At 39.5% G+C, this 72,089-nt stretch overlaps 1 protein-coding gene and 1 long non-coding RNA gene across 2 annotated transcripts; one reads left to right on the top strand and one right to left on the bottom strand.

Moving 5' to 3' along the window:
* Nucleotides 1-18,254: 18,254 nt before the first annotated feature.
* DHX15 (DEAH-box helicase 15) lies at nucleotides 18,255-64,051 on the bottom strand. The gene is made up of 14 exons (XM_053939963.1): nucleotides 63,894-64,051; nucleotides 57,907-58,255; nucleotides 53,003-53,196; nucleotides 51,727-51,886; nucleotides 51,131-51,349; nucleotides 40,511-40,678; nucleotides 36,617-36,703; nucleotides 34,531-34,680; nucleotides 34,262-34,370; nucleotides 32,967-33,158; nucleotides 29,751-29,873; nucleotides 27,426-27,616; nucleotides 19,913-20,082; nucleotides 18,255-18,819 (listed from the first exon to the last, which is right to left on the bottom strand). Exons 1-14 carry the CDS (start codon nucleotides 63,959-63,961, stop codon nucleotides 18,702-18,704), a joined length of 2,298 nt encoding a protein of 765 aa, XP_053795938.1. The 5' UTR covers nucleotides 63,962-64,051; the 3' UTR covers nucleotides 18,255-18,701.
* An 89-nt stretch (nucleotides 64,052-64,140) lies between these two features.
* On the top strand, nucleotides 64,141-65,136 carry LOC128786620 (uncharacterized). The gene is made up of 2 exons (XR_008430372.1): nucleotides 64,141-64,368; nucleotides 64,473-65,136. It is a non-coding gene; the product is annotated as an uncharacterized LOC128786620 (long non-coding RNA).
* Nucleotides 65,137-72,089: the final 6,953 nt, after the last annotated feature.

Below are 72,089 nucleotides of genomic sequence, written 5' to 3'. Positions count from 1 at the left end.
TGGCATCTCTCATTCACAGACATACTCAGTATATGCTATATAAGTGCAGGGCATTAACACACATTAATCTAGCATGTTTCCAAACCTGCGTAGATTTCGTATTCTACTACTCAAATAACATTAAAGAAAAAAAAAAAAAAAACAAAAAAAAACCAGAAAACATGGAAACAAAAGTAAGTCAAGAAGTCTATTTTGGTTGATTGCCCCTGAGAAGTGGCCAGTGGTCATACTCTAAGTAAAAGAATAAAAATGTATAAAAGCAATATACTACACTCAGTTCAGCTCCCCAAAAATACTGGCAGAAAGCTACGCTAGGGCACTTCTGCCTCTGCTCATGTAAAGACAAAGAGGCAACCCACAAGGCTGGCTCTTAGCTCCATCTCTCACTGACTTACTAATACCCACAGAATATATTTTGCCCAGCTATGTTGTATAATGTACTGCTATGTTTGAAAACACAGGACAAAGAATGGTGCCAGTTACAAAGTCCACAGCTGAGAGTTATAGGGAAAAATCTCTGAAATAATGGCATCAATCAGGCAGCATACTCCTCATTTTACTTGTATACTGCATGGATTTTGACATCAAATTAAAATAAGTATCCAGGTTTATGTGTTAGTCATAGAATTTCATTCACAAACTACGTTTCGAATTATTTTCAAGCACTTCCCCACCACATAGATTAGTAACACAACAACGTATTCAATTCTTAACTGGAGAATGAAAAATAATTAATACAAATAATGCTGCCAGTTCAGCATATACAGGTTATGCTGAGAAGTATTATTGCTATTGCAAGGCTGAATACTGCTTGCAGCACTTAGAAATAGCTGTTATTTACTCATGACTACTAAATAAGAAACAGATGTAAAGAGAATTTCCAGAAGACACACTCAGGAAGGTTCTGGCAAAAATAAAGAACCAGAAGTAGAGTGACAGCTTAAAAATGAAGAATACAGAATAAGTCAACAGGAAATCTGATGGATATTCCTTCATCTCAGTTTTATACTCACTGGCAAGACAACACAGGTAAATTTATGCAACCATAGTTCAAAGTTTTTAGGATGTAAGTCTACAAGTTTGACTGAAATTTAGCATAATGGTTAAGTCCCTGTACCACAATAACAAAAAAAAAAAAAAAAAAGACAGCAAGCTTCAGGAGAACACTCAATCTTTTTGAAGTTATCCTTAATAATGTGAAGTCTTATTTGTAGCTAATATGAAGCCTTATATTCTGGAAGAGCATCTAAGAAATTGATTCAAAACAGACTTCATAAAGTTTCTAGACATGATTTCTCCATTACAAGCATTTTTGTGATGCACTTTGAAATTTAATATGCAATCGAAAAGCTCCTTCCAAGAATATTACCAACAAACCACGAATATAAGCTTGTGCTTAAAAACGAACTGCAATAATGCACCAAAAATATAAAGGTTGAAACACATCTCTCAAACTCTCTGAATTATAAAGCAAACATCATATCTGTCTTTTCACAGCTGCCAGACAGTATATTATGCTTCTAGAAGTCACTGTTCTCTTTAACCTGACTGGTTCCATTGTTGAGTCGTATTTTGATTACTTATAGTCTCATTAAAGCCTTGAGATGCCAGGAAAAGATTCTTTTAGTAAGCTATGGCTGAGCCGCTATTGATATTATACAAGGGATCCTTTTACCTCATCTAAGATGTTGAGAGTGCATCATATTGATTTGGAATAAAAAACTATTTTTCCAGTAGTCAACCCATCTTCTCATCTCAGCAGTTTATTTTAAAGTTTTTCTGTTTGCTGTTTTGTTTTAAACAAAACAAATTCTATTTCGGCTATGTTGCTAAATTTAGCAAGAGGGTTTGAAAGCTTTTTTTATTTTTTTTAACTCAATTCAGGTAAAAACAAACAAACACAAATATGGCTGACAGTCAAGTCTGAGCCAAGTCTGCCTTTTTAAGTGCTAAAACTTGTAAGAAAAATGTATTTGCAACAAAATCCCATATTCATTTTGATTTCATATTCAGACTAACATCTACCGCTAATCCTCAGCTGATGAATTTGACTGATATAAATGGTAACGTAATACGCAAAAGATGAAAATAGAAAGGAGCCTTGAGCACCAGAAAGAATATGTGTCTTAAAAATTCTTCTCATCTTCACCCTGGAAGCTCTTGCAAGCTCATCTGTTCGTCCGTTGTAATGCTATGTAATGACTGCACCTTCTCCTTCGAAACACCTTTCCTAATCATGCATATTTAATTCAACTTTGTGTATATATCCTACAGTTGATATAGTCCTGCTATAAATAGACCTTTTGCATTCTGAATTATCTCCCGCGTTTTCCCTTAGATACAGTTCAACACTGGTATTTAGAACAGATCAACTCTGGATTTGCCAGCAATTCTTCCTGCTTCCATTGTGATAAGGCTTGCTCTCCTGAAAGGGGATGTAAGGGAACCTATCATTTCACAATGACATTCTTTCACCGAACTGTTTCGCTACAGAATGAAACTAACTTTAGATAAAGGAGCTGGTTTAAACCTGATTTTATTGTCTGCGTTCCTAAGCATTTTCCCCCTCTGATGGTTTCAAAGGAGTCTTCCCTGTAACTGCCTGCCTTTTATACCAGGCATGAGCCCTTCTTAAATCCCAGTGACTTGCACGGGCTCGCATTTAACAGGACGATAATGCACGTTCTGTGTTCATATAAGCACACTGGCCCCGGTGTGTGCCCTCGGTACGTGCAGAGGAACACACGCCCGAGCGGGCTCGGGAGCACCGGCCACCACGAGCCACTGCGAGCGGCGAGCTCGGCGCGAACTCCCGCCGAGGCGGCCCCGGCCACGCCGAGTGCCGGGGCCCGGAGTCCGGGCAGCCCCGCCGCGCTTCCGAGCGGCGGCTCCGGCCGCGCCCTGCCGGCCCCGTCACGGACCGGCCAAGCGCCGCTGTCCCCGCGCACCCGCCGGCCGCGGGGCTACCAGAGGGGCTCCGGATGGCTTCGCCGAGCCAGAGGGGTTTCGGCGCGCCGGGAGACGGCGTTTCAGCGCTGGCTCTACGCTTGATGCGTGTCTGGTCCCCACACGAGCCCCCCCCTCTCCTCGGCGCTCGCCAGCCTGACTTGTTCCCCGCCGGGAAGGCTCTCCGGGCCGGGGCGGCACACCCGGCAGGCACGGAGCGGGCGCCTGCCGCGATGGGCCCGGCGGGGGTCCGCTCGCACCCGGGACACATACACGTCTTTATTTATTCGGCTGCCTTGGACGAGCAGGCTGTCAGGGCTTCGGAGCCCCACCGGCCCGGGCTCACCGGCCGGCCGCTGCCGAAGGGCGGCCCCGGTCCTCGCCGCTCGGCGTTTGCAACTCTTGGAGCAGGGAAGTGCGCGCGGCTTCTCCCTGCCTCGCCGCGAGGTGTAACCTCAGACTGTTAACTGCTAGTTTGGGGGTTTCAGTCTCCTGGAAATCGGGGTCGTAAGGCTGCACGTTTTTCCCTGAGCTCAGCGGGCTCTGTCCCCCGCAGGGAGGAAGAGGAGAGGTGACCCCCCTGGCCCCCCCGGCTCTCCCGCCCCCCCGCGGACATCACCGCCCGCACAGCCCGGGGCGCCTCTCGTCCGCTCCGCGGCCCGCTTTCATCCGCTGCCCAACTTTTCCTGTCACGCCAGCGCCAGAAAACCCCTTCCCCACGCACGCACGCACACACACACCGGTGTAGTTTATAAATGACAGTTGCCTGTAGACTTTCACCAGACAAGCAGCGGGGGCAGCAGACTACAACAGTTATTTAATTAAAGGCGCTTCGGAGGCTCCCAGAATAGCTCTCTACCTCTGAGGCGCGATTTCTGGTTTCCCCCCGCTCTCCCCCACCGCCTCGCCAGCCGGCCCCCGCTGCCCGAGCCCGGGCGCGGGTGGGAAGGACGGACCCGGCCGGCGTTACCCGGCTGCGCGCTCCGCATTGCACAGTCATCAAAGTTAAGTGCGTGGAGGGGGGATCGGGGGTGAATTGCAGAGAGAGATGGGTGAGCCTAACTATTTCCACCTAGGCAGGATCCGAAATTACGGATCTGGATGCGTATGCAGCCATTTCTGAGGGAAGAGGAAGCGGGTGCGGGGGGGGTCCCTCTCGCAGCCTGTCACTCGCACCCCGCTCCCCCCGCCCGGCAAACTCGCCCAGTTGCCTCAGCGCGGTCCCTCAGTGCAGCCGAGGGCAGACTCGGGGCACTCCGACCGAGTTGCCCGGCTAAGCCCCGAGTTGCTCCCGGGCAACACACAGCCCTCCGCGGGCTATGGCTCTCGTTCCTTAATCCTCCTCGCTCTCCTCTTCCTCACAGGAAGGGAAGGGGCAGAGGGAAGGGGGCTGAAAGGCACATGGGAAGAAGCTCTTTTCTCTCATTTCTTTCTTCGGCTGATTTAACCCCCTCACCCGCAACACAGACACATGCTGAACAGAAACACTTCCAGACCCTTCCTGCACACACTGGCACCACCTTCGTTTTCCCCCGAGGAGCCGGCTGGGCGCAGCGGCGGCGAGCGCGCAGTACCGGCCACCTCTTACCTGGTTGTAGGAGGTCTCCCAGGAGGAGGTGTAGTTGTAAAAGAAGGAGGAGAAGCAAGCGTCTTCCGACAGCCCGCAGCCAGCCATCCTCTGGGCGCAAAACCTCTTCGGGAAGGCACGAGCAGCCCTCGCAAACTCTTGCCTCTTGCGCGGTCGCTGCCGCCGCCGGCGCTGCCCCCGCGGAGTGGTGCCGACAGCTTCGCGCTGGCGGCGGCCGGCGCGGTGCGTGCGGGAGAGCGGGGCTGGCCGGCCGGCCGGCTGGATAGATGGATGGTGGGTGGAGGGATGGAGGCGCGGGTACCGCGTGTGTCTGAGTGTGTGAGCGCGGCCGTTCGCGGCGGCACCGAGGGGCCGGGGCCGGTCACGTGCGCGCGCTCACTCCGCCGCCGCCGCCGCCGCCGGGGACGGGCCGCGCTACAGACCCCGGCACTGGATCACCAGCGCCGGGCGCCCTCGCCATCCCCACCCGCCCGCCCGGCCCCGCTCGGCAGCGCAGCCCCTGCGCACGGGAACGAGGGGGCGCCTGCGGAACCTGCGGCCGCACCGCGGCGGGGAAGAAGCGAGCAAGTGGCGACGCGCGTCCTCCCCCGCCGCGCCGGGGCAGCGCCGCCGCGGGCGGGCCCGCCCTCCCGGCCGCGGCCCGGCCTCCCCGCCCCGCCCCGCGCCCAGCCCCGCCGTGCCGCGCCGTGCCGCGCCGTGCCGCGCCGCCAAAGTTGTCGCTCGGTTCGCAGCCGTGTGGGCACGGGCTCGACACCGGCGCCGCAGCCCGGCCGCTGGCGCCCGAGAAGAACGGAGCGGGAAAACCGACGGGAAACTTCTCAAGAGCCGTCCTGACAGGTGCGATTTCCTCCGATTCCTCCTTTTGGGGGGTGTTTGCCTCAGCAGCCGCCGCAGCCCCGCACAGGCGACTCGGGGCACAGGGGACCCTCCCGCCCAGAGGAGGGGTAACACTGACGGCCGGTAAGCCGTCGCTAAATTGCCCATCGGACACGGCGAGGTCATGCAAAATATCATGATCTTAAAGTGTTTTCCAGGAAAATAGTGGAAATCGATTGGATTACGTTGACTCCGCTCCTTGAGTATGCCTTATCCTGCTTGCAGACCCAGTACTTCGAGCAAGTACCTCTGACAAGGGGAACATTGTCCTCATCAGCTAACACTTATATCACAAAACTCAGCTAATTGTGAATGTAAAGCAAATAATGTAGATGGTATTTTTTTTCAGAATAGCTGTTTTGTTTCATATAAAAATACATGGTTTTAACTTCTAAAAAATACTGTGTTTGCTTCCAAAGCTTAGCTGGGAGGAAGGGTAGTTTGTTGAGCACCACCCAATATTCGTAACAGCCCACAGCCATCAGTAGAAAAGACTAGACACATTTTTCTGGCACAACTGATCAAAAGTCCACTGAAAGTCCCCTCACCTGACACTCAAAGGAAGAAAATACCATTTAGTAACACCCATGGAATCTTCTGGTCATTCCATTTGTTGAGAAAACAACTGTGGCGTGAGTATGGAAAGTATGGAATCCTGTGAAACATACTTGAGCAGAGTAGAAACTCACCTTTTTGACATGAATTGACTGTCCAAAAGGCGGCTAGCTAAGAATTCATAATCCAGAGGAACATTTGTGAAATAGAGCTCTGTCTCCAATGAGGTCAAAGAGCCTTTCATCCTGCCCTAAACCAGTTAAAAATACAGCATGAAGACTCCCAGTAAGAAAATGTGGAAAGCAGATCAGAAACAAGGTGTTCACTATGTTCACAATGATATGTTTTTCAGATTGCTCCAGTATTTGCTTTGAGCGACTTCATCCTGTTTAGGCTGCACATCAGTCACCCACAAAACTCACGTGGCTTAAGAATTTATTTCAGCTTTCCAGACAGCAACAATAAAGGCATAAAATTCCTTGTCATTTCACCATCGTTCTTGAATTTCCCTTTGTCTGAGGGGTCGGTGTTCAAAGCATCTCACTTCTAAAATTTTAAGCAATTTCACTTTGCATGTTTCATCTTCATATTAAGTCTTAGTGCATTCTATTCCGACTCTATACTCCAGCATAGCCTGACCTCTGAGCTATTTATTCTATCCAGGCAAATTTTGCACTCCCCCCCCTGCTTCCCCCCCAATATCTGATGTATTTATACACTTCAGTAGGTAGCATTTACCCTACTTCCTCTCCACTAGTGACAGATATACTTCCTCTCTCATGCCAAGTTCTTTAAAACTCTTAAAACAGATTATAGGTTGTTAACAGTTTGGGATTTTTTCTTATCTTTTTCCTTCAAACATTGTTCCTCACCCTGCTGTTAACCATTTGGTCTAGCTCAAAATCTCTTCATTTGAATTTCAGAGAGTTCCTCTGGGGGACCATCACTGGTAGGAGGTTAAGCTTAATTGCACAGTGATCAGTTACCAGTGGAGATCCGGTTCTAGTCTTTGCTGGTAGCTGTGAACTACTCTGAGCCTTTTCAAGGCCTCCGCAGAGTGCACTTCTGCTGTCTGCAAAACAAGACCTGAAAACTGACAGCCTTATGCGTTGCTCCTCCAGACCGTTTGCAGTGTTTTCAGTCAACCAGCCATTACTGAAATGGCCAGTAATCTCTTTGTTTATTGTGTGAGGTAGCTCACTAACATCATTGTCACCGTGATGGTGGTGGTGAAGTAAAAAAACCAGTATGCTACTTGTATTACTAGAAGTGTGTAACCAAACATAATAAAATCCACAAATAGCTCTTGTCTATTATCCCATCCCAGTACACTAACAGCTCCATAGAAAAGATGCTAAAAGTGTATTCAGTTCTGTAGAAAGGAAGAAGTAAAGTGGAGATAAATAAACTCCTGTAAAGAATTTGGGAAAATGGATTGGTGAGGGGTGGAGGCAACAGCAAAAGCCATTAAATGTTTGAATAACAAAAGTAATCTCAGGATAACCATTAATACTCCGTTGGTGCTGAGGAAAAAAAAAGAAGGCCTGGTGCAGATGGAACAGAGAAAAATCACTCAAATATCTTCAGAGATGCATAATACAGTGCAGTTACAATATACCAGGATACTAGATAAAGACTGTCAAAGCACTAGAAAAGCATATTATTAAATACAATCTAGAATTTCATTTGCTTTGCTCTTTGCTTCCATGTTTTCACCTTAAAGATTTTCAAAGTCTAATTAGATAGAAACTTTTCTTGGAGGAGTAGGAGAGGGGTGGAATTTTTTCCCAAAATGGATTTTTCAGGTAAAAAAAGAGAATCAGGATGAAACTTTTACATTAGACTGGTCTTGCCTTCTCACAGATAGCAAGAGAGTGATGGGTTTGGCTGCGATACAGTTAATTTTCTTTGCAGTAGCTGGTATGGGGCTGTATTTTGCATTTGTGCTGAAAACTGTTGATAACACAGGGATGTTTTTGTTATTGCTGAGCAGGGCTGACATGGCATCAAGGTTTCTCTTCTGCTCCTCATCCACCCTACCAGTGAGAAAACTGGGAGTGCACAGTGTGCTGGGAGGGGACACAGCCAGCACAGCTGACCCCAATTGACCCAAGGGATATTCCATACTCTGCGGCATCATGCTCAGCATATACAGCTGGGGGAAGAAAAAAGAGGAGACGTTTTGAGTGATGGTGTTTGTCTTCCCAAGTCACCCTTCCATGTGATGGAGCCCTGCTCTCCTTGGGATGGCTGGACACCTGCCTGCCCATGGGAAGGGGTGAATTAATTCCTTGTTTTTGTTTTGCTTTGTACACATGGCTTTTGCTTTATTTGTTAAACTGTCTTTATTTTAGCACATGAGTTTTCTCACTTTTATGATTCTCTCCCCCATCCCACTGGAGGTGGGGAAGGAGCAAGTGGTTGTGTGGGCCTTTGTTGCTGGCTGGGGTTAGACCATGAAATGCAGCAAGACGAGACTGGGCCAAGGACTGTTGTTTGAGACAATAAATAGATCTTATCTTGGTATCACCAAGTGCCAGGTATTGTCAGAGACCTCTCAAAGAGGAAACTAGTATATCCTTACAGGCAAAAGCCAGAGCATCTTCCTTTTCTTTATGCAGAGTGATCTCTTTAGAAATTTCTTGAAGAGCAAGGAAGGCTTCTAGAGGTCTTCTAGAGGTTTGAAAAGCATATGGAGAATTTGAGATAGAAAAGCTATTCCTGTGCAATTTACACGTTCCATGTAAGAAGACAGATTATCAAAAAAATCAGAGTTCAACTCAGCTGTAGCCACTAAATTAAGATTCTGTAACAGGTGATACTCCATAGCTGTACATTTTGTTTAGGTAGCTTAGAATCCCCCCAGTAGTCAGTGTAGCATCTAAGCTGAGTGCTGTGTTCCCCATATTTTTAAAGCTTGTGATAATAAACACCTCAAAATATTTTTGAGTACTATTCTTTTATTCACTGTTGTCACTTGTGTTAACAGATGTGTAACTTTATCTGACTTCATTAGTTGAAAATCTCTTCTCAGAGGGGAAGTCTGTAATATCAGATATTCTAAAATAAAGTTAGAAGCTGTATAAAATAGCATCTATATTATTTGCAGGTAAAAGAAAAAGGGAAAAAAGAAACTACTTTCTTCATAGCCTATTCACAAGCGCATAAAAAGTCAATTAAGACAGTCCATAAAAATTGAAGAGGAAAGGCTTTAGAAGTCCACTGATAGGTTTTCTATTAGGCTAATACCTTAAAGCTTCCTTGGCACTTTCCAACAAATCATTTTATTTGGCTTTATGAACACCTCTGGAGCTAGGTATTAGATCTTTTTAATATTTGAGGAGATCAACAGTGTAAGTACCAGACCCTTGGAAAAGTCAAGCAATATTGTTAGACAATGTTTATAAAAGCAATTAGCCCCAGAGGAGTAAAAGCCTTCTTAAAGCAGAAATAAGTAGAGATTTCAGAGTGTTTAGGGGTCTATTTATTTTTAAAGATAACTTGTGTCTGTAATACAAAAATGTAAGATTAGACATCATTGAGAATCAAACTGCAAGTGGATGAGAACACAGCAACCGTGGTCACGTCTAAAACATCTTTTCAGTGTTCTTTTTTTCCACTGGCTTTTTACTGTATTCTAGGTAAAATCCAAATAGATTTTTTTCACCTTAACATGCCTACACAGCCCAGTTCCAAGCTACCTGAGAGGCCTGGAGTTCCCAGAACAGCTTCTGCACATTGGATTCAGCAGCCTCAGCCACAAGAGCTATAGGTGCAGAGTTTCCATTATTAGGATAACAGTTCAAGATTATTCAAAATACAGCTTTTCTAAAGTATCCTAGGACACCACTCCCAAACACAATACCATTAAAAAAATACTTGTGGTTGCTGTACAAACAGTTGATACCCTTATTTCAGAAAGTTCACTTACACCAAGGAAGTAACTGGCACTGGCTTTGGTTCTCCCGGTCTCCAATCCCAGAGCTGAGTTCAGGGCTTAACTATTGAAGAAAATCAAGGCCTGGAATGCAACTCATTTTTCTAAGCTTGCTAGATGGTGAAGATTGCATAAGTTATTGTGCTTCATCCAGAAGCTAAAAAAATAATTGAAGCTAGATGACTGCTAAGATAGGATAGCAGCTCCAAGGAAAAAAAAGGACAGTAAAAAACTACTCTTTTATTAGTGCTGCTACAGAAGACCATCAGAAATGAGTAACAAGATTCTCTAAAGCCATCTAAATGCAAAGACCAATTGAAAATACTCAACTGCCAAGAAAATGGTACATTTCTCAAAATGTTTTGATCTCACCATCACTCTATTATTTGCTTTGCCTGAGTTCAGATTCAGTTGCTTGCTCTTCATCCATGAGCTAATTCCATCTAAGCATTGGGTCATCGTGATAATTGAAGTTACATGAAAAAGGCAACTGAATGAAGTAAAGCTGATTATTCAAAAAGAAAGAAAGAAAAAAGTGATAGGAGTTTTAAAGCTAGATTACATGAATTTTGCTCATCTCAAAAATGCAGGAAATTATTTTCCCTGAATTTTGCAAGATCAAGTGTGCCACTGATTAAAACTTTGTCTACTGAAGTGGAAGAGCAGAACACTGATGAGTGTGATTGTCCTGCAAGCAAGATATTTTCAATGAGACTGTTAACAAAATGAAGCCACTATGATAATTTAATTCCTAGTTCAGGCCTTCCAGCATCTTTTCAACATGAGTAATCTCCATCAGTTCAATACCCCCAAAATTATAAATAACAACCAGTGAATACATGCCATTCAAATGTCAGCAGGCATGAACTTATGAGGTAGTTCATAACTTTTATAGCCTCATCACCAATTAACAATGTAAATAAATTGCTAAAGCCCTATCAGATTATAATTTCCCCAAAATAACATTCCTGTGATTAGGTTTGCATGATTATAGTTATGAAGTAACTAATCAGAGCTGGGGGGAGAACCCTAGAATAACTCAAATTAGCAGGAATCAAGATGGTTAGCTTGTCATGAGTCCTGCCTCTAGTGTAAGTATCTTTACATCTGAGAAACACCCCCCAGCTATTCTGCCAGCTTCTGGGTACATTTGGCTCATTAGCAAAGTACTGAGTGATGAAAAAGGAGTGGACTCAGCATTATTTTATTGGTCACGGTGTTGTCTAAGGATGGATGTACTGAAAGGTGTGAGGAGATCTCCTCAATGCTCAGATAATGAAAAAGGCAGGAGGCTACACCTAATGCAGCACATTATTCAAAGTTCATTGATACAGAGTAGCACCTTCCCATCACAAACTGTATTATAGATTCAAACATTACTTAGCTACTTCTTTGGCACTACATGCTGTATCACGTGGGAAGGAACGTGGAGGAGGGAGGAAGACAGACTCCCATTCACACGTGGTAGAACTTGGAGAAATTGCACTTAACTGTCTTTTGCACAAACCCAAGAAAAGCTTTGATCAATACAGAATTCCATTTTTACACAAGAAATACCACAAAGAGGCAGCAAAGCCTCAGAAATAATTGATAGATGTTTCAAAGGGTTTTGACAGAACACTACGTTTGGATTTCTTTAGTGACATCATATTCAAGCCCATGAAGAAAAACAAACCTTGTTAGGAGAAAACCTAGGCACACATTTGTACCAGAAATGGTTTTGGAGCTTGTAAGCCCATGTCCTTTTCTTTACATATTGGCCAAAATCAAGGGAAAGAATAGACTGTTTTTTTTAAAGCAGGTTTTTTAATGTTGAAGTTTTTCAAGTAGTAAGAACAAAGATTTGCTGTTGACTTTGTTCCTCATTTAGGAAGTTCTACTCTGAGTCTAGAAAACCCAGCATTTTTAGAGTTGTTTTTATGATCAAATTAGTTTGCTAAAAATAAAAGCAAATTAATTTCTGAGACCTCACTGTACCTAATGAGAGATCTAAACTTTAGACTCATATCAAGCCATTAGACTACAAATATTTGAATGCTTAAACTTTACTTGCAAAAGTAATATCCATTAAAGACAATTATTTTGTGAAGAAAAAATGTAATTATGAATGAGATCTCGAAGTGAGATTTTCCTATTCACTTTTCCTTCCATAATTCTCCTCCAGAAACAAGCAGGATTTCTGTAGGCTGCAGAAGAGTCAGAACTACCACATTACATTTCAACCTTGTATTTGACAATGCTTGAGAATGTAGAGAACAGACATTTGAATAGTGTTTGCATTTACATAGCAGCAAGTCCAGCAAGGAGCTTGAGAGCAAAAACACTTTTAACACTGGCTTGCTTACAAGGAGGAACTGTTCACTGTCCATAAATTTACAGAATATTAAATGCCAGTTTTCAACAAACAGGGTACATATTGTGAACATCAAGACTGGAATTTTAAATTCTTGCCAATACTTGTATTTGATTTCTGCTCTTAATCAAAGTATTTGTTTAAAGTATGTGTAAGTAGCAGTAATTTGAGTTTACTTCCATTATATTGTATACTTCCATTATATTGTATAACCAGTAACACATTGGAACAAAGCTGTCAATGCCCTCTTGGACAGCTGCTTAGAGAAACATGTCGTGACTCACACTGCTTCAAACCTGCTGCTGCTGCTGTACAAATTGTAAGCCTTTCTGTACAAATGGTAAGCCTTTCAGGAAGGGTTCAAAGGGCGTTTATTTCTTTAAAAGAACGATACTATCCCTGTCACAGTAAAGGCTTATCAGTTACTTGTTATTCAACATGCAAAATGAAATAACCTCAAAGATACCATCCTAAGGTTTGAAAGGTCAAATTAAGTCTGTTAGTCTTTAAAGCAGTACAGGAATTTTGATAGCAAACACTAGCATCTTCATAAAGCTGAAAAGGTTGACATTTTTGAGGTGAAAACTGGTTACTAATATAAGAAGTGGTTTGACTACACAACGGAATATTTAAATAGACAAAGCATTCAGGAAATACATCCACCAGTACCCTCCACTCAATGGAGCCCGGTAAGAGCTGATGCTCTAAGTGTTTATGCTGCTGGAAGCAATGAGGCTGGGAACATTAATGAAATAGGCTCACAAAATAAACACTGAATTCAAATGGAAGGCAAGAAGCCTACTTTAGCTAAAGGAATAAGACCAACCCAAAATAACACATGTTTAAAGCCACAAGAAATATTTATTATCAGCATTAATTTGTGCTATGTTTTATTTTTCTATACAACAAAACTACTGCATAGCTTTCACAGCTGGAAGAACCACTCAGAGCTGAGATGTACACAAATGAAAATTATTTTATCATCTGTCCAACATACATTCAGTGTTCCTGAGAAACCACTATATTCGAGTTGAAACTGCAAGATCAAACACCTACAATCAGCAGAACTAGTCTTGTTATCTACAGGAATGTTATTTCACTGCTGTTACCATATTTAGTTTAATCCCTTGATAGTGGAAGCTTGGATCTCCTTGACGCCAACCACTTATCTCAAATACATCAGTGCCAATTAAGAGGCAGCCCAAGCTTGTCATTTGTGAAAGGAAAAGAGAAGAGAGGGGCAAATGCTCTCATAATGGTTTCATTCTGGTTTTAAAGCTGCCTGTTTGAAGCTTAAAAATATAAGACATTCGTATTACTGGGAACCAATGCCCAATTCTAGGAACAGTTCCAGGAAGCATACATACCCCAAAACAAAGCTACCAGTGTCAGAGATACTAGTAGAAAAATGAACTAGGCTGACCAAGTAGATAGTTTTCCCTCTGCTTCCCATAAATCTAATGTCACATACATAGTCATAAGGTTAAATAAATTTAGGTCAATAAACTACCAGAGTAAGTTAAATAATTTTGAAAGGTCAACAAACTACCAGAGTAATATTATACTTCTAATAGTAAAATATGTTTATTATTAAAACCCTCAGCTGTTCTAAAACCAAGATAAATGTCTTATCTTCACGAACTACAGTAAGTGAATAAATTTGTGTACTTTACAGTATAACTCTGCTTTCTTCTGTCACGGTGTGCTATGGCTTTTTATTGCTATACATTATCAGCAATGAACTAGAGCAATCTAATTACAAATTAATAATTGTAGCTGGACTGGATGGTAGGAAAACTCTTTGCCTTTTGACTTCTACGGTATCTTTTCAAATGATAAACTACAACAATAGTGAAAACTAATGTCAGCATTTTTGCTTTAAACTGTATTTCTTATGGTAAATAATGAGTAGTTTTCCGTATGCACCGTGTAGCGGTGCAGACTGCAAGTTACATGTCACAAAACAATGCTGTGTCCCAAGCCCTGATCCAAAAAGGGAGGTGGTGATCAGACAAAACTGACCAAAGTGATACAGAACATACCAACCCAGGCTGGCCTACGCCAGCTGCTCTCTACCTTCCATGAATGGGCAGAGGTACAAAGAATGAAGACATTCCCATAAACCCCAAAGGAACGTCAGCATCTGTCTTTAGCACTGCAGTACCTACAGATCTCCCAAAAGCAAGAGTTCAGGGGTTTTTATGACATCAGAAGACGACAAAGCATGGAGTCATCATTTATTCTATTCCCTGACAAAAATACTAAATCCTAATCTAAACACAGTATTAACTGATCACTTCTTTGTATCTCCATAATGAAGATATGTACCTAACCACATGTACTTAGCCATTAGTAACTACCTCTGTGTCTAACAAACCTAAATACAGTTACTACCCCACACTGATACTAGCCCTTTACTGCTGTGAGGTACTACACAGCAGCACAGTTAAGACTGAAGACTTCCTCTTTTCAAAAAATATACTCCTTTCACTTAGTACTGTTTTCCTGTCATCTAATCCATATTCTGTATTTCCAAAAGCCCCACACTATAAACAGTTTATTATATACAAACCAAATATTTTCAAAAACCATCAGAATGTCTCTGATAAAAAGATCACTCTAAGTAAAAAACACATCACTTTTTCTTTTAGATTGTTCCAAAGCAGATAACCAGTTAAACCTAAGGAGCAGTTCATGTCTACTCCAAAACACATGTACACCCTTGACTAGCAGTCTGAGCACTCTAAAGTGGTGTCAGTAAGGCAGGGAACCCGGCAGAACAGCAAATGTTGCAGCTGCTGGGGGCAGCTCTGTAGTTTATTTGGGAACCCGTGCTCCACAGACCAGCAGAAAGAGTCCCAGTGTCGTGTAGTCAGTTATGGCTTTTCACGGAACAAAACAGAAGCTGAATTTCTATCTGACACTAGCAAACTCTTGATTTCCAACTTTTCCCCTTATTTACTGACTGCATTCTGTGTAAGTATGTAAGGATAAGCAGCCAGAGCTCTGACAATGGGCAGAGTTCTGAGTATTTTTAACATGTTTAAGAGGGAGGCAGTAGTTACCCTATGCTCATAGATAAAGCAGTCTTATTTCTATGCTTCTTTCTTGGTCTCCTTTTGTTTCTCTGGGCAACCTTTTTTGACATCTTCCCCATCAGAAAAAAAGGGAACAAGGCTTTATCTTTAAACACCGAAAAAAAAAAAAACCCACTACTACTCTCAAACCTAAGTTCCTCTGCATGCATCTGCTATACCCCTCAGACAGCAGTAGCTAAAAGGAGGTGGCTCCTGATAGTTTCCCTGTAGGAGCCAGGAAACATCTTACTTCAAGAAGCCCTGCTGTCCCTGTCATTACTCCTTCAGAGACAGATAGTGACTCCTTAGACACCTGGCTCCTCTCCCACCGCTATATGGCTCTAAAATTACATCAAAAGCGAGATTTGCAGTAACTCTAAGGTATCCACAGTGATTTACATGACTCTGTGTTTCTGCCCTGAACCCCTGAATGGCCTCAAGTAGAGATCAGTACTGGGCAGAGAACAGACTGCACAAAGCCACTCCAACCCCAGGGCCATACTCCACTACTCAGTTCTTAGCAAAAGACTCCATACACAGCACACACAGTCCCCTGTAAGAAAATGCTTTAGTCCTAAACTCAAGTATTGCAAGTGCTTTGTTAGCTCTTCAATAAAGGGGCGGGTTTTTCAGGAATACACAAGTGTCATGCAACTATCAAATGCAATAGGTTCCCCAGGTGTCAAGGCTTCCATGTCTTCTTGAAGCACTATTCCCCAGATTCCATCAGCATCCCAGCAGGAAAGCTGTTTCCCGTTGCTTGCAGGAGGGGTGGGGGCACCCGGCCTGCTCCGTCCCCAGTGACAGCTGGGACACCACCAACCTTCCAATTAAGCCCAGGTGTCACCAGCTTAATTGGAAGGTGGCAGGGTTGCACAGCTGTCAGAGGACGTGAGTTTGGCCAGTAGTATTTGCATTCCTAGTAGCAAAGGCACAGTGAAAGAGCCCAGGTCAGCTGTCACAGCCCAAGCTGAGCTTGTGGGTACGACAATTCAAGGAAAAAGAAAACCACCAAAAACAAGCCAAACTGTTTCCTGTGTCAGGTTCCACTCACAGCCATAGCCATCTGCTCCCCCATCCCCAAGGACCTAAGCTACAGCAGCTGATGCCAGCTGGTTCTGGGGTCCCTGAGGTGTTTCAAGCAGAGAACTGCCTGTGGCCCTTGCCAGACCTAGGCAAAGTCATGCAGAAGGTGGTTCTACACCATTCAGCTGAAGGCTGCACACAAATACTAGAGCAATTCTTACCTGGGGAGCAGCCAGTTTTCAGCATTGCACAAAGCAGCCCCCTTTGCTCACCACATAGAGGATAAGCAAGCCATCAGGAAACCCCACATATCCAGCCCAAGTCATCCTAGAGCAGCAATTTGCAAAACCAAGATTTGCATGTTCAGGAATACTAGTTTGAAATCCAGCTGCTTAAGAAGTTCAGAATCCCTGTTTTAAATAAAACCTCTTCTAACTGCAGTCAGAAAACACAATCTAGTTTGACATTTTATGCAGAGTGAAGCTCTTTCCTTCCTACTGAAAATGGCTTGGTAGGGTAACAAAGTCCAGACTCATCTAACATTCCCTCTCACTTAGCAAACCCAAGGCAGACTCCCAAGTCCCACTGCGTATTATAAATCCACTCAAATTTTAATCTTCTGACATTTTATCTTCACTGCTACTATTTTAGGTCCTAATGAAGTTTTCAAAGCTTCTCTACTCCCCATCATATAAATGGCAATTAAAAAAAAAAAGTTGGAATTGAAAGAAAATCCTCCAAGTATTCCAAGTAATTTTATAGCCCACTCCTGATAACCCAAACATCAGTGCTTAAAATTAGTCTGAGGTTAGTTATCTGCTCTGCAAACGTAACCTAGTTTTGCTTGAGCCTTACAGCAGCATAGCTCTCTTCCTAAGGGAACCAGTTTCAGCAAGAGCTGATCCAGCTGCTCTTTGCCAGAAGGACCAAAGCTCAGTGTATTCCAGGGAGAGGGAAAACCAGAAATCTGATCAAATACATTGAACCACAGAATGGCTTGGGTTAAACCAGACTTTAAAGATCATCTAGTTCCAACCCTCCTGCCATGGGCACGGACACCTTCCACTAGACCAGGCTGCTCAAAGCCCCATCCCACTTGACCTGGAACACTCTGGGGATTGGGCACCCACAACTTCCCTGGACAATCTGTTGCAGTGCCTCACCACTTCACAGTGACAAATTCCTTCCTTATGTCCGATCTCAATCCACCCTCTACCAGAGTTAAAACCTTGCCCTTGTCCTGTCACTGGTAAAAGTTTTTACCACAGACCCTAGTAAAAATCCTCATTCTTCTAAAACCTCTGGAGGTATTTTAAGGCTACAATAAGGTCCCCTCCTTCTTTTCTCCAGGCTGAACAATACCAACTTTCTCAGCCTCCTAAGAGAGGTGCTGCAGCCCTGTGATCAAATTTTATTATAAATTCCTCATGGAATTATGCTGCCAAATCATATTTCATGAAAATTCACTACAAAATTACAACAGTGCAGTGTGAGTTGATCTACAGTGTCACTTATGCTATTGTTTGTGTTGATCCGAAACAGTACCTGAACACTGCCCAGCAGAGCAATTTCTACCTGGCCACACACACTTCACTTTATAAGACACGCTACTACAGTTCTGTCTGAGAAATATTTAGGGTTATGTTGGAAGAAAGCATTCTCCTAACACATCTGCATGCATTTTGAGTTTTCCTAAATAATTTAAACAAGTTTGCAAGGGATCAACATTGTATGCATCATATTATATCATCACTGTGCTGCTTAAACATCTGTACTTTTAGTATTAAAATATTAAACTACTGCCATGTCAATCAAACAGCAGTTTAATGGGAGGCTAAATGGGATTCTCCTATTACAATCAAAACAATAGAAATACTGACATACTGTGGCACAAAATTAGTATAAATAGACTTTATTGAAGTCAGTACCCTTGTACTGAAGCCGAGATTGTGTCTACAGAAGCACAAGTTGTAACATTTCACAACTTCTAAAAGGAATGTCAACAATTACAACGATCATGCATACCATGGTCGATAATCACATTTTTAGAAGCATTTTCAACCATTTCTAAAGAAATGCTTATAACATTGTTATATATAGAACTACTTTCAATAAACTGCAAAACATTGATTAGCTTTTCCAGTATGAGCTACAGTGTCAACACAAAAGGGAGGCATAAATGTTTAATTTATGAAATCAGAATGGAATATTTACTGTAAAGAAAAATTAAAAAGCTTTCAAATAAAGGCCATTATTGAACCAAAGTGAAGAGCACAACTTGAACTTTGAATCCTTTCATCTCTTAAAGCTGTCCTCTGAATAACTTCAGTTCAAAGCATAAATTCAGTACTGTGAGTATTCCTTGGACTGAAGTTTGGCAATGATGCGATCCAACTGTCTCTTTGCTTCGCACTGTGGAAAATTGCTCATGTCATAATATTGAGGGGCAATTTTCACCAGCCTGTCAAAAAACGAAAAGCTTGTTACTGATGCTCAAACTTTAAGATGCATTTTACAGAAATTCTACAACTGAAGGAAACAGAAGTTGTCCATTATTTTCAGCTCATTCTGGAATTCTAAGACTAACTAAAATTTACACACATGCACGCACATTTAAAATGGCAGCACCATCCTGACCAAGTGTCCAAGATCAAAGCAAAAAGCACACACATGAGTCTCATGAGATGCTCCTGTCTGCCCACATGCCCCTTACAGACTCTTGGTGCTGCTTCAGTACCTGCCATGGCAACCCACACAGCCAGAGCCCCTGCTTAATGTCAGAGTCCATCAGCCACATAAGTCTACACAAACAACGACTTGTGTCAGAGTATAGCTCAGCCTTAGCTGTTTTAAACTTAAAAATACAACCAAGGCCACAGGATCCTGCTTTAGGTTAGACAGTGTTTGTTGAACCAAGATTTCTAAGCAGGTATTCAAACACATTTTCCATTAAGATACTACAGACAATATAAATATATATGTTGTGTTTTCCCGTTTATGAATCTTTAAACTTTTCCTACGTAACAGTAAAATTACAGCAACTGAAGAGCTTCCTATGTCCCCAAAGCTTACTATAACCTGGTAATTAAAGTACAACCTTAAAAGATAGGCAAGATGCTTCAGATCTCTGCTTGTCTGCAGAGATTCAGGGTTCTGATTTCCTTAATATATTTAGCTGATGAATAAGTATCATAACATGGGAAGCTGTACCACTATTATCGTCTCTTTCCTTAGAATTTTAAGAAAGCATGAAATGCTGTTCAGAGCCTTCTGAAAATAAATCAGACAGAAGAAGTCCTAGATCTTGAGAACAGAAGCGCTGATACTGAGGTACTGGTATCTCCAAACTCATACCTAACTTAGGTATGCAAGTGGGTGCTAGGACATACCCCCAAACCTCACAACTCTAAGCAGCTCCAGGCTTACTGAAGTAACTAGTTCTAAGTCAAGCTGTGCACTGTACACAGAGTCCAGGCATCAGAGGTCTAAACACAAGGTACCCACAAAGAAAACCTTTGGTCATCTCCACTGACTGTTGCAATACTCTGGCTTACCATTCTGGCTTGATGTCTGTACATGTCCGGATGTAATTCTTCGTTGTAAGGACAAACTCATTATACAGCACCCATTCTGGTTTGTGATCAAGAACAGTGGAGGGATGCAACTGCACCACCTGGTTATCTTTCACTGTTAAGTAATGTCCTGTTCGCTCCAAATGTGCCACCTAAATAAAAAGACATTTTTCCATTAACACAGGCAAATTTTAAATGAAGCAATTTCAAGCTGATTGTTAAGTGTTCTATACAAAACAAACTAACCCAACTTTCAAACCTCATCTAAATTTGGCACGTTACTTGACCACTTCAAGTATTCATGGTTTTTTATAGACACAATCAAGATGCCAGATGTTTTTGCTAACTACCATGGTATGTGTATATGCTAATACACAATTCAGTTAACGTACAAAAATAATTATCATCCAAAGAGAATAATCATTATAGGAACAGCAGCAATGCAAACACAAAGGAAGGGAATATATACTGGACAGGTTTGAAACATCGCACAAAGTCAACTGTGGTCTACTACAGATATCTGCTTCAAGCATTTCATTTGCAGTAGCCACTGTGGGGGCAGTAAGCCACAATGTTTATGTTCCAGCCTGAGCTTCAGAGCTGGAAAATGTAGGTTCAGCGACACACTTGTGCTGTGACCTTGGTGAAAATCAATTAACCTCCCTCTGACTAAGCTTCTTGCTCTATGAAAGGGAATAATGCCTGCCTTGCCAAGATGCGCCGATACCAAGCTCATTAAGATTTGGTAAAGCAGACAGTTATCCTTCCAATGATATCCTCTGTACGAACAGCTAATCTAACAGAACAAGTAACTAAAATAAACCCTTTGATACCAGTAGCTGAAAAGAACCTCCTCTCATTTTATATATATATATATATATATATATATATATACACACAGAGTAAAAAGATTAAATAGGTTGGGCAACGGCTGAAAGACATCAAAAAGACATTTTTAATAAGATCATTAGCTGTTTTCCTTTAATGCAGACTGTATACTTCCTTGTTTTCTTGAATTCCCAGGTATATTTCACCTTTTTTTTTTTTGCCTAGTCAAGAGCAAATTCCACCTATTAGATTAAAACCCCAGGCCTTCTAAAGCAATAGCTACCTGAAGTTTTAAGCCAGAATATCTCTTTACTAGGAAATTGCTTACTTTGAGTGCACTTCTCTTTAAAACTTTATGACTAATATCCAGAACGTGTTTTAGGAGTAGAACAAAGTATTTCAATAGTTTGCAAATTTTGTCACACAAGATTTGAGAGGTAACAGTTTATTTCAAGTCTAGGAAACCAGAAGATGTTCCTTTAAATGGAGATTAACAGCACACTGTCTGTAATGATTTAGGCCTAATTTTATTCAACTCAATATAACATCTGTAACATTAAATAGCAGTACAGGTGCAAACCAGACTAGACTAGACACTCATGTGTCACAGGCCTAGCACAAACAGCACACCTTGTGGTGGGAATACGATTTTTTTCAAAATAAGTTTTGTTTAAAGATCAATTTCAATTTTCAGATCTAAAGTACACATGCATACAAAAGTGTCTATTTTACCTGTTCTATTTCTTCCAAGAAAAAGACAGAACAATGCATTATTTAGGTTTCATTCTAGAAAAGTGTGCCATTAAATTCAATACAGTTTACCGTTAGCATCTCAGTCTCACTCATATGTATTAAAACAGTAAAGTCTTATACCCTACCTTTCCCAAATATAATTTTCTTCTGCATGTAATTTGTAATGGTAGAGTTATGTTTTTTATTGACTTTGCATAATTCTGAAGCATACTCAAAGAAAAATAAATGCTACAGAAATGTGTCTCTTAATTAGCTCTTAATTTCCAGGGAAGGACAGGAATTAAAATAACCCCAATTACAAAGAAAATGTTTCCTTAGACCACTGATATCAGGGACAAGCCACCTTTAGGTGGTTACATACTATTGTGACTGGCTTCGATCCTGAAGTAACAGTGAGCTGTAGTATTTGTCCTCTTTAGATGTTTCTACAGAGTGTGCTTGCTGGCACACATCTTGGTAAAGAATTTCAGGGTCAGTGATGGCAGCTCTGTGGGGAAATACACAGTGAAGCTATGGCTCCACAGCAAGCCACAGTGATCTGCCAGCTGCTGCATTTTCCTGCTCCTTCCTGGTCTGCACTATTCCAGCACAGCTGACTGAGCCCATTCTTGCTTCCATTTTCTAAGTGGCCTGCCAGGTCACTGAGCTGAAAGAATTTAGAATAGGCTTAGGAAGGCACCAAGGTTGACATAAGGGAGCAAACAAGGAAAAATGGGAGGCAGCTTATATTGCTCCTCTGAAACCCTGGCTTGCAAGCAATACCAGTGCCTGTAAATACAAGAGTGGTTGAACCAGGTGTCCTCCAGAGGGCCCTTTCACCTCAGCCATTCTGTGGTGTTTTTCAGAGTATAAAGCGCACGAGCTTCCACAGAAACTACAGGATCATACAGAGTATGTCTAGGAAATTGGTTCATTTTTTTGATGAGTAGTGGTAACAAGCAAGATACTACAGAACATACCTGAATCCTGAGATCACCAAAGAATTAAGCTATCTGAACATGTCTCTAAAAGATTGGGCAAGTGTCAAGCCAGCCCATGTATCTCTGCAACAGATTACTCTGAAGTCCCAAAAAGCCCACATGGTTGATGATTTAGAGACAATTATAGTATTTCTATGAACATGACAGACTCAAATGGAAACAGTGGCATATACCACAAGAGGAAAATGTTTCACTTCAAGTTCTCACCACAATTTTATTAAGAATTACACACCCTCCTCTGAAATTTTAAGTATGTTTGTGCTTATTTATTAGCTATCATGTCACTGAACCTAGAGGGCAAAGTCAGGGGTCTTCAATCAAACATTAAGACTAAATCCAAATGCACTGGACAGGTCAAAAGCAGGAACAGCATCACAAGATGCAGCCCTTTTAGATTTAAGGCTATACTTGACAGACAGTTTAGAGAAATGATTGGTCTTTGCTTTTTCTGACAAACCACAGCTAGCATGCACCAAAGGAACCTTGGCAGTTGCCTAGTTTTCCAAAATTTCTGCTTGGAGCACATGCAAAGGTGCTTCTGAATCTATTAAAAAGTTTTACACCACTCTTCTGCATTCCTAAAGAGCAAAATGAATACTATTTAATGCACCACTGACCACCTTTGTGTCGTAAGTTTATTTTATTACCATTCTATTATTGTAGGAGCCTGATTATGTAAAGACTTCCAAACATACATAATTCCATACAAGAAATAAGCGCCAAAGACTGAATAGCATCAGGAATGAGATTTTAATTAGAAGGCAAATCATCTGACATCTAACTTCCTGTACAGTATTGGTCATTTAAGTTTATCCTCTGTAGTGACTATGATATATATAGCCTGTGTTTGACTAAGTCACATCTCCCAAGAAAGATTCCAAGCTTGATCTGTATACCCTTCTAGCCAAGAGAGCCAATGGTATCGTGGGGTGCATTAGGAAGAGCACTGCCTGCAGGGTGAGGGAGGTGATCCTGACCCTCTACTCAGCCCTAGTGAGGTCCATCTGGAGTCTTCAGACCTGGGCTCCTCAGTACGAGGGAGACAAGGAGCTCCTGGTGCAGGTCCACAGAAGGGCTATAAAGATGATGAAAGGACTGGAGCATCTCTGTTACAAGGAAAGGCTGAGGAAGTTGGGCCTGTTCAGCCTCAAGAAGAGGGACCCCATCAGTGCCTAATCAGTACCTGAAGAGAGGGTGCCAGGAGGAAGGAGCCAGGGTCTCTTCTGTGGTGCCAAGCAACAGGACAAGAAGCAACAGACAGAAAAAGATTGAAGTTCCATTTGAACATGAGGAAGAACATTTTTACTGTGCAGTGACAGAGCACTGAAGAGACTGCCCAGAGAGTTTGTGGTTTCCCTCACAGGAGATATTCCAGAACTGTGTGAACACAATCCTATGCCATGTTCTCTAGGATGACTCTGTTTGAGCAGGGAGGCTGGACCAGATAATCCAACTGTAGTCCCTTCCAACCTGACCCATTCTTTGATTTGAGAACAGAGGACTTGCTTCCACCTTTAAATTCTGATTTAAATTTACAACTGTCAGTTCTTGTTCTGTCTTCAATACTGGATTGAAAATACAATGACAAGAACCTAGGTTGCTTTTGACAACTGATAAAAACCAAAATCAACTGATAAAAACCAAAAAATAAGAGAAAGATGATCCATCCTTAAGTCATTTGCTTGCCTTTTCCAATTCGTTTTCTTAGCTTACCTTCTGTAATGTAACTATTTTTTTGCTTAGTCTTAACCACAGTTACTTCAGCTACTCTTAACACTTTAAAGATTCTAAGCTTAATTTTGAATGGGTATCAGGGATAAGCCTCCATTAAGGGGTTACCTATTCTTGTGACTTACTTTGATCCCCACCTAATACTAAGCTACAGTATTTATCCTATTTAGATTCTCCTATAAAGTATGCTTAGTTACTTAACAGAAGTAGAAGAAATATCCTATACCTAGTTCTGGAAATTCATTACCAAATTACAAATATATTACAGTTGTACAATATGCCAATCCCTCTCCCTTTCTAGGACAGGCTATGTTCGGAACAAAGTCATTGAGAAACCAGTACTTCTCTTTGCACAAAGACCACCTTGCTGTATTTTACATGTCCTTTGCATATTCTGATGTGTGATACAGAAAGTTATTTTTAAAAGTTTTGCATTATAAGAATTAAAAGAAATCTGAGACACAGCAGAAAAAATTTAAACTACCTTGAACTTGTCAATATCTATCTTTCCAGAAGTTTTACTATACACAGAACTGTTGACAGTTTTAAATTATTTTACTATTCACTTTGCTTGTCTATAGCAGATTTACTGGAATTCAAATTTGCATTTAAATATGATGGGTAAAGAGATGATTCATCACCAGCAGAAATTCCACATTTATCTGTCTCTGACCCACAACTGAAGGCAGGTATACAGTACTTAGTACTGATTACATAACTAGTACTATTACAATAGTCACTATAAGCCTATACTGTCTGACCTAAACCACAGATCTTGATAAGTACAGAAAATTCTACAGTGAATTTTTATGACTGGTGTTAGAACAGTAGGCAATTACCAAAGTTTAAACAATGCAGCAAATGAGAAGTATTTCAAGACAATGGCTACTACTGCTTTTCCCACTTCACACTGCCTTTTTAAATTTAGAAAGTTTGAAGAATCAACTTCTGCCATGTGTTGTCCCCACACATCAGTACTTTACATGCAGAAGCTATCCAGAGTACATGCACACATTTCGCAAGTGTTGGAATTCCACACATGTTCTGTACTAAGAGGACAAAGGATGATATATGCATTTCATTACTAAAGCTTTCTGAACAAGAGCCCCCAAATGCTACAGCCTGACTATTAGCTTAGAGAGGGTGTAATGTGTATACAGACTACAACTGTAAGTACTTCAGTTGCTGGTAAATAACATCTGAGTATTTAAAACTTAAAGCAACATGAAATTCATCATAAAAGGTTCAGAGTCAAGGTCAAATAGGTACCACACTATCATGGATGTTTAAAGAGTTGAAGAAACTCAAACTAAAATAGACTGAAACACTTTGAAGCAGAAGAGTAAGGCTGAAATGGCTTCCACTCCAAATAGTTTCAACAGGTCTGCTATAGCTGTATCTTGATACACTCCAAAAATTCTATTAGGCATTTTGAGTGAGGGAGGCAATAAACAACCTACTGACCATGGAAGCCCAAGGAGACTTCCGGACAGGCTTTAATTTTCAGCTGCATGAGTCTATTTACTACTGTATTCACAGCAAAAATACAAAGTCAGATCTTTAACTCTGTGACACAGAGATCAAAAATCCACTCGCACCAACACTGGTGCAGCTCCCCGTGCACAGGAATAGGTGTTTTCTAATAGGAAAACACCAATTAGAGGAAGAGTTTCTCTCCCAGTAACATAAAACAGAGAGCACACCATCTTCCAAGTACATGGCCTCCCCAAAGGTCCAATTAAATGAAAGAAGGCATGGGGTATAGTGCCAAACAAAAGTGCAGCTGTGGCGCTCAGGCCTGCCTGGGGCCCAAAATGGAATGCTGGGCAGAAGTGTTCTTTGTCTTTCAAAGTATTTATAGAATTAAAGGTGTAGGTGGAAATGTGTTCTGAAGCATTTGCCAAGAAATATGCAGAAAACATATCCCAAATTCAAGGACTGAACACTGTTACAGCCTACTTGTCTGAAAGGTTACAGCAAGTAAGGCTTTAGAACCATTTAATTATTTAAAAGCAGCCAACAGCCTTAATCCTCCATTTGCATTACAGTGAAATGCAGTTGCTGACATTGATATTTCTGTATTCTGAAAACCCAGGAACATGTTTTTGCGGCAGACTGGCTGGCTGAGCCCTGGAGACAACGCTTGGCAGGGGCGGTTTAAGGACAGGATGCCCAAGTCCGTGCCCCAGTTTGGGTGCCTAAGTGCAGTGCTTGTCAGGCCCATGCAATCCTCACCTGCACAGCACTGACCAACTGGCAAGTGTTTGTTTCAACACCACGAGAGTGCAGCCCAAGGGAAAAATCAGGAAATGCAATGGGCACTGGTCAGCCTCCTAAATATAACAAGAGTGTGCTCTCCAGAAGTGAGGTGTTACGCTCTAGCAGAGACATTGCAGAGACATGTCAAATGCTTTCTTGCTATGAAAAGAATTATCACAACAGTTCAGAGTCAATGAGGATGAAGTTTGTATCTGCAAGAGCCAGCAAAGAGACTCTAGCAAACTTAAGGATGAATGTTGGAAGAGAAAAAACACAGCAGGATGGGACTAAGGGGAAAAAATATCAAAAAACAAACCGAAACCAAACAAAAAAATAGACAAAAACCCAGCAGTCTGCATTCTAGCTTGGGGCATGCTTAACCTGAAATGCAAAGCATGCAGGTGGCAGCAGTGGAGACTGGCTTCCATAGCATCCTGGCTCAAGTGGCAAATGCATTTCAAACAGTGTATACATCTTGAGATTACAGAAGTATTCCAGTACTCCACTATCTGACTCATGTAACTGAAAACTGAAATATAAATATGGAAAAAATGTACAAATGAAAATACTCTCTCTCTGTAAATATCACATATTTTTCATATTTATATACCACTATACTTCCCCTTTTGGTAGGAAATTACAAATAACTTAGAACCACATATTCTGCAGTTACTTGAAATGTTTTATGTAGTTACTTCATGAATGCTCATACCAGAAAGGAGATTTTGATATACTGATAATATTGCCTTCAACTTTTTTCCATTCGACTAAAGAATGTAGTACTTGCATCATTACCTAGCAACCTGACAAAGACTACATGGTAATATAGTTAGCCACATGCAATTTAAGTAGCATTTATCAAGTTTCTTAAATTGTAACAACAATACTACCATTATGAGCCACATAAACACTGAACTAATTTCCCTAGGAGAATACACACATACCTGCATGAAATACCCAGTAACTAATGCCTTTCTTATGTTGATGTAATAGTCTCGACTGGTAAAATCTGTGCTTCTACGAGGCAAATTAAATCTATCCATGATTCGTGACAGCTGTTGGCGTACATTGTCTGCAGACATCAGGGACCTGTAGTTAATGAAGTTGTCGTAACACCACTGAACCGACTCATGATCTGCAACATTAGAAAACATGAATCAAAATTAGAACAAGTAAATAAAATAGCAACTAACCGATTCATCAGTCAGATGAACCAGAAAAAAATATCCATAAACTTTTATAAATGGTAACAGCTCTTGGTTTATTCAGTCGATTCAGTTGATTTCCTGCACTAGGTAACTTACCAAAACTTTTATATTCAGGAAACACATGGTCAGGACAGAAGAAAAGCAGGGGTTTCCCCCCCCCCCCCCCCCCCATCAACATAACATAAACACAATCACTGCTGTTTTACTAAATTTTGTCCACTGTTGTCCACTAAATTTTGGACAACTCAAAAATCCCATCCTGCAACTAGAAAAACCGTCTTCCTAACTTGCAGTGTAAAACATCACACGATGTCAGGAACATTGCACAGCCTTTAACTGCAGCATGCTACAAACATACAAGACAACTGTACAGAACTGCTGTATTTGAGAAATGAAACCCTACTTGAATTAAGCATTCAAGTAACAGCTAAGAGCTATACAGTCTGTTCTCAAAGTGTGACACACCTCACAGCAGTTTACTTAAACGCGATTGGTAAAATACACCCACTGTAACAGAACTCTCTACTCTAACTCTTCCTACTGCTCGTAGCTCTGAGAAATCTGATGAAACAGCAAGCCTCAGCCATTCTGTCAGTATAAATACCTGCATGTTTCACATCAAGAAACCCAGTTCTCCCTAGCAATTCTCTGACTTCTCATATAATGCTCTTCTAATCTTTGTCAGTTTAATAATCCAACAAAGCCAACCTTAAGAATTAAAACTTAAGGTAACTCTTGGAAAGAAGAGACTCTTCTTAATTCGCACTGAAAAGAATGAAGGTTATGGAAGTCAAGGTAAGTCTAAGTTCTTTCTTGCACTTTACCTTACAGAATAAAACTTTAAATGAAGTATGAATGAAGCTGTTGTACAGTTATGATTCTACTGTACAGTACCATAGCATACTACTTTCTGAGCCAAGTGAACTATCATGGATAACCCATAAATGTTTTATACTATTCTATATACTAACAGTAGTAACATTTTGTCTTCTGATTCCAGAAGAAAATTCACAATTTCACAAGATGATTCCTGAAATAGCTCCATCCCTCAGTAATCTGAGTATTAAAGCAATGGTTTCCAGAAACACGCACAAATTGTCTGCCAGACATACTGAGTCCCATTAATGAAAAAGCTAACAGGGAAAAAAAGCTTTTACTGTTTGTATTGTAAACTCAATGTATTTGTTGACTTTTGCACTTATTTTGGATTGTCACATAATGACAGGTTTCAATACAGAATTTCTACATCAAACCTGTAACACAAAGGGGCATTAAGCTGCATTTCTTTTTACTCAGGGTAAAAAGACTGCTTGTTTTTTGTTTGCTAACAGGAAAGTATAACTGGAGCACCTAAGCTCACATGGCTGGCAGTTTATAGCAATCTTTTTATTTGCCACCAGTATAAGTCAGTTTAAAAAAGTGGGTCACTTTCTCATTGTTGAAGAGAACTCCTAGCTTCACCTCTTCATTCTTATCTTCTTTAAACTGCTAAAATACACTTCAGCTACGCTGAAGAGGATCATACATTTTCTCTAAATTCCATCCACAGAAATGATGTAATTGAAACGTATGTATCATACATACATGCTATGTTGCTTCTTGCTGATGCATCATCCCTTCCCCTCTCAATCTATTCCAAAGCCTTATTACAGAATTCCTAATTACATTAAAAAACTAGGATTAAAAAGGTTTTTGTTCTAAGAACATGCCCTTCTCCAAATTCACAGTTTTTTTCTGCACTGCCCTCCCTGAGAAATCACTAAGCAATTATGCCTATTTTTTATAATTAATGTTAGATAAACTTCCAATATTTCTTAATTACAGGAACACTTGCTTCCTTCTGTCCAAGGTTACCCAGCATTGATTTAAAAGCCTGGCTTGTTTGCATGCTCATCAGTTTATTACAAGATTGCTTGGGTAGTTTTTTGGTTTTGTTTGACCCCCAAAGGAAAGTAGCACTTGAATAACAAAACCCAAGCCCTTCAATTGTCCTTGGAACCCAGAAACAGAAGTTGGCAGCACAAAGCATAAATAATTTTACTAAAACAGAGACAGACTTACTTTGCTTGAAAGCATGGTAGACATTCAGCAGTGTCAAATGATCTCCATCTATGTGGGCAAACCTCATCTTGGCTTCATCTGCTGCTTTCTTTGCTTCCGTGGGGCGAACAAAACACTGTGGGACTAAACAAGGTTGGTATGGGCCCAACACAAACGCCCATATCGATGAGTCACGCATTCACAGATAGAGGAACAAGGCCTAGCTAGGTCAGTTCACAGAGCATAGGGCAGGGCAGGATGGCCTCCAACTGCATCTTGGACTGTTTACTACCTTGATTTGGTACATCAACACCTAACCACATCTGTAAGACAAGAGGGTTTCAAAGCTACAGACTACCTGATTATTTAAATAGAATTATATGTATGCATCAAAATCTCTAGTCTGAAGGCCATCAGGGTTACCTACACAGACTGGAAGGCTAAACAAATCTTAGTTCAAATCCAGTGCTGATAGCTCTACCAAGAGCTAGTATCCCATGGAATTAAACACTTTAATTGCAAATTTGCTTTTTCAGAAAGCCCCTACAGACAAAGTAAGTATTTCTGAAACTGAGTGTACTAGGACAGTCTAAATCAACTTGAGGTTTGATTATCATGAGTCTGTTACTAGACAGAATACACCAGTCAAGTCTCTTCCCACATGGTATTGCTATCAGCACTGGTATACAGAAACATGTGAATGAAGGTATTAATAAGTCTAAAGGCTGTGATGGTAGCGGTAGTGGTGGAAGGTTAAACCGTCCTTTGGCACTACTTCAAATAAAAAATATATATCAAAAAATGCAACATGATGAGCTTTCTCTATCATTATATTCTCTTACATACATCTAATTCATCTCCCTTCCATCTAAAAATTGTATTTTACCATCTCTTATCCAGACACAAACTAGCAAAGACCATAAATAGTAATGCAGCCAACTTAATTCATGGTCTGTCAACATTCTAGTATGTTTTAAGATTGATATCAATCCACAGGATCTTGAAAGTAGTTATAAGAGATCTGCTGGAGCAGGGAGGTTGCACCAGGTCACCCACTGTGATTCCTTCCAATCTTACCCATTTTCTGTTTTACTTGATAGAGATCTACACCATTTATTTGAAAATTAATCAGTTTGGTTTTAAGTGAGTGTACTTTTTAAGAGGTTAAATTTCAATAAAATTAATGATTAAATACTAAAAATACTTTATCTTTTTCCAGCTGCTTGGGACTACATTAGTTTTCTCATTAATGAAGCCCTGAAATCACATGAGAACACCTCTTTGCATATAACATATCCCTATCAAATGAGGGCTTTTTTGTGCAGTGTTATGTAGTTTTTCTTTAGTCTTAAATGTGCATAGAAGCCCCAAAGCACTAGATATTGTGAGCTGAATACCAGATGCAACTTGAGGGGGGAAAAAAAAAAAATCACACTGTAACAGTGAATCATGGTAACAAATCAACAAAGACCAATGCATTAAAGAAAATGGAAATGCAGGGGTGAAATAAACACCCTGTATAATGGGTCCTGCATTTGAAAAAATAGATAATATCAAGTATATTTTAATTTCTAACTCATACTATTAAAAGCAAAATCCAGATTATTCTATCACTGTCTTAACTCAGTGTTTCAAAAAGTAATACTACATTCCATACCACAGCATGGCACCATGGCTCTTATAAAATGTAGTATAATCATTTAATATGCTCATTTATTTAATGCTATTTTTGCTCTTTTCTGTCACCTAGTTTCCCATTCAGTCCAAACTTAATACATGGATTGCTATCAACAACCTGACAATCTTTATGTGCACTTAATGCACCAAAACATATTATTATACTGCTGGTTTAAAGTGCTTACTTTAGGAAACAGCCCTCACAAAGACAAGGACTATGGGTTTTTTAAGAGCAGTGTTTTAGTTATGACCCATAAATTAACCAGCTTCAATCCATTTTTTATTTTTCCCCCAAAACTTATTTATCATTATGTTAATTATGCTTTAAAACAAAGAAGGTATCGTGGCCTGGGAAAAGGAAATTGGAGAAGGAGTAAGGCAAATCAGTTGAAGGCCACAGACAAAAATACTGAACTGACTTGTTCTGTAGTAGATACTGGGGGGGAGATGGGAGAAGAGAAGAGAAAGACAGGCACCAACCTACCACCACCTCCGCAATTAAGCCTACCATTTAATTAAAGAAAAATATTATGATTCTGCCCTGCCCATCTGCTCTGAGTCTGAACAATCATAACTCTGAAACAAACATTTTAACTTGTTCTTAAAAACTTTCATATAAATATACTGTAAAACTAAACTGAAGCAACAGCTTTTACACTTAATCAAAACTTTTTTTTTCTCTATCCAACCAAGGCAAGCATGTCAACAATACACCTGCACTGTGGAGAGCCTGGTAAATTATCACATCCCAAAGACAAAAGAGTCCTTATGAGTATGAGCACCCCCATTTTCAGAATAGATTAAAACCTGCTGCTTGTCCTATGACCTCTAGTTATCAAACAAAGTCACTTCTACACAATAGGGAAATTAAATACAAGGTTTGCTTGGTAACATTTTCCTCCCATTAAGCTCTCTCAGCAAGTAGCTCTGCTCTGACACAGAGCTATTAATGTAACAACAGCAAAGTACAACTGTACACCTCAGTTAATTCTTATAAAGATACAGCTTCCTTCCAAGCTTCCTTTTCCCTTTGAAAGTACTGACTGTTCTCCAGTTTTGCCATTTAGTAACTGAAAAATGTATCATGTACAAGCTTATGATTTAATATAAATTATACTCTAATCCCTTTGGGAAGACTGTGATTTATCAAAGTGTGGAAGAATGCACAGTACAGAACAGATTTTACTGCCTTAAGAATTAGTGGTCGAGATGATATTTCTGGGCCTGACTATGAACCTAAATGGAAATTTCTGTTCCACTAGCCTGATTCCCCACCCCCAACAATTCATATATATATATATATATATATATATATATACTTTTAACTGATGATTGGAGCAAACTCTTAGATCATTATATGCACTAGTTTTCAACATTACTACTCACTAGCTTCAAGGTCTCTACATAAATCCATAACAACTGAACCCATATATGAAGTTTTAAAAAGCAAATCTAATTTTATTAAAAATATATTTATGTTATTTTTCTGATGTGGGAAAATTAAATATTCCCCAAACTGAAGATCTGCAATTTGTTTAGTTTCTCTTTTCCTGCTATTACCTGACAACATGGCAGTAATAGATAGGACCTCATTAGAACAGTTGTAGTCACAGCTCGCAATAACCATTTTAGCCAGCTGTGGATCCAATGGAAATTCAGCCATCATGGATCCCAACTCAGTCAAGTCTCCATCATCATTTAAAGCAGCCAGATAATTTAAAAGCTCTAAGGCTCTCATCAGAGTTTCAGGAGCTGAAAGAAAAAAAAATATGTAAATTCGCACATTACCCAAATGGCTCTGACTCGGCAAAAATCAAGGAAACACAGTCTGTTAGTAGGTATCTTTTTTTTTTTTTTTGGTTCTCCATTCCCTAGCATCCAATGCAAAACTTGCCAAATCCAGCAATACACACCCAAGTATGAATGAATGGGGGCAGCAGGGAGGGAACACTTATTTAGAAAAGCTCTAAATTTAATCACATGCTTTAAATATTTGAAGATTATTGCATTTCAAAATTCAGACAGCAGTCGAAATGTGAAATATTCAGTACCAGTAATATCACTTCTCCCTGCAGATACTTTTTCCCTTGTTCCATACAAAACATAATAGTCCTAAAATTTCAGCCATGTCAACTCTAGATACCTACAGTCTTCCAGAAAGCCAGTAAGAATGTTCTCTATATCTTGCATTCCTCACACAGTAGGTATTAACCCACAAAGAAAAATAAAATGAAATCCAAAAGTCTTTCTGCTAAGCTATCACCCATGTTACACACAAACAAAGCATTTAACTGTTCTGTAGAACTATTAAAAAACTTACATACCAGGTCAGATTTTTATTTTAGGGGAAAAAACAACTAATTCACCTATGTATATACGACTGATTTGCATTTTTGATTAGCAATATCACCCACTTATTTCTGAAGCATATATGAACATTTACACTTAGAAGAAAGATGCATAAAAACTACAGTTGGAACCAAACCATGTATTCAGCTTTGAAAACACCAGCCCATTTTATTTACAGTTGTTAACAGATTGCACAATTAGAATGAGCAATCAAGGTGATAAACAAAAAACCTCAAATAACAGACTTTGTAATGCCAAGAATTTTCTCTTATTCTCTGAAGGAAAGGGCTTTCAGTAGCTTCTTTGGTTCCACTAAAAGCTCTTACACAGAAAAAGCTTGCTCGGATACGACACAAAGCACTAAATTTCAGGATAAACAAAAGACAATTCCTTACAGATTACAATTAAAAAAACAGAAAAAAAAAAAACAATGAGAGACTTTATTCCATGTTGTCATTATATAAAGTAGTCATAAAAATAAAGATTGTAAAGATGGAAAGAGATACCTGGAGGATCCATAAAATCAAAGTGCACCAAATCATCTATACCAAGCTTCTTGAGCTGTAATACTACAGATCCTAAGTTAGACCTCAAAATTTCAGGGTATGTGTTGTCCTGGGGGGATGAGGGGGGAAAAAAAGAAGAAAATTTGTGACACTTCTTCAGACACTTTACACTACAGAAGTATTCAAATTCTCATTTTGTTTAATACCACAGCACTCAACAACCTGAATCAGACATTCTTATAAACACAATGTAAAAACCACAATCTTACCTGCATTTCAGTTTTGTAGGCTTTCTCTGTATAAAGCCTGAAGCACTTGCCTGGTCGAGTACGACCAGCACGGCCAGCTCGCTGCTGGGCAGACGCTTTACTGATCGCAGTCACCAACAGAGACTCCACTCTGATACGAGGATTGTACACCTATTTCAAAGCGGAGGCAGAGCAGGACAGATGGTAAAAGAATAAACAATGTTCATAGATAGGACAACTACCCAAACTGCTTTAAACTTATTTTTAAACATAGCTTCTGCACAAGTTGTATGTATCTGAAAAGGAAAAAAAAAAAAAAAACTGGCTACAGAAGACTCTGGAGAGCTTCAAATACAACTGCCTAGAGAACAGCAATTTTTATTCATCTTCTAACAGCAACTCCTGCCAGGCTCCCTGTTCTTGAATGTATTTTTAGATAAATTTTCATGGCAAATGGAATGTGTCCAATTTGTTCTACAGAGTGCTAAACACTCATGGTGCTTAAAAAATCCCATAAAAATGTTGTCTTGATATAACTACTGATGCCTTAAGTTTTAGATTTTATATTTTTCAGATTCTGTACTGCCTTAAGAGTGTAACTCTGAACTTCATATAAAGTGTTAGCAAGTTCTCTTCACAGTTTAGTCAGACAAAACAATCCTTTTCCAGCCTGAGAACCAAGGATACCATTGTGGCTTCAGGCCCAAAAAGTGTAAACAACAACGAATTGAAGAAAGCAATTTGGAAGGATGGGACTTCATAACCTGAAGCTGTATTTGGACAATTAACCCCAATATGTAAATGGGCCAAAACTTATAAAAATGTGAAAACTCAGGACCAGGCATCCATCTAGGGTACAGCCATGGCCGGGTTCTTGTACTGCCCATGGTGTAGCCTTTGAAGGCCTTTTAATAAATACCTACTTTATTCCTTTAACACTGTCTAGCCTCTGTTCCAGGTAGCCACTCTAGGCATCACTATGAGGTTAAATAATCATAGTCAAGATCAGAAAAATCTAACATTAAGGTTTCATGCAACTGTAAAGATCAGGCTGATGACAAAACTGTATTTCAAGGGTATATGCAGACTATCACAGTACAAAATATCTGCTAGTATTTACTGTAAAACTTCCACTGCAGTCATATCTAAACAGCAGCCCTGCCAACTCAATAGGGCTCCTGGAAATGAATACACTGAAAATGAAGACAGTAGTCGAACAGTAGTTTCAGTTGAAGACCTTTTCCGTCCATGTTTTAAGAACTTTCTGGTATGATTCAGTATAAAATATGTACAGAAATTTTAGTTCTTATACTGGAAGAATACCTTCTGTAAAAAGAATTATTTGTGAAAAAAGTTCAGCCTTAATGGCAATTGAAATTTGTGCATAAAAACACACTGGCTGTACTCACATTCTGCTGGGTGTCTGTCTCATTTTGCAAAAGTTAAAAAGGCTGAAAATGTGTACTGCTATTAAAGGAAAAGACTAAGAAACCAAGTTATAAAGAAAGCTACATTTAGTGAAAAAACCAAATGAAGCCAATGACATTCATATTTTATGTAGTTACTGGGTTGACTTAGGAAAGCTACTTCAGTTCCTCTGAACACCCTATGATGTTCCAAGAACCACAATACGAGCTTGATTACAATCTTCAGGGCTGCAACAGTACATGATAAATACTGACATGAAAAAGCAGGAATGATTTTGTCTCATTTTAGTGCTGGAGTTTTCTACAGTGACTTAAAGGAAAATAAGGCTTCTAGAACCACTTTTATTTACTTTCATACAATTTGTTTTCCATGAGCATCCTTGAGCATCCTCAAGCATAGACCAACAGTACAAAACTGCCCTTCCTGAAGTATCTAGAAAAGCTATATTCCAAGTCAAACACCAAATTCTCACACTTTTTTTTTAATTATTCTATCTGAAGTTCACAGACTAAGCACAAACAGCAAAAATCTTAAGTTAAAAACAAAACAAATCCAAACCAAACAAATTCAAAATTTCAACTGTAAAAAGACCTGTCAAGTGTTTGCAAAGGGAAGAGAAGCCTGAGCAAACCAGATTCTATCATCTTTCCTACTATAAAGAGAAAAAAATAGTACCTACCTTCTGTTTTGCAAAGCCAGGATCAATCACAAACACTACACCATCTATTGTCAATGATGTCTCAGCAATGTTAGTGGACACCACAACCTGTGGGGAAAAAAACCACAAAAACAAAAACCAAAAAAACTAAATGAAACTATTTCATCCTGAAGATGAAGGGCTCCAATTCTGTCTCTGCACAAATAACCTTCAGTAAACTTTCCATCAATAATCAATCACTGCCAGAGCTGCTCTCCAATACTTTCACAGGATGATCTGAAATCAACCAGAGGAACTTCTAGTGAAAAGAAAGCAGTTTTCATCTGCTGTTTTTTTCTCCCCACAGGTCTATTAACTATGTAACAAATGTTAATCGAGAAAAAGAAAAGCAAAAATTTAATTTATGAAACCACTACTCAATTTTTTTTCTCACATCTCTGGTACAAAGTGACGAGTTATACTGGAACCCTTTAACATCATTAATCAATTCTAGCTTTTTTCCTTTTTCTGAAGGCCTGAACACAGTAAACTGGTTAAATAATATTAAAGTTATATACATTACCAGCACAGTACTTTTTTAATTTGGTTTGAAATAAAGCTGTTACCAACACATTCCAGCTAAAATTGTGAACAATATGTATTTAATTTCTACTGTCTTTTTCTATCACCAGATATTCAAACACCTTTACATATCTTTAATGTTACTTTCTTAGCCTTTCAGATTAAGTCATATGCAAAAATTAAAGCAAAGGTGACTATCAGAGTTCCAAGGCTTGATTTGCCACCATTTAAATTTTTATGTCCATAGATGCAGCGTAACAAGCAATGGATACCATTAGCTCTCATCCCAACAGCGACCACACTGAATCAGGTTATTAGATGTTATTAACTCAGAAAAGATCCAAAACCTGTTCAGCACTTCATCAGAAATGCTCACCCTTCACTTTCTAATTTCAGAACATTCTGGCATTACTGCTTTCAGTTTATCAGTTAGAACTGGAGAGACCCCCTAATACTTAGTTCAGAATTACAGTGAGGCCAGTGACTGCTGATTTCCCTTCCTGCTTGCTGACCACTTTGCCAGTCGGCTACTTATCACACTCAGCTTGTCTCTTCTTAAGGTCTAAGCTTGCCCAAATACTACAATACAGTGAAAGCAGTACTTTGGAAAAAAATGCTGACAATTATTTTGGAATTACAGCGTTTCACCCTAAAATGACATGCTACTTAGAATTCCTCAAACAAACAGAAAATACTATACACATCATTCACAGATGACCTGCACAAATTAGTCAAGAGATCACAGCTACAAATATCAGTGCAAGTCAGTGCAAAATCTCAATACATCTTCATTAAAAATTTGAAAGGCATTAAATATACAAATTAAACTCATACTTTCACATTAGAAGTCTAGTCAATCCACATTTACCTTACTGTAACAGAGTATACCTCATTTAAGTTTTGTGTTTTTCTGTTTCTGCTAATGTACAGAACCATCTACACCAAGATTCTTCAAATACTAATTACATAGCAGAGAGAGAAGTTTTTTATCCTGCTTTTAACCACTGATTTCTATTAGAACACTTCAATATCAGGAAATCAATATAGTTAGTGTGCTTAGTCCACAGCAGTACAACAATTTAATTTGTACCTGAATTCACTTAAGCTATACAGAACTTTCCCAAGGTAGAAAGAAAAAAATTATTTACATAATTCTTTGCACATACAGATCATTTGTTAATGTCACATTTCTTAAAAAATGACAATTAATGACTTTAAAAAAAGAAGAAACTTTAAAAAGGCTGAAGAAATTGTAATATCTTTCAAGTCTAAATCAAAAGACAAAGTTACTTGAACATCAAACAATTGAAATCATCACTTAAGTATATAAAATAATGAATTATAATCAACCTTAGCTATAGGTTTTGCAGTTTCTGAGATTAATTTAAAAACTGTTTAGAATATTAAAATACACACAGTATCTACATCTAAAAACATATCTGTATTGCATATGTATTAACTAGCAATGCTTAAGACTGCTGAAACAAACTAGAACACAGTTTGAAAAGAAGGGATAAGATGACAAGGAGCCTTTAACATAGGGCAATAGAAACCTTAAGTCATCTTTATCTTCCTCAATTAAAAAAACATTCTTAATAGTTAATCAGAGTATTTGTCTGTAATCTTAAGCCTTTTCACAGTAATAGCTGCTTTCTTAGCTCAAAGAGGACAAAAAAGTGCGAAGTTGTCAAGCTGCATTACTACTAGCTGTTACCATCACTACTACAGCAAAATGCCACACTACTTCCAGCATCTTATTCCAAAAAGTTAAAGCTCAGGAGATACTTAGTTACTGCAAGCATTTCACTTACACTTGTATGACCGTTAGAGCCTTTGAAAGGATTCAGATCACCTACTAGCTCCCTCAGCAGTGCTAAAATCTAGGTTCAACTCCCACAAAGGACTGGATGAAGAGAGACATTTTCTTAAATAGACAGGCACAGCACCACAGTTTTACTTTACATACCTTGATCACTAAGACTAACTAAAACTAAACCAACATTTTAAAAAATTGCAACACAGATGCACTTTCACTCACAGATTTGTTATGAAAATAAAAAGTAAAACATGGAAGCCCGAATATTTCAGCCAAAGAGGAAAAGTAACTTCATAGGTCTAAGTCTGTTGCCTACATGCTGTGTCTGCTTTGCCCTATATCAGGCATCTTTTGGGCATAGCAACGTTTCCTGTAGTAAAACAGCTGCTACACCAAGAGTGTCTTCCTCTCAGAGACTGGTACTGGCTCTGTCATTTCAACATAACAAAAACTACACTCTGCACTTGTTATCCTCTTATGCAGAAAACCAAAACCTGACTATTCTGAAGGGCATAGTTTTAAACATGAGTGAAAATTTAATTAAATACATAGCTATCACTTATTACTTAAAAGCAATTCCATTCATTTAAGTCATTTGCAAATACAATTTTGTTGCAGCATTCGTTTCATGATTTCAGACTGAATGCTTTCTGCAATCAACTTCTGCAGGAAAAGAAGATCATTTCACTAAATTTAATAAGTGATTTATTCTTCCAGAACACTAGAAAGTTGTCACTAGTATTATACATGCACTGTACTGCACAAAACCAAAAATAATCAAGGAACAAACCCTGCCTAGAGCACATAGTATGATTCAGCTTTGACCTTCAAAATCTTAGCTTTGTGACTGCCAGTTCTGCAGAGCAGGAGTTTAGTTTTAGGAAGCTTTAATATGACTCCTTTCTAAAAAAACATATAGCTTCTACTGTGGATTACTGGAGCACTGACATAATCATTTTATGAAGAACATTCACCGTGCCATATCAAGTTTTTCAGCGTCTCAATCAATTTTGTCTAATAAAAACCTCAATTCCTCATTTATTACTTCAAAAATAAACCTTAAACTTCAACATACTTGTTTTAACTTGCACCTTCTCATAAACCTTAAGAAACAGATAAAACCTGCCTGGCAATCTACCCCTAAGAGATAGCCCAAATTGTCTCAAGAAAAAAAGGGGGAAAAGCACCTCTCAAAATAATTATTTAAGGAAAAAAAATCCCATCCTCCACATAAATTATTTTTCACATAAGAAACTTAAATGAATGCCATTTCCATTCAGTCAAACCAAACTGTTACCACAACATCCTAGCCCTATACAGATGGATGACAGAACTTTGATTTGTACTGAGAGACAAATTTCAAGTTACCTAAAAATTCTAATGTGATAAAATACTGCATTTTTAAGGCTTCATAAAAAACCCCCTTGTACTTGTTGCTGTCGAAATATATTTAAAGGAGCTGAAAGTCATATTTCGTGGCCCATGCAACTATAAGTAGCTACTTACAGAACAGAACACTAACACAGCTTAGTATTTACCTTTCTTCCTATTGCTCCATTTTGTTTTTTCGGTGGGGGAGGTTCAAATATTCTTTGCTGTTGCTGTGGAGGAAGGGTGGAATACAACGGAATGATTTTTATGTCACCAACTTCAGGACCTAAGTCATCAATTTCACGTTTTATCCTCTTGCAAGCTTCATCAATCTCCTGCAAAACAAGAATACTGGTTAGAAGAGAACTCCATGAAAAAGGAAGCATACTTAGAGCGCTTATGACAATTAGATTAAGTATACACCCTGAAGAACAATCACAATAACTTCTAGTTTAAAAAATAAGAAATCAATCATGGTGCTTACCGAATCTGCAATCAAATTTCCACAATACTTCAAGATGTTTCAGCTTCTATACTCTAATGAACAGCGTAATTTGCATTCAACATCCTTTTTCTTTTAGTCATGTTTCCTAATTAAATCTCTACAAATTGTACTAAAATTGAAATCTCTCACCCTGGAATATTAAACTGCACTCATGACCTTTTCAATTTTCACAATCTGAAGGAAACTGATGTGCAAGATATTTTAAACAAGCCAATTAAGCTTTAATGTCACGTATCACTAATGCAATTATATGGAAGATTTGCTTCATTGTACCTAATGAGAACAAACACCTTTACAGTATAAACATGGATACTCAAAACCAAACCTCTCAATCCCGGGCTTCAGATCTTACTTCAAAATTAACTGAAATTTCATTTAAGCTTAAGAAAAGTCAGTGAAATACTCTGAAGATGAAAGATGTTTTATGCTTTTTTCTACCATAGTATTTTCTAACCTATTGTCTGCTTACCATAGAAAACAGTTCACCACAGCCCAACTGTCCTAAGTTCATTTCATTTTTAAACTACTACATTTAAGCCAGCTAGGTGACCAATAGTTATGACAAGGTCTAAGGAAAATTACATTGCACAGAAATTTAGGTTAATGAGTAACACCATTCATTATCTTTAACATAAAAATCACAACAGAGCCTTCACTAGTGTAACTAAGAGACACACTGACCAACTATGGATCTTCCATCTGAACCACTGAGGGGAGAATAAAGTCATGACAAAAAAACAGCAGTAGGCAAAAGCAAAAAAATTTACTACAACATTCTCTAAGAGGGGAGACCTCCCTTACCACACTGACTAGCCTGAAGCTGAAGTAATACTTTAGACCCTAAAGCAAATATACAGAATTGGTAATCTAAAGGCTCCGTAAAATGACAGCTTTAAACTGTGATTTGAAAGGCAAAAGCAGTCTCCCTTTTAGAAATCATAAATTCAGGTAAATCTACACCAAATTTGGGTCATTCACTTCTTTTTAAAGAGACATTTGAATTCTCAGCACAAATGCTGAGTATGTTTTAAAGAAGCACAGACAATACTTGTTCTGTATTGATCAGTGTATACAATTAATGTAAGCATGGCAAAAGCCAGTTCAGCACTGGATAAGCATTGGCATATCCAATTCAGGATATTCTATGATTCTAACTGTATGCACAACCACACTGAGATGATGACCAAAATTGTATCCCCCAAATACACAAGACAGAAGGATTATGTGTAGTAATAACAGTTTTAAAGTGTTATGGATACACCTTTGAGTGCTCAAGATTTGTTTGCATCACATGAAGTTACCTAAATCCAGAAATATGACCCATATAGTTGAAGGCACAATCCTATCTTTAATCCTTTAAAGATCCCGGAAGTCTAATTCAATCATCTCACTTTATTCAAGTACGAAAGGCTTCTTAAAAAGATACAAACCATACACTTTTAAATATTTGCACACTATATACTCCAAATAAATTCATTATAAAACCCCTTCCTGGAATAAAGATTGCAACAATCTGCACAAAAGACACTTCTTCTCAGGCAGAACAACAAGAAGGTAGAGTGAACTTGGATTGTATTTGGATTATGTCTGAAAAACTCAAAGCTACCACACTGAGTACTTGAGATAGTGGGTAAGGTGGTATAGGAAGTAGGACCAGACACAGGATAAAAGGACCCACACAGACCCATGATGCCCCTGTGCATCAGCACAAGGACCTGCTTCATAGTTGGAAAACAGGCCTAACATACAAAAAAAGCATGAGACTTCAGCAATGCTGAAGTTACTAGATTGATCCTAGTTCTTCACAAACAAGACTTCTTAGGACTAGCACTTGAAAAATACTTCTCAGTAAAATAATATTCAATGAACCTGTCCATTTGATGCACTCATGCTAAAAAAAGGTGACTACCAAAAGGTAAAAAACAAGCAGGCCACAAAAAGAGGAACAATTACACTAGCATTCACTCATTTTTCTCAAGCTGCAAGTGTCACAACACATCGGTACTTCACAAAACCCAGTAATCAGACTTGTCCCAGACAGTAATCTCAAGTACTTTAAAGCTTCCAGAAACTTCCTCTTGATCCCATCAAAATAAATTTACACAGGCAATAGTTACAGTTAAACTGCAACATTATGGAAACTAGAATCAAGCAGCAGTTAAGAACCCCTCAATACTACACTCTGAACATTAACATGGAGTCCTCAACATTCTTCCACACCATCAGCCCCTTAAGTGATTTTCCTTGGAAAAGCTTCCAAAACAACTACAATCCATAAAGAGAATTTATTCTTTTTATATATACTAGTGATCAATAAGGTAATGGGGTGGTGAATATTTTTCAACCAGGAAAAACGAAGTCACCTCAACATCCAAATGACAGTAAACAGTTTTTATTTTGAACTTACAGATAAGTAAAAATAGCTTAAAAAAGAAAAAAAAAAGCTGCAATCTGGAAAATAATTTTATCAAGATTATTGTTATTAAATCAAATTTAAGCTAATTGAAACGGTGTTCCTTCCAACAAATTGGTGTGATTAAGACTGATTCTAGACAAAAACCTGAGCAGGCTGCTTTGTTTTTAAATAGCTGGTGGGCAACAGGCAATATTTAGAATATCTGTCAAATTAGGTGAATTTAATTCAGCAGTTTTAAGTTTTACTAAGAAATTCTAAGACCCCAGAAAGCTTCAGGATTTTAACATTGACTTCCATTTGTGCAACACCTAAGTCTGTACGGGAATGAATACTTAGCATTGTATCGTTTAGAAAACAAAGCAAGACCAGGGTGCACAGTTTCCATTCAATTTATCAGTAACAGTAGTGCAGCCATCGATATTTTCACAGAACAGTAAGTAGGTTACTTTATGCCTTCTGAATCTGACAAGAATTTTACTCCATCTTGAGCCACTTTTCCAAAGAAAAGGCAGCCTAATGGCTAGTGCCTAAAAAAAAAAAAACATAAAGCCACCTGGATTCACTAACTTTTATTCCTCTCACTGAAGCTGTTTTTTCTGAGCAGCTAGAAAAGGTCTACTAAAAAGGCCAAGGTCCACCAGCCCAGAAGCAAACTTTTGCATATGAAGCCTGTCAACAAAACAAATGAGTCCTGAACTCTTCAGAATGCCAGGACTGAAACCAAGAGGACCGTAAGTTTTCCCGTGGCTTAACTTCAAGAGTACCACAGAGTAGGACTAATGCTTAAATCTTCATGCCTCCACCATCTTTGATGCATACTAGTAAATACTTACCAGACTGAAAGCATGAACAGGACTTTGTTCATGTCCTGGACAAAGTATTACTAAGTAATATTCAGCAATACTCACTTTTTTCCCCTTAAAAAATATATAACTTACAAAAGCCTTATTACTAAAAATCTTCTAGGTATGACTTTTAAAGACTGTCTGTGCCAGTTCCTGGTTCCTCAGGCTCTGTGTCAAAACACATAGCAAAGAGAAACTTGGAAGTAATTGAACCACAAGCCAATACCTTATCAGCTGCCTCCAATAACACATTTCCATTGCTCTGTATCCTCTCACTACTTCAATATCTAACATATCCTAGCTCTGCATCAAAAACTAAGGATTTGAATGTATTATTAGCAGTTCATCTAAAAGGAGCTGTATAAAATTAATCACACAAGAGACTGATTTTGCCTATCATACAGATTACTTTTTTCTGCTGTTGAAAATGAAGTCTTTATTACATGTTCAAGCTGAATGCTCAGTAGAAATTCCCTTCCATTTCTCTTCCTGATAGCATTTTTGCAGTTAAAAGTAGGGTGCTCACACTGAAGACCATGAACAACAGAAAAAATATTACAGGACCAGTTGCACATCTTATTGAGTTAGTGCACCATGTCTTTAAGAAACAAGTTTGTGCTGCAAAAATACATGATTCTTACTAGTTCCATTATAAGTTCTAGTCAATGGCAGGCAAAAAAAAAAAAAAAAATCAAAACCCACAAACATCAAAAGAAACAAGCAGCAATGCAGTTCACAGAATCACAGAACAAGTGGTTGGAGAGAACCTCTAGGATCATCTAATCCAACCTTTCTTGTCAGAAACACAGTCTAGGCAAGACAGCCCAAAACCTTGTCCAGCTGAATCCTACATGTCCGATGTTGTGGAACCCACCATTTCCCCTGGGAGTTTATTCCAATGGTTGATTATTTCCATTGTGAAGAATTTTCCTCTGGTCTCTAACCACAATCTCATCAGGATTAACTTTTATCCATTACCCCTCATCTTTTCATGTGGGTCCTTGTAAAAAGGGAATCTCCATGTATGTCGTAGCCACACTTTAAATACTGGTTCATGATGATGAGACTCACCCTGAGCCTTCTTTTCCCAAGGCTGAACAAACTGAGTCCCCTCAGCATTTCCGACTACTTTGAAATATTTGTGGCCTCAAGTTACTGAGTTACGCTGCTCTTGCAAATCTAGCCATCCTTACCTTCTGTTTGTGTGCAAGACTCACCCGTGCTGCCATGGAGAAGGTACAGTGAAATTACACTGACACTAAACAGCAGTTACTGAATGATGGACCATAAATTACCCTAAGCCAAAGTAATTCCATTGCCAGCATCCACTCTAACTCACAGGCCAGAGTGGTCTATGCCAACAGCCAGTGAATTTGCTGGCGAGGCGCCACTCAATCCTAAGGTCAAAGCTCTATCTCAGCTTTACAAAAACCCGCTCTACAGAAAGATGGTGACTACTGATGTCATTTAAGCACCTTCAATGGGACAATTTGAGCACTTGGCATGCAAAATAGAGTTCAACAATTTTGTAAACATGGCCCTTGGGAACATTATTGCAGAATCCCTTTCTTCAGCTGACCCTTTATTTGGTACACTCGAAGAATCTCACAGATGAGCAAAACTTCCAAGACTGCTCCAGTTAGAACATACTTTAAACTCTTCTAAACAGGAGATGACAGATGTATCTACAGAAGATCAGCTGCTACACTATACAGTTAGATTTAGCTTCATCCTGGATACATGGCTAGCTACATCTTGAATACATCAATTAGGCGTAACTTAAACCCCAAAGGAAACTAACACTGAAAACCTGTAAGGCAATTTCACCTTGTGAAAATGAGTATGGGGCAAAGGAAACAAATGAATAAATAAAAAGTACTTTGCAAACTAGAAATATTTGGCAGACATCTTAACCCGTCCCCTTCTGAGTTCCATCACATGTAGGGCAAAGCTAGTCACATCTGGCTTTGATGACATGAACCTTTCTAGAAATACAGTCTTTGTCTTTAAAGTCTGCATGGAACTTCCATAACTCCCCTTTCTTCCTCTGGAAATGAAAGTAGACTGCTACAAGCTAAAATGACAAAACTGCAGTAAAAAGAACCAGCTCCAAGAGCTGCACCACTTCAGGCCTTTGAACACAAACTGAGTGAAACAAAACTGCAAAATTGTGCAGAGACAAAAAAAGTAATACATGGAGAAAGTCAACACTTGACCATAACTAAAATTGCTCTGTCAAGTCAAAATTGAATTTGCCTTGGCATAATTCCCATATTCAGGATCTCTTTGACCTGATTAATTTATAATATTAAATACTGACAACATTTTGAATGAAGAGCAAAAAACCTTCCTCCTTTTAGCATTTGAACAAAATTAGTATTACTGCACTTATCATGCTGTTCATGCTGCCCATCTCCCTAAATACTTCCTATCTGAATTTAAACAGGACAACTTGTGTTCACTCTCAGTACAGACTTCCTCTTAACCTCACCCAACCACTACCACTGACACCAAAAGAGTTGTCAATTTTTACTTAAATTAGCACATAAGTCTGTTTTCTTTCAATTCCAAAGTTCAACCAGTCTCACAGTGATGAAAATATGATGCCTTTAAAATAAACCCTCATTTACCAAACTTTCTATCAAAACATCAAAATTGTTTTGTAACTCTTTTCTAAACCACCAGTTTTACCAGTATCACTTTAAGCTTTTTTAGAATACTAAACTTCACAGCAACAATTTTAAGTAGATTTATCTACAATCAGCAACACTCCTGATCTGTACTTCACATCTCCAGATGCAGCTTAGATACTTCCTCATAAACATGTAACAATGCATTTGACTTTATAAAAAAAAGGGTGACAGAGAATACAACTGGTATTTGTATATGCCCATGTTACCAGAACATATAAGACAGACCTATACAGTTGCTGTGTCATTATTTCTGTCTTTCCCACCCCACAAGTTTCATCTCTAAGTATGTTACACCTACTCTCGGGTTACTGATCTTAATGGAGTGTAAAATCTAATACCGTTTTAGAAGAACTCCAGTAGGAAATAAACAATTTGCCTCTCAGATCTGCAAGCTTAACAAATGTGTATCTACACAACTAGACTACCAACTCTGTAATCCCAAAGACTGAGAACAAGTTTGACAACCTATTGTCTAAGAAAGACATGTTGACTGAAATGTAATTATGCTTTTCCCTTGTGAAACAAAATCCCTCTCAGTTTCCAATTTTGCTGGTAACTGATGACAGGCAACCTCGTTTACAGCTGTCCAGGTGGAGTGAGTTGATGCTGGCTGGAAGCCAGACACCCACCCAAGCCTCTCTATCATTCCCCTCTGCAGCTGGACAGGGGAGAGAAAATATAAGTGTTCATGAGCTGAGATAAAGACAGAGAGAGGTCACTCAGCAAATACCACCACAGGCAGAACAGGCTCAGATTAGAGATATTAACTGAATTTATTACTAACAAAATCAGAGCATGGTAATAAGAAGTAAAATACAACCCTCAAAACAACACCTTCCCCCCCTCCTCCATCATTCCCTCCTTCCCAGCTCTACCTCCTACCCAGCAGCACAGGGAGAAAGGGAACTGGGGTTATGGTCAGTTCATCACAAGTTATTTCTCTTGCTTCTCAGGAAGAGGAGCCCTTCTCCTGCTCCAGCATGAGATCCCCCCCACGGGAGACAGATCTCCAAGAACTTCTCTGACACAAGTCCATCTCAAGAGTAACAGATCTCTGCAAGCTGCTGCAGCATGGGTCACTCTCCCACAGGGTGAGTGACCAAGGACCGACTGCTCCAGAGGGGGCTCTGCTTTCCATGGGCCCTCGACATGGTCACAGCTTCCTGTCAGGCATCATGGAAGACACCTGCTCCAGCATGGGTGTCTTCCATGAGCTGCAGGTGGATTCTGCATCCTCATAGATCTCAGAGCACCTTCTCCCCCTTCTCCCACACTGACCTTGGTGTCTACAGAGTTGTTCCTCTCACATGTTCTCAACCCTGCTCTTCTCTGGCTGCAATTACAACTGCTCAATAATTTTGTATTTTTTTTTTTTTCCTTCCTAAACATGTTATCACAGAGACATTACCACCATTGGCTCAGCCTTGATCAGTGGCACATCCATCTTTGGAGCTGCCAGGGGTTGACTCTGCTGGACATGGATAAAGCTTCTAGCGGCTCCTCAAAGAAGTCACCCTGCTACCAAAGCTTGGCCATGCAAACCCAATACACCAGGTTATACATTTTTGAACACTGGCATTAAACATGAACACTGTGTTCTGAATTTTCTTTATATACCAGGGGGGTTGTTTGTTTTAAAAAAATCAACAAATAAGCTTTCCTCCTTACAAAGCTTGTAGGAGGAGTCCTGTTTCAAAATGTTCACTCCTACTAAATTTTGCTTTTAAACATCCTCTTTTGTTATTAATCGACTTAAAAGCAGTTCATACAATGTAATCATATACTTTTGCTCCTTTCAGGATTCAGGAAGGAAATTTTTACTGAACACGTATTTCTACACCATTAACAACAATTTTATCATCATCCAGTAGCATGCTAATACAATTAAGATTCCTTTCATTTCCAAACACATTTAAGCTTCTTTTAATTTTCTGGGCATGACAACACAGAATCTTCCTTGCTATCTCCAAGGTTCATCATCTTCTCTATGTCTTAACTAATCTGTACTAATTAACTGCTATCCATCTTAATTCCCATACGAAATTACTTCAAAATCTTTTGGATAAGAAGACAGTAGCCAATAAAGAACTCCATTCTACCACAGGCCACTGCAATTACACCTCATTTTCAGCCTCTTAAACTCCCAACAAGTCACATTTGTACCATTTCAGCTAAAGCATGTTCCTTTTCTGTAATTTCATTTAGCTTTGCATACCCACCTTTCTGGCAAGAAAAACAAATAATCTTGCACCTGTTCATACTGTTTTGAAGAATCTAAAAGAACTACAAAGCATTTCTGCCTAGCATACATCGATTTTAGCCTAGTTACTAAGCCTAATGAACCTGAAGCATATAGTGGTAATGGTACCTAGAGCACATTTTCCCATTCTTGAGACTACAGTAGGTCACACCACTTTAGATTCAACAGTGATACACACAGAGACTCAATTATGATGCTCAACAGAGGCCTCAAAACGTCATTCATCAAAAGGGTTAAAGTATTTCTAGGCTTCTCTACAGAAGCTAAACCAGACTTGAATTTCATGCTAACCACCCAAACTAAGACTAGGCCCAGACAGAGTCAACTCCAATGCCCCTGGGTAGTACCATCAACTTACACATGGACTGGACAATTCTAGACTCCAGAGCAGAGGATGCTAGCTTACCAACATGTGTTTTAAAATGAGTCAGTAACACAGTGTTAGAAGTTTTTATGCTTCATTATATCAATACACTATGACTGTGTACTGTGTGCAGAATTTTATTCAGAATTTCCTTATAATACATTACGTCCTGCAAATCAACCCAGTGAAAATCAAATAACCTGTTCATACAAAAGAAGAGAGTACATCTGCAGCACTGGCAGGTCTGGAGTCTAGAGCCATTTGCCAAAGAAGACACTCATCCCATGCCCTGCAGTGATTGTTGCAACAGGTTATTTAGAGTAATACATAGCACCTCATGCAGCAAGCACATAATTCATAAATCAGAAGGCCATATATTTGTGCTTTGTGAAAGGTTGAAGACCAGCCTGATTTAGCATCTTGCTAGAAAAATAAATTCTGCTGAAACAGCAGGACAGCAGTGTTCCTTTCCCTTGCCACCAATTTTCACCCTTCTGCAACAGCTGTTTCACTAGTTCACACATTTAAGTGCCCAGCTAGTCTGAACTACAAACTAAAACCAAGCACGTAGGTTTCAAAGCCACTATCACTGAAAGTATTTCTTCCTACCTGTATTTTAACTTACAGCAATACTCCAATCAAAGAAGGACAAATGTAAAAGAGTATTTGCTTTTATAGTGACAGTCATTGCTTTGGTTTTTTAAGGGAGGTGACCTGCCAGAAGACACTTTAATCAAATGTCTTAGAAAACACATCTTTATGGCTGGAAAGTCTACTCAAGAAACCAGGGTACCCTTTAGCATCACAAGTTACTTGTACCACAACCCCCCCCCCCCCCGGCATAGTTAAGGTTGTGTTTGCTTAGAAGAAAGACACTGAATTGTTCCACATCCCTTGTCAGGTACTATTTCAAGAGTAGTAACTGAAAGAAGAATGAGTTGAAAAATATTTTTCCTAGCTGCACTTCTTTCCCTATGAAAAACACATTTAGGTTGACTGAATCCAGCAAACTTTCAAAATGTCTACAGGTTTTTAACCTCGTCTCCATCTCAGTTTACCAATATGGACACTCAAAGAGCTTCAAAGAAAGACCAGCACGAAAAAAAACACCCCAGGTTATTTCAAGTAAAGTATTTAAAATTTCCAGAAAATCCTCATTTCCCGATGCAGTTTAGTTTAAGTGCTTGTATACAATCCTCTTTGGCATGGCACAGAGTCCATTTCTGAGACCTAACTCCTTGAACTTATGGTACATAAAGTCTACAGCCTAACACTCCAAGTTATTGATAAAAAAAAACCTGAACATTGTTATTAAAGCTACTACTGATAGCTAAACAGCAGAACCAAATGGTTATTCTTCAGACAAGTTGTACAATATATGTACAGTTGTGCACATCTTTTGAATAAAAACCAAGGATACTCTCAGGTACCCAGATCTTTGGAGTTCCCATCAGTACAAACCTTGGGTTCATTCTCTGGCTTTCTGTTTTTGAAGTACTTGAGTTGATGAGAATTTTCATTTTAGAAAAGCCTTGCACACCATTCACATTACAGATATGTACAATGTTGAAGGACCTAAAGTGTATGGCAGGTAAACCTCAGGTCATCCAAATAATAAACTAAAAAAGGAAACTGTTTTAGTCTACAGAAGTCACTCGAAGCAATTTCTGTACGGAACAATTAATAGAAAACAGAAGAAAGTACCTCTTGTCCAGTAAGAAAGAGTAAGAGATCTCCTTCTTCTTCTTCACACATATGAATTTGTATCACTGTTCGAATGGCAGCCTCAAGGTAGTCCCTTTCCGGTTCTGGAGTATAGAATATCTCCACAGGATGGGTACGACCCGGGATAGTTAGAAGAGGACAATTATCAAAATAGATCTGAAACTTGCCAGCATCTAAAGTAGCACTCATAACTATAACCTGTAGATTCGGAGGACAAAAAGTTACTCAACATTTATAACTTGTGACATGTTATGCATGCAACATGTGATTTTAAGAAAGTAAATTGCTGACTGTGATATAAGAATACTTTTATTACCTGAATACATCACCCTTGTTTATAAAGGTTCAAAAAAATTCCAAGTCAAATACATAAGGTTAAGCTACAATTGTATTGTTTCTAGGAGCTTCCTCAATACAAAACACATTCAGAATTTCCTAGGGTTAACCTTCCAGTATACATTATCACAGATCAAAAAACAATTATAAAAATCAGCTAATGGTAAGGACAGAGATACTTTATCCATTATGACTGCTGTTGAACTGCTGTGATGCTGTTGAGCTTCATCATTACTGACCTTCAGATCAGATCTTTGTCTTACAACTTCCTTCAAAACTCCCATCAAGATATCCGTAGCCAGTGTTCTCTCATGGGCCTCATCAAGAATTATAACACCATAGCGCTCCAGCAAAGGATCATTCATTGCTTCACGAAGTAACATACCATCAGTCATATACCTGAACAAACAGAAACAATTCCAACTCACATTCTGCTTATTAGGCTTGATACAGAATCCTCTTCCATATTCACTACGTTGCTCGAACTAAGCTTTTAATCAACTTTTTAAATGTAGTAACACCAGCAAACTACTTCCAACACTGTGACATGCTCATTTTGAGTTTTCAAATAGAAATAGAATATAAGTGGAATCTTATGGGGGGGGAGAAAGCTTAAAAAAACAAACGGGAGTGAGGGAAACAAGGTTTAGTAACATTTACAATAGTTTGTAGAGTATTATTGGCAGACTTCCACACCTAAGCTCAAGAGAAGGGAAAACACCCTCTAAAATCCAAGATACACTGTTTCTGCAATTGTTCTCCTTTTCTGTCTGCAGATCATCTGTTCACTTCTTGCTTTTCTGCTACTATTACATTTCTTTTTCCATATTAACTTTATGCTCAGTCCTTCAACTACTTGTAAGACCAAAGAGAAGCCATCTTTTGATAGAAAAGCATTGATCCTTGAACCACACTGTGGTGTTTTTAACTGAGCATTCTGAATGCAATTTGCAAATGATGTATTAAATGCACCTGTTTCCTGGCCGCACAGGAATCTATAACAGATGACAAGTACAACACTCCTGACTATGTGTCCCAGAGCCAGGCATAGGCCAGTTTTGAATATTTGGGAAGTTCTCTTTACTGAAATAATGTACTGAACTTCACCAGAAGTACCCTGAGTAGAAGACCCCACACGTAAAACATCAGCTGAATGTACAACAAAGAGAAACTGCATATTGAAGTGCTTTATTATGAATAGTGCCTTAATAATAAAATACTTATTCAGGTCACCTCCTTCTTTCTGGATCATTTAAAATTAATTTCTATAGGGTGCAGTGTCTTCTTTAGGAGGAATGAATCATTTCCAACTCTATTCATGCCTCATACCTCACACTTCTCTCAGCTCATGCTACAGCTCCCTTGACTCTTCCCCACTCAGACACAAAAGCACCAATCCACAGAGTCACTCCCTAATTACTCCTTTCATAACTTTGCTCTCACCCTTCATAACCCTGTGGTTCCCCTACCTCCAAGTATGCTGTTATACATTTACCTGACAGCTACAATACTTACTTCAAAATGGTTTTTGCACTACTGCAATCTTCAAACCGAATGGAGTACCCAACCTCCTGGCCCAGCATGACATCCATCTCATCAGCAACGCGCTGCGCCACGCTCATTGCGGCCACTCGCCGGGGCTGGGTACACGCGACTCCCCTCTTCGGGCCAGGTAACGAGCGCATGTAGTCAACACACCATTGAGGGATCTGCCAAGGATAAAATTCAGTGATAAACACACTTCAAACAGTCACACGGAATCTCTAACCTTTGTACTGAATCCAAAGTCAGTTAGAATTCCACAGAGATGTCAACTGCACACACAAAAATAGCCAAAGGAGAACAGACTAGACTAGAGATAGACTAGTTAGTTGGATCCACTGCCACTAAATAAAGCACAATCTTGTTAAGCATGAAGATAACCATCTTTGAAATTATCAAGGAAATACATAGGTTCATGGTACATTTTACCCACTTTAGATCAATACCTTTTACAGGTACTTAGCAGCAGCCAAAATGCTCCAGGAGTAACCAAAACTGGAGCTAACACACAAAATTTGAGATCAGTAGCACAGTTAAAATTTTACAGTAAGTAAAATGTATTTTGTGTCTCGAAAAGGTAATATTTATTAATATGTTTAAGCAAAAATAATTATTTTAGTAATAAAGAATTGTCTTAGCCAAGAAGTGCAACAAATAAAATGAACAGATAATTATGTTCATTAGGTTTATTAATAGTGTTCTTCAGAAATTTCAAGAACAACATATAAAACCCCTATGCTTTCCTTCCTGTGTTAGCACTCGTTTTATTTGCCAGTCAGTAGTTTTCTGTTCCTATTAGGAATACGGAAACAGGAAGAATCATCCAAAATAAGTTTTATTCAGAATTCCTATGGTCAGTAACAGTTTGATGGAGATAGATTATTCTCAACATGTTCTCAGTGTGACACTTTATGAGGAGACATCTCCAGGCTGAAATAGTTCCAAGCCTACAGACCAAAAAACCCACTTGTTCTTAGTACTTTCCAAGTATTCTTAAAAGCACGAAGAGGAAAAGAAAACATACCCTTTATACATGGCATTCCAACGAGGAATAAGAGAGAAAGCAGCAGAATTTAAACCAGGAAAATGTCAGTTCTTCATTATTATATTTTCATAGCAAAATGGACATAAGTAAACAGTAAGACATTACCAGATACAGATCAGTGTAGTCTAAAGCATTTTTTAAATGAAGAATATACTTCCACTATAAATATAGGAACAATAAAGCAAACAGAATCAAAATATGACAGGAGCCTATTAGACTGCTGTGAAGAATTCACATTTCTGAAAATCCTATTCAAAACTAGAACTAATAGCAGTTCTTGAACACTAACAGCAGCAACACAAAGCCCAATCCTGTAACATATACATGCCTCCTCTGCTTTACTAAGTCACTAGTAACAGCTCAACTAAGTGTATCAGTATATGTGAGTATTAGGTGAAGCTTTTTGACTTAGAGCAAGTCCTGAAATAAATTTCAAATCAGCAGGTCTGTCAGGCCACTGCAGCATGAAATAAAACCAATTTAAAAGTGATTTTCCAGTAAACAACAAAATTTGCAGCACCGGTGTCAAATGAAAGAAAAGGGGTCCACAGACTTCCCTGTGCTAAGCTGATATAGACAACCACCCGAAGACTTTTCCTGTCCAGCTTTCAAACACATACTTATACTTGGGAAAAGACTGTGCCATACTGCATTTTTTTACTTCAGTCATATCTGGGAATATATTCTCATTTGGTTATTATGAAACCTAGCCTAAAGTTAATCCCACTGACAGAAAAAAACCCTATGCCATCATCAAAATCCCTGACTTTCCTTATAAAAAAGGTCATTCTATCACTATCAAAAGCAGGAGGAATGGCTTTAGTTAGTACCATTTAATCTCAAGGACTTTCTCAAGTAAGAGAGATTTTCAAGTATGACTTCCATAAACATGAGGAGGTAGTGACTACACATACATCCATTGGCCTCTAAGATCAAGGATAAATGGACTAAGGGCTGTTTAAGACTACTTCAAAGTCAAAGGAACTTCATCATTTTAAGAACTGCATAGCAGGAGACCGAAGAGCACTGCCCTTTCTGGCTTTTTTGAGCCTCTCCAACTTCCTGAAAACTTCCTCAGTTAAAAGATACATAGTAGAATTCTCTGAATATTCATTATTTGAGAACCTGTAGCAGTTCTCCTGCACACTAAAGGACAAGCATTTAGCTATACTCCACATCACCTTGCTCCTGAACTTCGCCAAGAAGCCTTCCTGAAGAAGTGGCATCACTCATGTTACATTAATACACAAAGGACATGCCACTCTACCATTCTCTTTACCAAACAAAGTGAAACTATTATAACAGAACCACATACGATCCCAGATTTAAAAGAGAATGAACGCTGCAATTACAGTCATTAAATACCCCTTCCTAAGAGAAATCTGGCACGCCCATTCCACCACTGAGCCTGTTTCCAGTGCGGTTAGAAAAAACAGTTAACTTCGAAGGTTAAGTTTAAATTACAAATCAAGCCACTACAAACACTAAAGAACTGAAAATTAATGTCTTGGCTTCCAGTACACTTCTTCAGTACTTTGGGGTTTAAGTCTATGTGAAACAAGTGAGAAAAGTTTAATCTTCTGGTTTTTTCTATTGTCTGAGCCAAGCGTTTCCAATCCTGGGTACTCTACAAAACTGATGGAAAAACATGCATATAATCACAGAATCACAAAATCGTTTCAGGTGGAAGGTATCTTAAAGATCATCTGGTTTCAACCATCCTGCAATGGCCAGGGATGACACCCACCAGACCAGACTGCTACAAGCCCCATCCAACCTGGCCTTGAACACTTGCAGGGATGAGGCACTCCCAACTTCTCCAGGAACCTGGTCAAGCATTTTACCATTCTCACAGTGAAAAATTTTCTAACAGATAATCTAAATCTCCCCTCTTTCAGGTTAAAAGCAATTTCTCCTTGTCTTATCACTATCTGCCCATGTAAAAAGTCACTCTGTTTTTTTAAGTCCTCTTTAGGTACTGAAAGGCCACAATGAGGCCTCCCTGGAGCCTTCTCTTCTCCAGGATGAGCAATCCCAACTCTCTCAACCTGCCTAAATAGGAGAGGTGCAAATAATAACCAGGGAAAACACTTGAAAGGCAGCAGCTCACTATCAAAAAGATATCTACTACTGTATAGCCTTTTACTATCACAATGAAAGAAGATATTAATTTTGGAAATAATATTTTTTAATTGTTGCCTGCTTTTATTTGTATAAAGCTGACATTAATAGCTTATGTACACCTGCAGTTTGAGCATTAAAAGATTTCTTAGCTGCAGAAAAGTATTTCTCTTGGTCTGATCAATGAATTTAAGGAGAAAAATAATCATCCCCAAACAAGTTTTAAGCACACAACTGACCACAAAAACAATAAGACACTACCATATACAAAACAAAGTTTTCATTAGGTGACAGCAGGACAATTTTCAGTGATATGTCCCTACAGAGACACTGTCAATTGTTTAAGAACATATCTGCAACTTCACAGAGCAAATTAAGAGGAAGCAGGGAAGCTTCCAAGACAATTTATGTGCTTCTGGTAGCTTAAATCCAGTTTTTAGGAAAGATGTGCTACATTACTTAAATCCTTTCAGAAAGTAAGGGCTAAAGTAGTAAGATAACTCAGGAAAAGCTTTATGTCTGAGGAATGACACTGACATAACCTTTAGATCTTCAAATTTTCAGATCACATAAGTAATCTTGTTTTCATATAGGTAAGTACAATTTTTTAACACAATATTCAGGCTACTGCATCTCCCAAATAACTACATAATCAAACCTTTCAAGACCAGTCCCGGTCTTGGTTTATACCACTGTAAAAAATCCAGATAATGTCATAACACTACCTGCTAACATAACACCGGTTCCTAGAATGCGCAGCAAGGTCCTGTAACTTTAGATATTTCAGGCACAGCTATAAAACATATTCAATATACGTCAATATATGTCCTTCTCTTTTTCTCAACATCCAAAAATTGTATGACCAAAAATTTACTGTCTCTAAGATGTAAAGTTAGCTACAATTCCTTTCATAAAGACTAAAATGTTCTTCTGTTTTAATTTTCTGCCTAGATTTTATCAGATTACAGAACAAACAAGTGTTTTACATTAGTTTTCAACACAGACTTTAAACAGCAAACTAGAGGATAAAGTTTTGAACAAGTCTGCCCTGCTATAAATACCCAGGTGTTCCTTGTACTGGTCCTCAAATTTTTTCTTAAGGCTTAAGGAGGATCTGCACATCTGTTATCACTACTTTTGGTGCTGAAGAAGACATTTAAAGCCATCAGCCTACCAAAAAGAAGTGATTTTTAACTGCAGCACTAAAAATCTCTGCAACCTCTGAGAAGTTTCAGCACCAAAGAAACACAACACTCTACCTCTCAAGTTGGAGTATCACCAAAAGCTAATCAGACGTCAGAATTGTATCTGACATTTCAATTCATTTTATCTGTAGCAGTAAGTTTCATAAAACATGAACAAGTTCATACTTTGTAGCTGCCATCTACACAGACAGCTAAATAAATTATTTGGAACCACCACTTCAGTTTGTGTATTTAGTACACTTCTGTCCCACCATAAAAGCTCTATCTTCCTCTAACAGAAACCTACCAATTATAAAGCCCAATGGAACCAGGGGCCTGGAAGCAGTACTGGATTTTTGAAGTGGAAGAAGCTGTAAAATTCTCCTCATCTTTTGCACTCATTAAGCAAATATAACATCTATCATATTAGTTTTGCTCACAGTTTGTGAAGTATTCTTACACAATGTATTTCTCACACACAACCACAACCTTTAAAAAAATGCAGTATCATATAGGTAAGAACTCACCTGTGTTGTTTTACCAGACCCAGTCTCTCCAACCAGCACAAATGACTGATGCCTAATCAAAATATCCGTAAATCTTTCCTTATATTCCCAGACAGGAAGTTGCAGCCTTTTTTTCAGGATATCATAATATCGTGGGGTATGTGGTAGATTTGTGAAAGGGTTAATACTGTGTGGAATCATTGCTGGTTTTATAGCTGGTAACCCAGCAGCTGCATAATATGTAGAGTTGGATGTAGGTCGCAGATCTTTTTCCTTGTCCCTCTCTCTGTCGCGATCTCTATCTCTGTCACGATCCCTGTCACGATCTTTCGAACGGTCATCTCGGTCCCTGTCCCGGTCCCGATCTTTCCTAAAATGGGTTAAGAGACACAGGAGAAAATGAGACACTTGAATATTTAAATGCAGAGGAGGAATTTTCATACAACGCAACCCTAAAGGTGCCCAGTGTGAAGCGGACACAAACCAAATGTTTAAAGCCTTGTAGGCAGCTACCTTGGAAGGATAAGCATCAAGGGGTAACAACAGTATATATGATGTATACCCAACATTAGATAGACATAGCTACACTTATTGTACCTAAACACTGCAACAGTTCCTCTCATTACAGCCAAGACTGAATAAAGCTATCACGTGGAGAGATGAATGTTTTAACTCCCTTTATCTAATGATTATAAAGAATTAGCTGTGCAGTGTAGATGTCTCACCTCTCCCCATCCCCACTTGCTGCTGCAGAAAAATAAGAGAACACTTAATAGTGTTTTTGCCTACCTACCAAAGGAATTATACCCACCCCAAAAAAATTAACTCAAGACAGTAAGCAAGCCATGGAAGGAAAGTTTGATTTCATTGTTCCACAATTACTCGGTAGCTTTATTTTTATTTCAAGTCTTACACACAATTCTGTATATCAACTTTGATATACAGGTTGTTGAGTCTGGAACTTAAGACTTAAAACCAGCCACTACAGTTCATAGAATCAGAATAATCTAGGTTGGAAATGACCCTTAAGATCATGGAGTTCAACTGTTAATGCAACACTACCAAGCTGTATAGTATCTTCTCCAGTATCACCTCATACCACACACTTGAACAGCACTTATGTATTTGCATTTGTTCCAAATATTAAGTAGAAAAATTCACTGCATGTGCAAAAGAAAAACAATATTCTCAAATTCTGACCTCAGTCTTTTTGATTCTGCAAGTCCATGTACTTGTTCCTGCCCATAATCCCACTCTTCCTACAAACACGCTTAGAAAAGAATCCTTAGTTTGACCGAAAAACTACAGCTGCATGCTTTTAATAAAAATTCCCAATTCAGGCCTTTGAAACAAGCTCTGCTTCACAAAAACAATCTATTTCATTTTAAACTAGATCAAGTTAAAAAGAATAGTGGCATCTTTGCCTGCAAAACTGAGGATATCCTCACCTTTGTCCCTTTTTGTGCATTAACTGAAATTCCATCAAAAAGGCAAAACAACAAACTAAGTCAAAACCAGCTTTATAAAGTGCACACACAAACATTTCTACGATATATTAAGCAAAACACAAAACCTCGCCTCCTTCTTCACCAACACTCAGGCATGTGTAGAGATCATGTCCAAAGAAAACTCTTGCCAACACTCCTCTCCACAGCTTTTTTGTTTTAAACATGCATTTGGCATTCAAATGTAACTACTGAAATAATACCAAATTCTGACCTATAGAGAAGATGCAGTAACCAAGATTATATGAGCACTGATTCTATAAATTTTGATTCAAAGTGTGCTGTGCTTTGGAAACAACCACCACTACTCTTCTTGTATAAATGAATGTAATGTATGCAGCCTTTTTTTCCCCCCTCAGTACTGTAGCTTTAACATTACTTCTAACACAGTCAAATATTGTACAAGCTAGAAATCTCTTCCTACTGCAAAATGCCATGCAGATACTGCAGAAACCAATAGGTTCATATTCTCCATATGGAAGTTACCCCTACAAACCAGACTCCATTATGCTACTCAGAAAGGTCTAAGAGTCGAATAGCATTTATCAGACAGCACCAAAGCTCTGGGCTTGGCTGAGCTATTCACCTTCTAAACAGCTAGAGGTACCACGACATACAAGTGCATGGTAACAAGTCACATCAGTGACAAAAATAAATAAAGGTATAAAAGCAATACAAGAATGGTAAAGCCAGGGTAAAATGCAACAGATTTCACTAAAGGTAGACTAAGTCACACTGCTAATGTGCAGGTTTGGTTTTTTAGAGTATTCTTTTGTGTATGTGTGTTTCTGAAGGATTTGTATCCTTCACCGGTATCCAGGTAAAGTGTAAATAAACCACACCAACAAAATCTATTCCAAAACCATTTACTCAAACAGTATAATGTCAGCAGCTTCTGCACTACAGACCATCAAGTGTACCTTCCTGTACGCTTCAGCCCCCATGAAGCAGCCCTAGTGCTAAAATGAATAGATCCCCACTGCTGCCTACCCTTCCCAGGTGTCAGCACAAGCATTTCACCAGCCTTGTGTGGAACCACCCTTCCCACCTGCATTAATTTTAACGTGGATCACTATCTCTGATCTGGCCTCCTAAACACTCCCTTGTAGCACTTATTTTCTGTGCTGGTAGCTACTTGTGTGGGCTTAAAACAGACAAAAATACAACCTCATGTACAAAAAGTGAATTAAATGGACTACAAATACAATCCATCATGGAAAGTGCCATTAATCCCCCTTTTCTCAGTCTCTTCACTGAACTCTTACAGCTTTTATACTGTACAAACAGAAAGGAAACCTACCAAGCTCTATGTACATTTCAGAAGTAAAAACTATTTATGTGTTAATAAAAGGAGTTGAGTCTCTTCCATTTTTCAAAAAGCAGAAGAGAAGCAGGGGCAAGCAGATCCTACCACAGAAACAGCACAACATACAACATGCCTTCAAACTTACTCTCTAACACTTATAAATTATACAGCAGCACTTACTTTCCCTGAAACTATTTACCAGTTTCCCAATATTACTGAAGCTTAGCAGACACACACTCCTTTGGTCAACAAGGAAAGAGGAATGACAGTTATGTTGCCATATTAATTTCCTTAACTTTCTAACCATGTGGCTTGACAGTTCTTTACTTACAAACTATCACATTTTAGCTGCTTTTTCAATATTGCACAAAGAGAACTCAAACACAAAAACTTACACTAAAGTAATAATTTAATCACATTTGTCTTGCGCCTGAAATCCATAACAGCCTTCATGATCAGAAGGGGGCTGGGATTTTTTGCTCTGCTTTTAAGTGAAAAACTCTGGTCTGCTATTTGCTTTCACTTCCTTACGTTCACATTCACACATGTATAACGTATATGAACATACATATAAGAATAAAAAAGCACTATGGCAATCACTAAATAAGCATGCTTTTTTTGATTAGAAATCATATAAAAATAAAAAGGGAAACAAAGGACTCAAGGTAAACCACTGATCATCACAGTGAAAGTTTAAGCCAGTCTAAGAGATCATTAGTATTCCTCCCCATTACTAAACACAGCAGTATTTGATGCAAAAAAGGCAATACAGTAAAGGAATTTCTGTTCTATACAGAAATCAACCAAATACAATTAGCCTGAATAATACATCCCACTATATCACTCTGATGTTACACAACTCAAATATATTTAAAAAGAAATTAACGTATTTTAAAATAGTATGTATGCAATTCACAGAAACATTGTAACGAAAAATCTTCCATACAATTTCTATTTTTCCAAAATGTTTTTTACTTCACAGACAATACTTCAAGTCTGCAAGAAAACAGATGTCATGCAGATGCTTAAGGTTACACCAACAATTACAAACATGTTGGCCAAGTAGAGCCCATGTGGCACTGCTGCAGTCTACAGCCACCCATACTAACACAGGCCTCCATTAAAGAGGAAATAAAAAAGACAGGTTCACTTGAAGTAACGTTCATATTTTGTCACGTAGTCCAGTCTGGATGCAAGACACACTACTGTTCTGAATGTGAAGTAGTAGCCATGCAAGGAGCTCATCCAGCTTAATCCAGCTCCACAACCACCTACGCTGCAGAAAGGCACTCTCGGCACAGAGGAAGACAGGTACACACACGCTTTTAACAAGGCTCCACACATCCTCCTTACGGCCTTGCATAAGCTGCAAAACCAAACTATTCTAAAATAAACCAACCATGTAACATTAGTATGACTCGTGCTACGTGAATTAAGATTGCAGGTCGTCTAAGAAATAATCATGCTCAGTAATTATGCTTACAGTGAGTTTTTCTCAGTCTATACCATTTCATGCTTTTACCAGCAGAGGAGGGGACAAAGAAGGGGCACAAGACCAACATTTCTACAGCTCTGAAGTCCCATGAAGGTCAATGTCTTCTCGTGTAACACTGGTGGGAACTCACTGGAGTACATACAAAATGGTAGGACTAAGAGTGCAGAATAACATTCATGATAAGTAAAAACAATGACAAATAAAGCTGCACCAAAACTATAAAACCCACCAACATACAAACACGGAAATACTAACCTGTGATTATCACTACAGCCAGCTGTAACAGTTGTACCACATTTAAATAACGCCCCATTTTGACATAACCACTTGATAATTTTACTAAAGCTTCCACGTGCAGAAAAATTGTATATGTACATTTCTGTACACTCAGAAGAACTATTTAAATCTCTGGGAAATCTTACAAAAATGCATTAACTAAATAAATAGCTCAATATTTTTAAAAAACGTGATTATGATGATCCTACAGACAGAAAGTAAGAGTTGAATAATAAACGCTTATTTTGTTTAGCTGAGAAAAATGAGTCAAACTCTAGGGGCTAAAAACTGAAGCTGTAAAAGCTTACCTTAAAAAAGGCAAGTTTTGCAAAGACTGTTTGTCAGTGAATATTAACTGCTACATTCGACTTAGAGTTATTTAACCTTTGAGAACGGAAGGATTTCTCTTAGCTAAATAGTCCAAAACAACGGTGATGGACTTAAACAATTGTTTAATTCACAGAAGCCTCCTGTGCTCCATAAAGAAGGCCAGACTAGATAAACACTGCATTTCTTTGTACTCCTTGAAACTTCAGAAATTTACTTTCAAGAGCTGCCTGCCTTTCCTTCCCCTCCTGCCCAACTAAAGAGGAAAGGATTATGTGTAAAGAAAGCTCTAAAGCAACGCTGAATTTAAGGACAGCACCAGTGCATTGTCTGTGTTCCTGCAATTACATTAACCTCAACAAAAATATGCTGAAGCGTGTACAGTACAGTCCTAAAACTTCAACCTTCGCAAAAGTAAGAAAAAAAAATAAACAATCCCTTGCCCCCTAACTCAAAACCCACCTCACCATCGATTCTTACTTCAAGCCAAGCACATCACCGAGGGTGACTGGGTGAAAAGACGTTAACAAAGGAACAAGGCTCCCACCAGTGCAGACACGAGCTGCACAAACCTCATGCTCACCTCTAGGCCCACGCTTGCCAGACCTTTCAAGCCAGAGAATAAGTAAACAAATACAAAGGAAGGGGGGAGAAGGAGTGAGAGAGGCGAATATAGATATGAAGGCGAAGAACGGCAAACAAAGCGTGGCGCGGGGGCGCGGGCCCAGCAGCGCGCCACCCCTGCCACGGGCGCCCAGCCCAGCCCCCCTGCCCAGGCGGCCGGGCCGGCGCCTTCCTCCCTTCCCCCTCCCGGCGCCGCCGCACGAGGCCCTCCCGCCCGCTCCCGCCGCCATCCGCCCCCCCGGCGGGGCGGCCGATTCCGAGCCAGGCCCAGCGCTCCGGGGAGCCGCGACACTTTGGGGCCTGCTCGGCCGAGGAGGCGTCGCTGCAGCCTCTCCCTGCCTCGCAAGGCGGCCGCCCCGCGCCCCGGGGAACTCCGGCCCCGGAGGGGCGGCCGGAGAGGGGGATGGGGCGCGGATGGCTCGGGAGCCGCCGCGATCCCCCCCCCCCACCCGCCGCGGGCCGCGCCGCCCCTCACCCGTCAGTGGTGCGTTTCTTGCTGGAGCTGTAATCGTCGCCCAGATCGAGGCGATGGCGCTTGGACATGGCGATGGCGGTCGGTCGGTCTGGCTGGCGGTCGGTCCGTCCGGGTGCGGCGCGCTCTGCGCTCCCTCCCCGAGCGGCGGCACGGCGAGGCACGGCCGACAAAATGGCGGCCGGAAGGAAGCGCCGGGACCGCGCGAGGCGCTGGCGCGCGGGCCCGTTGGCCAAAGCCTCCCCTGGGCGCGAGCCCGACGGCCCCGCCCCGCCGCGCGCGCTGCCCCGGCGGCGCGAGGGGAGCGGGCTGAGGGCGTGCCGGGAAAAGCCCCGTGACGGGATCCAGGGATGCCAGCGTCACCCAGGGTGGAAAAGACCCTCGGGATCAGCCAGTGCTACCGTCCAGCCAGCACTGCCACTGTAACCCAGTCACATCACCCACCGCCAGATCCAAACACCTCTTCAACACCTCTGAGGTTGGTAATTCCACCACCCTCCTGGGCAGCTTATTCCAGCGCCTGAGCACACTAACACTGGAAGATTTTTTTTAAATATCTAATCTGAACCTTCCTCGTCTCAGCTTGAGTCGATTTCCTTTGGCCGTCTAGCTGCAGGCACAGCAGAAGAGACCAGATCCCACCTGGCTCCAGCCTCCTGTAGGGAGCCACGAGGTTCCCGCTGAGCCTCCTCTTCTCCAGGCAGAACAGCCCCAGCTCCCTGAGCCGTTCCTCATCAGGCATGGTTTCTAGACCTTTCACAAGCTTTCTGCCCTTCTCTGATCACACTCCAGCACCTCACACGGTACTTGAGGTGCAGCCTCACCAATGCCTGCTCCCTGCCCTCTTCACAGGCCTGCTCGAGGTTACAGCCTTTGCTCAGCTACTTGAACGAGCACTCGCTCCTGCTACCTGACTGTTGGAGTCAGGGTGCGTTCACATAAACGGCTCAGCTAACCAACATGAATGTAGTCAGGAAACATCACCTAGCAGCAGTGACCTGTTCCACAAGTACAGCCAGCTCAGCAAGTGGGGCTTTGTCCAGAGATTCTAGGTCCAAAGATTTGTTGGAATTACTTTAATATAGTTATTAGAGTATTTAATGTAGACAAATCCATAGAATTTTTTTTTTTTTTTGATAGAAGAACATTTCTCTCCCTAGTTTTAGATAACATAACAAAATGGCGCACACAGCTCTACTGGAGCTCTAGATATTAGTGTAATAAAAATAAGATTTGTCTGCTTAGAGTTATCAACCAAAATAAATATTTCTGTAAACTGGAGTTTGAACTTTTCCTATGAAGCTGGAAGTAATTGCTAAAGTTATACTATAAAAAACACTGGAATATCTATGTCAGTGGTTTCCAGAGGATAAACACTACAGAGTAATACTTGTTATGCTATGGTAGTCTACACAGAGCTCATTGGCTGAATGCAGCTAAGGGGAGACTTCCTACATATCTTTCCAAGTGAGTTTTAGATTATGTCTATCTTAAACAAAAGCAAGTGTACATTGAAATAGAGTACTTGAATAGGACGCATTTAAGAGAGAAAAAAAATAGTGGCTAGGTCTCCCTGGAAAGTGGGAAGAATGGGAAGAATATAAAAGCATTACATGCATTAGTTGGGGTGAAAAGCTAGCGCTGGGAGGTTCTGAGAAGGCTGCAAGGGTGAACAATGGGAGTGTGGAGAACTCTGCAGCTCTGTTTCAGATCTTTATTTCTCCTCCCTGTGCACACCAGCATAAATCTACTCACGGTCTTGCTCTAGATTACCCTATGGCAAATATCAGGGAATTTTCTGCTTTAGGAGGTAAGAAAAAAGCAGATGTCTCAGCTGGTATGAAATCTGAGGCTACAGCTTAACAACGAATGCAGAAAAGAGGGAAAGAAGATTGTGTGCCAGTTGGGGTGAACAACTGCTTGCATGCTATGCCCTAGGCATATCCCACAAACCAGTTCACTCTGTTAACAATTGTTAACTTCACAAACTTCTGAACTCATCCTCCACACAACCGTGCTTTGAGCTATCTGACTGCATAATAACTGATCTGGTCCCACCCCAAAGGGTTTACAACATAAGAACTTCCTCCTGAAAGCACACACTTGTCTTATTTTGCTAATGCAAATAATCCTTTTAACTTCAAAGGGATTAACAAGGAAGGAGTAGGAAAACTAAGCATGTAGGTAAGTGTTTGCAGGATCATTGCCTAAATATAAGATGAGACAAGAGAAAAAAAAGACTGGTAAGCACAAATTGACATAATGGCAAAGTGATAAGCATTACGTCAAAAGCCTGAAGGATGAAAGAAATATGTAAAATAAGGCACATTTAAGCATATTTTCTGCCTTTTCAAAGATATTTGTTAAGAAAGAGGTTTTTATTTCCCCCCCCCCCATGCCTTTTATATCCATTTATAATAGTAAAAATCATGGGTTACTGAAACAGAACACATTTGTATGAGCTTCCATTTGACTATCCAGTCTTCTATGCTCTGTTTCTTACTGCAGCATGATGGGAAGTGCGGTTTGGAGACAGAGACGACACACACTCAAATGGTCCTTGTGACAAACAGCCTCGAGTTTATTCCCACAGCTCCTTTATAGGAGCTCCAATTTCCCTAGTTTACACATGTGATTCGTTGAGGTCTTAGCACCATCCCGCTCTCTGGCCAATGATACATCTGCATTTAGGGCTGAATGACATTGCCTGAGGGTCCCTGTATAGATTTGAATCCAACCTATCCTTGCCCACCCAGGGACTGTAATGCTACATCCTACCCTAGTTTTAAAATCACCGGTATCAAAATCCTCTTAGCCAACTTTCAGTGAATATTTCTTTACATTTGGCATGGGCATATTTTTTATGCTATTGGGGTTGAAAGGAGCATTAACACTTAAAACTGAAACAATGGCTTAGGGGAATAACATCATGTCTATTTTTTTCCTGATTGTGCGTTGCCTTCTCTCTTAAAGAATAAGCATGGGTTTCAAACCAGCTGTAATTCAGAGACCCTGGAACCCTCACCTGGGTGGTGTGAGGTTTCTGACAAAGAAGTCTACTGTCATAGTGTTACAGTTTAGGCTATTATTGTCTGAGGCTAATTGCTTCACCCCTTTCTAGAGATTAGCGAGTCTGTAAAGCACATGAGACCTATCCAGTCTAGCTTCTTAGTCAAAACTCACCTTCTTCACTGGCTTAAGCTATAACAGGGGATGGTGAAGTGAAACCACAAACCTCTGTTGCAATGGAAGCCATAATACTGAGCAGAGTGTTAAGACAGACAGCTAAGAAAGGTTAAATATTCTAAAATTTGTGTGTTAGAGCCCTAAAACCTGTGTAGTATGTATTTCTTTTATGATATGGCTAGCAGAGGACCCTAAGCTACAGCCTTTGTATGCTCCCAATGCCATGGACACACTTGTGCTGCCACTTTTTTTTTTTTTTTTAATAATTTCCTTTCTAAAAACATATGTAACTCCTATGTTTTAATAGATATACAAAACATTATATGAAAAAATTCCTGCAAATGAATTAAAATATTAAAATTAAATTCTTATTATAATTGCAATCACTGTTTAAAATTTGTATGTATGTATATAAAAATGGTTAATACCCTTAGAAAATTATCCAGGAGTCTTAAATGCAAATGTGACAAGCTCTCATTCTATCCTCCCCCACCAAGCCCATGTGAATAAATGGATATTATCCTCATGTTCTATCATATCATCAGGGAAAGAATCCTTGAGACAAGAACCTACAATCAGAGCATGTTTAAAAAGTCAGACTTCCACATCATTCAAATTAAAAATATGAAGATGAATACATGAACTGATCTCAATTTCTGCAGTGAAGAAAAGAGGCAGCTTCTCTGTAATTACAGAAGCTAAACTTTGCAACACTTCAAGTATATATAAATCAGGATTTTGAATTGCTCTGGGAAGTATGCTGTAGGAAGACAGCATGGCAACAGCACTATTGCCATAACAGCAAACTTTATCAGCCATACAGACACACACTTCTGAATTTTGTGACTGGTTGTTAAATGTTATCCCATATAGAACATACCACTGTGACTGCATCTGCAGGTCAGAAAGGTCTGACTAACTTCAGTAAAGTTTCATAAAGAAGAAGAAAAAGAGAGAGAGGAAGAGAGAGATTGCAGCTTTTGTATCTGCTAGAACATTAACCAGAGTAAAAAATCACTTTTTAAAAGAAACCCCATTCTCTAGAAGGAAACATTGTAGACAACCAGCTGCTATTCTGAGCCCCTCAGTCACCTGTTAAGGCCTTATGATCACCTTTAATCCCCTCAGAGAAACCCTGCAAGAGCAGGTATTCATTATGTGCTTTGAATAGAAATCAAAGAAATAGTGTAAAACCAAATCATCACCCCCAAGTAAATTAAATTATATGTCTAATTTATAGGAGTTACACAGAATTCACACATTGTTCTCATAACTTCCAGGTCTTCATGGTTAAAGTGGCATTGTTTAATGCCTTCTGCATTCAGAAATATCTGAAACTAAAGGCTAATATGTTGCATGTGAAGGCAGTTTATCTTTTAAATTCCTTAAAAGCTAACTGCTTTCTATGCCAAGTCTGAAATCATGTAAGAAGATCCCTAAATATAAGGTGTTTTTAGGAAGTAGTAGCTATTTCACAGAGAACCGTTTAAAGCCACAGAAGATCACAATTTCAAGCATGTTGTTTAATCTTGTGCTACAATATTCTTTTGCACTTCTTTTGCAAAGGTCTGATTCTTTTTTGAATTTTCTTTACAAATTTTTCACATCAGCAGAAGGGAAAATGTCTACATTAGTACACATTTTTAATTCCATTTGTGTTGAGTACAATGATCTCTTTCTTATTCACTATTGCATTAGCTCCTTAAGACTATTTTTTCAAAAGTTCTGTCTTTAATACAATATCTAAAACATTCATATTCATGCCTAAGATTAGCCATGCTGGAACTACCAGTGGTACCCGCTCGCTCTGAGTATGTGCTAAATTTTTAGGAAATTTATATGCTTAGTTCCCGCTATCTATATAGAGCATTCACAGTTTCAACAAGCTAAGACTACAAAAAAGCTAATGAACAGTGAGACAGGTGATCTAACAATCTGTACCTCATGGGCTACTAACATCTCAGTATTAGTATTTACTAAAGTGATAAATACTAATCCTTATTTTCAAAATTAGTTCCAGATTAAATTGCAAAATAATAGCCATAAAAAATTAAGCACACTAAAAATCCATCATATCCTGGAACTGGTCTGTAACAAACCCTAAACATTAACAGTTATACCTTAACCCAGCTGGGTGCAATTTTTAACAAATGGCCTTACTTATTCTTTCCCCATATGATGAAGCCTTTTTCTTCCAACTGTATTAAAAGTCCACTTGCAGAAAAATCCTCAGCAGCGGCTGAAAACACTAAAAGTGCACTTAAACTTCTGCAGCTGTGTAACCTTCCTCTTTACAGCTTCTTATCATAAACCCCCAGCCTTCCAGAAGCGAGGTTATTTTATTAGTGTGCATCATTTTTCTACTGTCAGCTCCCATCTGGGAGTAACAACCTTAGTATCATCTGAAAACCAGTGTACGTCTCCTAAAGAAGCTGAAAGAAGACACTGAGATTTTGGGGGGACATGGGGATTAATAAACTATCGCCCTGTGAATATAATGATGTCGTCTCTAATGAGCAAGACTGTTCCCAAAGGTAAAGGAGAAGGTGTTCCTAGAGCTGCTCCTTGTAAACATGAAAGAACCAACACAATGCCCTGGTGAGTGAGTGATCTTTGTAGATAGAGCAACTTGGTCTCTCAACTGCAAAAACAGAGAATGCAGCATTTATTAAATTTGTAACAGTTATATCTAGGTTGAAACAAAAATTGCCTTATGTGCCCTTAGGCTTATTTTTGTAATTAGAGTAGTGGTGACCTTGTCTTCTACATAATCTGCTTTTGCAAAGGTGAGCTATATGTTTGGCCTCTTTCTTGTCTTGTAACTGGGCCTGTCATAGGCACACAGGACAGCTGATCTATACATTTGTAGGTTGGATTTATTATGTAAGTGCTGCTTCCTGCCCAGATCTGGAAAGTACTGGGAAAGAGGATGGTGGGGAACATGCTGTTGCCAAAGTCTTGCTCAGACTCTTTGGGCCTGGACTGCAAAGAAATAATTTGTTCTGAATGCAGCACTTTGCTTCCAGACTTCATTTGCTCAGGTCCCATCTTGATCATCAATGAACGTTTCCATATGGTAGGAGATTGCTCCAGAAAAGAGAATGGCTGGGACTCATCTGGGCTTCTTGGATGTTATTCAGACTACATGGCCAAAATAAAGCAATGCTGACTCAAACTTGGTTTTGCATTCCATAAATGTGAAATACCTCTCTCTTGTGTATGGTCTTGTATAGCATAATGTGTAATATTTTCATGTACTATACGAATGTGAAATTCCACTATGATAGCAGCACTTCACAATTACTGTAATCCTACTGTCATCAGAAGAGAGGTAGAATTAAGGGTATCACAGGTAAAGAAGTGATTTCTTCTGCAACTTAAACATTTTCTTTAAAGTACCTTTTGTCTATGAAACAGTACATGCAATATGTAACACACAGACCATTCTTGTGTTATATTTAACATGCAGCAAGTAGTTCCCTGAGTAAATGAGGCTTTTCAAGATTGTGCTGTAGCATGACCTAAGCAGTGCCTGACCTTCCTGATGCTGACTGCTCTGCGGTACCCTCTCCCTCACTATGGCATAGTTGTTTGGATAATCATGCAATGCATCAGGCTGTGAAACATGACATGGCTAAAAAACAACCTAGCAACAACAACATAAAGAGAGTTTCTTAGCCTGTTTGGTTTCCCAACAAGGACAATAGTTGGAGTAGCACAGGGACACAGACAAGCAACCAGAGACAGGACACAAAAAGTCCATGACATAGCAGTCTGACACTGCTCATAGTGAATAAAGTTCACTTGAATATGTCTTTGGAGAATCAGGACCAAAGAATTGCATTTTTTTTGGAAAAGCAAATTTTTAATATGCATTTTTACGTACCAGATGACTGATCCTACATTGAAGTGACATCTTGATTGATTTGGATACATTTACATGAATCAGATTAGCTCCACTCATTCAGCATTTTTTGCAGAAATATTCATATATTTGACATTAGCTTAATTTTTCATAGATTCCAGTGGAAACTAATTAATAAATGGAAGCAAATTTATGCTGGAGAATCTTAGAGAATTTAATTTCCTTTAAAAGAAGGCAGTGCTGCTTAGCACCTTGTGTGGGAGAGTGGTGGGGTAAGGACTAAATCTTCAGTAGAAATGCCCTCTGAAAAGTGTTCATATTCTATGAAAAGCACGAGTGAAATGTTGATCTGGGAACAGCAAAGTATAAAAAAACATTTAAAATCCTCCAAGACATAGCTAAAACACTGTGGACCTTGTAGAGAATTTTAAAACAAATGAGACTATATGTACTCATCTTTTTAACAGTGTATCTATTTGGAAACTCATAAACCCCCCCCTAAAATAAACAGAACAAGAACAAGACGGGCCATTGATAGATATTCATACAGAAGAAAGCTCTAATATTCCTCCTACACATCCTTTATCTCTAAAGTTCTCCCATAGGTGTAGTTTTTATAAGCTTTTTGCTCTACTTTTGTCAAATAAACTGCATTATCAAAGACCTGCTTTTTGCATTGGTTTAAGTTAACCTTTCTAATCTGGACAGAAATTACTTAGGGAATACTTACATAAATTACTTTCTTGGAAGATTATGGTAGCAGGAAAGTATTAACAGTCCAGCAGAGGGACATTGCTAGGAAGCTGATGGTAATAATGTCTTCTAATCCCCAGGATGGATCTAGGAGAAGTTTGCTGCTTTGTGATTTATGAATACCACTGCACAACAACCAGTATGGATTCTGCAGGTGGTCTTTATTTGTAACCACAACATCTACTGTCTCTATTGTGATTGAGAGTAAATGTCACCCTGGTTTAATGCCATGGTGATTAATACTTTTGAATTAAAATATTCTCAGTAGCTAATACTAAGAAGTAGCTAAGAGACATGTCCATAATCTGCTTTGTCATATCTTAAATCACATACCTGTGCTAATTCCACAATAATTAAGACTGAGATTGGTGTCACTGCTTTCATAAACTTCTGCT

This window comes from Vidua chalybeata, chromosome 4, assembly GCF_026979565.1.
Source record: "Vidua chalybeata isolate OUT-0048 chromosome 4, bVidCha1 merged haplotype, whole genome shotgun sequence".
NCBI classification, from domain to species: Eukaryota; Metazoa; Chordata; class Aves; order Passeriformes; family Viduidae; genus Vidua; species Vidua chalybeata.
This window is presented reverse-complemented; position numbering and strand designations above follow the sequence as displayed.

Coding starts and splice junctions, on each gene's coding strand:
- DHX15 (XM_053939963.1), bottom strand. CDS start 63,961: ATGTCCAAGCGCCATCGCCTCGATCTGGGCGACGATTACAGCTCCAGC. Junction 51,887..53,002: donor AGTGCAAAAACCATTTTGAA/GTAAGTATTGTA, acceptor CTGTTTGTTCAG/GTATATGACTGATGGTATGT. Junction 34,371..34,530: donor CCTACAAAACTGAAATGCAG/GTAAGATTGTGG, acceptor TCATCCCCCCAG/GACAACACATACCCTGAAAT.